At 42.7% G+C, this 72,089-nt stretch overlaps 2 protein-coding genes across 3 annotated transcripts in view; both read right to left on the minus strand.

Moving 5' to 3' along the window:
- Window positions 1–1,636: 1,636 nt before the first annotated feature.
- On the minus strand, window positions 1,637–41,161 carry LOC131226121 (protein PALE CRESS, chloroplastic-like). 2 transcript variants are annotated; one of them, XM_058221825.1, is made up of 8 exons: window positions 40,975–41,161; window positions 40,752–40,852; window positions 24,019–24,213; window positions 8,877–8,963; window positions 4,302–4,352; window positions 4,014–4,193; window positions 3,764–3,829; window positions 1,637–2,184 (listed from the first exon to the last, which is right to left on the minus strand). In XM_058221825.1, the coding sequence occupies exons 1-8, from the start codon at window positions 41,096–41,098 to the stop codon at window positions 1,951–1,953; spliced, it is 1,038 nt and encodes a 345-aa protein (XP_058077808.1). In that variant the 5' UTR covers window positions 41,099–41,161; the 3' UTR covers window positions 1,637–1,950. The 2 variants fall into 2 exon arrangements, with proteins under 2 accessions (XP_058077808.1, XP_058077809.1); XM_058221826.1 differs by lacking the exon at window positions 3,764–3,829 and having other exon boundaries at window positions 40,975–41,159.
- Window positions 41,162–47,792: 6,631 nt separating this feature from the next.
- Window positions 47,793–72,089, minus strand: part of LOC131226123 (mediator of RNA polymerase II transcription subunit 33A-like) — a 28,475-nt gene continuing 4,178 nt past the window's right edge. Inside the window, exons 2-12 of the mRNA XM_058221827.1 lie at window positions 62,460–62,570; window positions 61,184–61,531; window positions 58,533–58,852; window positions 57,956–58,047; window positions 56,834–57,194; window positions 54,961–55,162; window positions 53,823–53,937; window positions 52,720–52,881; window positions 51,619–52,282; window positions 50,603–50,809; window positions 47,793–49,041 (exon numbers count right to left, since the gene is read on the minus strand). Of these exons, the coding sequence (XP_058077810.1) occupies window positions 47,930–49,041; window positions 50,603–50,809; window positions 51,619–52,282; window positions 52,720–52,881; window positions 53,823–53,937; window positions 54,961–55,162; window positions 56,834–57,194; window positions 57,956–58,047; window positions 58,533–58,852; window positions 61,184–61,531; window positions 62,460–62,570 (3,694 nt within the window). The 3' untranslated portion in view covers window positions 47,793–47,929. The remainder of the gene's footprint in view (window positions 49,042–50,602; window positions 50,810–51,618; window positions 52,283–52,719; window positions 52,882–53,822; window positions 53,938–54,960; window positions 55,163–56,833; window positions 57,195–57,955; window positions 58,048–58,532; window positions 58,853–61,183; window positions 61,532–62,459; window positions 62,571–72,089) is intronic.

The raw sequence follows: 72,089 nt of genomic DNA on the forward strand, positions 1-72,089 counted from the left end.
CAGCCCGTGTGAGGTGGGTGGTTCATGTAAGGCGAGATCCATGTGAAGAGGGGCCCATGAAGGGGGGGTTCAGCCAAGGGCCTGACCTGGGCTATGAGATAAAGGGATTGATTCGCCAATGGGAGGTCCCGTGTTCGAAACTCCTCTCCGGGGTGATTAATGCAGGGTCATGCTCGAGTGGGGTGGCCTGCCCGAAGTAGGGGTGGGTGGCATGATTGATTGTTATCAGAATTATATTTAATCCTTGCCAAAAAGAAATATATCTCTGATACATAATTTCATTTAACTAAGATGAGACAAGATGAACTTTGTTTTAGGCTTCTATGCCAAACAGGCATTTAGGAGAGTTAACATGGTAAGCCATGAGTGACTTCCCTCTCCATGCATGATTATAAGGCTTTCCATCCTCACACGATCACATGTACCAATGTATCATACGGGTAAAGATATTCGAGCCATCGATTAGGGGGGCTCCCAACATGGAGATGTGCTCAGAAATGAGTCTGGTTCACTGATTGTGTAGGTGACAATCTAATGTGTGGTCAGCAAAATCTTGGCTGCCATCTTTAAAACCGTCCACATGATTAGTATAATCTACACGGGGAACCTTTGATGGGGCAACTTTAATCTCTCTCAGATGAGTCTGAACTTTGTGCTGGTGATTATAAACAATGGACCCATCTAATATATGGCTCAGATGTTCCATATGTACATCATGTTGGCACATGTAGGGATGTATCTGACCGTAGCTTATACAAGGAAGAGATTGGCAATCCCCTTAACAATGGTCATGCTAGCTCCCCTTCATGCTCACCCCTGAGGTTCCTGTTTCATTCCCAAATTTTGGATCAGGTCACATGGGCCCACATCAGCTTCAATCAGATATAAAATAAAAGAAAAAAGAAAAAAAGGATGGGCCTGACTCAATCAAGCTGCCCGGGGTCCACTAGAACAAGCAGGATTTGTACTGTCCACTTCCATTGGTAAAGCATTAGCAAGCAATTTCCAGTCAATAGGTTCTGAAACTCAACCGAGTCACCTCTAACTGGACTAGATTTCGTGCAGCCTTTTGGGAACTAGTTGATGACGTGACTGAGTCACTTACCTGGTGAACTACTTCGTTGGCAAAACATGGAAACGTTAATGCTAGGACACAACTTTAACTCACAATAGGCAAACTTGCACAAGCCAGCCAAGTAACCTTCATTATATATATATATAAAACTGATACCCAACAAGTTTAATATTAACTATCATGAAAATAATCTATATTAAGCTATTTAATATGTCGAGTCAAGTAATGTCTTCTAGTTGACTTGGCTGGAAATGTCATTTCATTTGAGAGATGTGCCATGAAGAACCCAAGAATACAAGTGTGCAAACTGCACACATGCAACTCATATGAGCTTGGGCCCATAGCTCATGGGCCATTCTAAAAAACCCATTTCATGGTTTAGTGGAACGTGTCAACATTTTCTACTCACTTAACCCACACATCAACATGATGTCATGGTCCAGAGTTGAGAGTTGAGTGACCTGAGTCCAGTTTTTGGGTTTTTGAACTATGGCCCAACCAAAAATGCTGTACCTACATTCAATTGACATACAACAAACAAGAGGAAGCAAGCAAGCAAGCAATATGAATGCACCAAATAACATTACCCAAAATACATAAAAGAGTTTAATTCGGATCCTGATACATCTTACAAAGACATCAACACCATAACAAACATATCAAGGTTGGATTTATCAAAACCCAATTTTGCACACAAGTCCATCCATGGCCCATTCTAATCCTTCCCGTCAGTACCTGAACCTTTTCTGGCCATGGGAAGAAAAACCCACATCATATTCTTCTCCGGACAAAAGATTTGACCAACACCAGCCTCTTCTTCTTCTCAAACCATCAGCCAAGACAGGAAGACGCAGCGAAGCATGACCAAGGTACTACTACCATTTCAGTGTTATTGCTAAGTCTAATAGAGCTTCTACCTGACGTACGGCTTGCTGCTTCTCCTGTTGCTTCAACCTAGTAGCAACAGATTCAGGATCAAAACCTTGCATGGTCTGTGATTGGTCTTGTTCTGACCGGACCTCTTGCAGCAATGCATCGACTTCCCGGATGAAATCGGCCCTCAGCAGCATCTCATCATCTTCTGGTGGCAGACCAATGCGACCTACATGCTGACCAAAACAAACAGAACAACACCAAATGTTGACTGCCTTTAGAAGTGTGACGCTTACAGAACATCAACCAAGTTGAGACCAAGATTTCCAGTTACCAACTAAGTGTCAGCAGAGAATCTGATATGAAAGGGGGAGGGTACATGGGTCTAGTGGTACCGGTACCACCATAAGCTATGGTAGTTCTGGGAACATGTGGGGACCACATGATGTGTGGGCTACATCTACTCCGTCCATCAGATGCGTCACCCTAAAGTACCCCCGGGGCCTAAAATTCAGGCCGATCCAAAACCCAGGTGAGCCACAGCATTGGGAATAAGCTGGGAGGAGATGTCCACCCTTGATTTGATGGGGGCCCACCATGTTATGCATATGGAATCCAGGCTGTAAAAACCTTTCATCTGGCCTGGCACCAAATATCAGATGGGCCCCACAGAAAATCAAGGGTGGGTGTCCCCACCCACCTTGTTCCCTGTTCTCTGATTTTCTGAACTTGGGGGTTTATTGAGGTGACACATCGGATTGATGTGTTGGATGAAATATATACATCTCATGGGCCCCACATCTGCCTGGTACCACTGATGCCAATGCCAAAGGAGCACCTGTTTATGGAGACAGTGAGACACCCTTTCTTTCTACTTATGCTAATAGAATAGTGCAACTTGCTTGAGGATAGTGCATACGCCCATGCACATATACAAGGCAGCTCATGTATAAGCTACCCTATGTGCCACTGTGGCAATTAACTATAAGATTCAATCCATCCATCAGGGTGGCCCCCCTGTATAGATGCCCTGGTCCAAGAAATCAGTAGGTTCACTAATCAGGTGTACCACAGTTTATGGAACAAATGTATGGCTGAATAAAACTTGGGTCAGGTTTTCAAATCCGTCCAACTATTTCTACCATCGTGGTGGTCCACCTGATGAACAGACCAGCCTGATTTTCGGGTTAGCAGATCGTCAAGGTTGGCGGCTGGCTTGGATGTTGTACTTGTTTGCTGTGCTGGCACATGTGGTGGCATGGAGATGACAGTCCTTGTACACATATGGGGTTAGCAAACCTCCTTCGTGATAATTGAGGGAATTTGTTATTGGGGTTAAACATCTGGGTTTCCCTTGCCCATCCCTTCGGCCATGTGGTTGTCTTAGCTGAAGGGGCGCCTTGCGCTTCTCGCATTATTTCAGGGACCATATCCCCTACAAGTTCATACCATTGCATCACCAAAAATGTGGGAGAATGCCAATTCAATATAATATTTTTTAAGATTAACTAAAGTAATCAAGCATCTAGAAGAATCAGATCACACTTTGTTACGGGTCACGCACTTATGACACTCACTCCCATCCCCTAATACGCAAAAGATGGAATAGCAGAATCATGGTAATAGGGCTGTGAAAGGTGGGGCTTGGGGTTGGCTTCAGCCTAGAAATTGAACTGGTCAGGCAGGCCTATTCAAAATTTTGATTTTTCATGGCCTGCGCCTGGCCCATTGACAGCCTACATAAGTGTAAATTTCGGTACAGGTAGGAATCGAAGGAATGCGAATGCTACTAGCACCAGCAGGATAAGAAACTACTTGTGTGCCAGCATTGCACCCACGCATAAGATCTAGGGCATTCATCACACAAACCCTCCACGTACCCTGGCTCAAATAATCAGGCAAGTCTGCTCACCAGGTTGGCCACACAAGTAAATCAAATGTGGACCATAGATTAGCTGTCCATTTTTCATAAAGAGGGTGCAAACTTCACAAAAAGAAAGAAGAAAGTAAAAAAGCAATACCAACTAAAAAAAATAGTTAAAAAGAAGCAGCACATGAGACGTACCTTATCAATGTCCAACCCAGCTGGAACAAGTATACTGAAAGGATCCTCTCTTGGAAAGGTATCAATCATGCGTTTTCTGCATTCCTTAAGCCACTCTTCATCATGAAATCCATCGTGCAAGTTCAAAAGATCGTTCAGCAACCTCATGGAAGGAGTAGCCTCCCTCTTCAGTATCTCCATCTAAAAATTGAAAAAGAGTAGAAACTTGTGTGGCATTCCAGCAATGAATGTAACTAGAGAAAAACAAAAAGGCAGTGCAAGGAGAACTTGGGTGTTTGATTATCATACCTCTACCCTCCTGTACAAGAGATCTAAACTTCTAATGGCATCCTTTTCATCCTGGCGAAATAAAGAATAGAAGATAAAAATCCATTATCAGCCTTGTGATGGGAGAAAAATCCAATGATAGACAATTCCACTGAATTTCTTGTCATAATAAAACCAGTATATACAGAAAGGCAAATTTCATTGTATAAAACCATTATGTTTAGCAGAAAAGCACATCAGTCAACAAAACAAAATACATCGACAGCATGAAGAAATAGACACATGACAATTGTTTCAATAGGCTCTATTTATACCAAGTTATAAGAAGAATGGGAAAGATGTAACACCAATGACTATTTTAAAGTAAAGCCTCCTAGTGGTGATGATCTCAAGCGTACAAAATTGAGGCAGGGTTTCAAAGTTCATGCTACCTCTCAAAGAGAGAGACAAACTCCAGCAACAAATCAAAAAGAGAAATGGTTAAGCGATTCATGCAAATGAATGAAGAGGCGATTCACAGCAGAAATGCAGACCACTCACCAGGTGGTCACATTGTGAGCATGACCTGGGACAAAAATCAGGCTGGTTCATTCAACAGATGGGCAACACAATCGTGAGAAAACATGGATCGTTAGTGAAAAGATTACCACGGGTCTATATTCCAATGCACAGAGTGGCCCACCTGCTTAGTGGACTTTTTGTGCCAAGGATATGTTCATGGCAGGACCTATCTGATTGAAGCATGCCACGTCTATCATGAGAGAACCAAGCACATTAAAGTAGATTGCCACTTCATCCTGGAGAAAGTGGCTAGCAAGGAAATTTGCATCAATGTTTTCAATATCGGTATCGACGAATGTAATGCACCCTTGAGATACAAAAATATATCGGGTTATCCATTGGACATATCGGATATATCGAATAATGTTTTGCTGTTTTTGGGAAACATTGGAAAAATTGTCCAATTTTTCAATGAAACTTCAAATGTTAAAAAGGACATCATCGTACACTTAGAAATCAAAATATCACAAAAAAACAAGTGCACATAAAAAATTTTCTTTGTATAATGTCCTAAACTATGCACGGTCTGACAAAAGTGATGCAACTATATATATATATATATATATATATTCACACATGCACTCACACCACAGTGGAATTTCACCACAATGGGTACTCGAACCCATGACCTCGTGTTGAAACTCTTGTGAGTCTACCACGGAGGCACGAGTAAGGACCCAAGTGATGCAACTATCTTAAAATCAATTCATATCATTTATAAATCTAAGAAATGGATTAGAAGATTTGACAGAAAAAAAGGGATTTGTAAGGTTTTTTTCATTTGCAAGTGAGGTTGTCACTATCGATGTACCGATAATACTATTGCCGATACATCATCGATACAATGCGATACATTGCAATAATATCGCCGATATCCAAAAGTCCCGCAACTCCCTATGGGTTTCGTATCGTTGAACTGCGATATTGATAATATCGAGCGATTCACAAACATTGATTTGCATGCTATTTGTCAAGTCCCAAGATCAATTGGCAAGTATATTCACTAAAGCTCTGGGCGGTACTCATTTACATCGTCTCTTTGTCAAGCCAGGCATTCACAATATATATGCTCCCAACTTGCAAGGGAGTGTAACGGGTGTGGGCCGTACCACTGTACGGCCGAGCCATCTCCATCTTCTAGCACTTATATGCCATTTAGAAGAGTTTAGGACATAATGGATATTATTGCTTTTGCTATTAAAGGACACAACTGGTATTTTTTGCTTTTGTTACGTGCGCACGCACGCACACACACGAACTGTACATGTAAACTCAAGCCATATAATTCGTGGGCTTCAATTCAGATGGATATTGAACATAATTAAATTGATTTGATGTCCTGCTTGGCTGATTGGTGGACATTTAATGGACAGCAGGACAAGAACATTCAATGGTCCAAATTCAACAAACAGATGCTAATTAATCAGAGATTAGGACCACCAAATCAGTATGAACTTTGGAAACTAAATTCTCTAATACTGCCCCACAACTTGGACAGTTTTGGTTAAGCTGATGTATGCCACATCTGCAATTTCAAAGTGCTCGAGTATCAACTATCACACTCTACTGAATTAAATCCCTTTGACAACCACTTCTCCACCCCTCTCCTGCATCTTGCAAACCACTTCTTCTCTCCCCACATGCACAGTATGTGTCATATCCACTAGTATTATTTAAGGTGAGTGCAAAACATATTCAAGAGTTTTGCTAAATATGTAACCTCTACATAAGGACAGCTTGTGCGAACATGGCATGTGAGTGGGAAATGAGACTTGTAGGTGGACCCCCATGATGAAGATACCTAACCCAAAACTAGATCAGTCAACTCAGCAGGTAGGCCACATCACCAAAAAAAAAAAAAAAGGACAGTTGCCAAATGCCAGAAAGTCCATATTCAACCTACGCTACAGCCTGCTTGACCTCTGGACCGGTTTGAGTTTTGACTTTGTACCAGACCAATTTCATATGGAGCCCACCTGATCCATAGCTTGGATGTCAACATTTTCAACAAGATTCTTGATCTTTGCCAGAGGTTGAGTGTTCCCTTGCATCATGCTCCCTGGGAGACAAATTAGTTGGAGAACTCAGGAAAAGATTGTGTTTCCTATCCCTGTAGTTTCAGGACTCTGATTTTCTTTAAGCAATTCTTTTGACTCCTTATTGCTCTTTACAATATATATACACATACAGAGAGAGATGCTCACATGCAACTAGTTGTATGTCCAACTAGTTGGTGTGTGGGACCCACCATGGTGTTTGTACATCACCTTGCCCACCCATTAAAATTATCCTATCATGAAAATGAGATGCCCCAAAAATTAGGTTGATCCAACTTTTAGGTGGGGTACACCACAACATTCACATGAAGCATCCCATTTTCCTGGTTGGATCGTCCTGATTTTTAGGGCATCCTATTTTTATGGTGGGACAATCTTGCCGGATGGACAAGATATCATACAAACACCATGGTGGGCCTCACACACCAACTAGTTGTGTGTGAGCATTACTCATGTGTGTGTGTATATATATATATATGGAAAAGGTTCTATGCGGTCGAGCTCATGGGAACTTCCCATGAGGTCGAGCTGTGTGGGCCACCATGATGCGTGTTGACCATCTACCCCATCAATAAGATGCACCATTCCATGGTGGGCCTGGGGCTTAAAAATCAAGTCAATCCTTGACTTTTGTGGGCCACACCACATACAAAAGTTGAGAGGGGATACCCACCATTAAAACATTCATAATCATTTGTTGGGCCCACCGAGATGTGGTTCACAAATCCAACCCATCCATTGTGTCTGTCGTACTTGGATGAGGGGTCAAACCAAGTTTCAGATGCATCCAAATTTTAGGTGGGCCCCACCAAGTGTTTTTATATGTTTTAGGCATGTCTTCACACGGTTTTAGATGGTATGGCCCACTTGAGTTCCGTATACAGCTGATTTTTGGGATATCCCATAACCTAAAGGGGACCCATCAAATGCACGATGTTGATGGTCTACACGCATCAAGGTGGGCCCCACACAACTCGACCTCATGGGAAGTTCCCATGAGGTCGGTTCTATGAGGTCGAGCTCATGGGAACTTCCCATGAAGTCAAGCTGTGTGGGCCCCACCATGATGCGTGTCGACCATCAACACCGTGCATTTGATGGGTCCCCTTTAGGTTATGGGATATCCCAAAAATCAGCCGTATACGGAACTCAGCTGGGCCATACCATCTAAAACCATGTGAAGACATGCCTAAAACATATAAAATCACTTGGTGGGGCCCACTTGAGTTTTGGATGTGGCTGAAACTTAGTCTGACCCCTCATCCAAGTGAAACACACAATGGATGGGCTGGATTTGTGAAACACATCTCAGTAGGCCCAATAAATGATTATGAATGTTTTAATGGGAGGGTAATCCCTATCAACTGTTGTATTTGGTGTGGCCCACCCAAGTCATGGATTGACTTGATTTTTAAGCCTGTGGCCTAACATGGAATGGTGCATCTGGCTGATGGGATAGATGTTCAACACACATCATGGTGAGGCCCACACAGCTCAACCTCATAGAACCATTTCCCATATATATATATATATATATATGGAGGGCGTAGCGATATATATACCTTTATCTTAGTTAGACCAAGCACCCACCACACTCTGTTGAGCGGGCCACACGGGGGTGTGCCCCAAGGCCATCGTTCACCAGTCAAGCCTTACGCAATGTGTGTGTGTATGTGTGTGTGCGTGTGCCCACCATGCTCTGCTGAGTGGGCTGTAAGCCATGGACCGCAAGGCCATCGGTCACCAGTCAGGCCTTACACAACGTGTGTGTGTGTGTGTGTAGGCATAGTTGAGAAATTCTGTATGCTCGGAAATGGAAACAAAAGTGATCAAGAAACATGAGACTAAGCATTGAAGTATACTTTAAAATACTAAAAGAAATTTCAATTGTACTTATGACACAACACAAGAATGAAAGATATTTTAACAATGTAGAAAAGAGAGAAAACTGTTAAGAAACTGAAATTAGAACGCATACATCACGTCGAGCAAGGTCAAGGCGATTCCAAATGACCATTAGAACCAGTTCGGTAAGTTCGCCTTTATCAGCAGCCTCCTCAATTTTCTGCATATTGAAAAACGGAAATGCAATTATGAACATCAGTTCCAAGAGAAGAGGTCGCTATTCAAGCAAAAGTAGGCAAAAAAGAGAGTATGAAACAACAAATATAGGGTCCGGATGCAAACACGATGTGTAGTGTGACTAGTGTCCTAATTAGTCTGTGTGACACTACAACTAGGGTCCATGATTCAGTGATCCAGACTGTTGGTCTGATGGAACCCCACTGGGGATAGGAGTTGCCCCAAAAAACCTTTCACACTGTAGCACTGTTGACATCCAACCTTTGACATTTTTCCCAGACCATTGCTGTCTTTTTCTTAATATTTTCTCTAGATACTGCTCAAAGTGTTTTGGGGCATTTCCCATCCACGTAGGCAGTAGGCCCATGAAATAAACGATCTGTATCAACCCCACTCATATGGACTAGGCCTCATTAGGGCACTCAAATTCAGATGTGTGTGAACACTTATGAGTATGTAAGTGTGCGCATGTGCATACAAGATGAGTTTGTGCATGCGTGTGTTCATGCCAATGTTTTCCGTATTGTTATCACGTAATGTATCACACCCTTGGGATACAGATACATATTAGTTGTCACATGGGAATGGGATATATTGGTTGTATCGCGTAATGTATTGTTGTTGTTGGGAAACAATGAGAAATTGGTCAAAATTTTCAATGAAACTTCAGGGATTATTAAAAAGGACATCAATACATACTTAGAAATCAAAATTTTTTTTTTTTTTTAAAGGCGCGATTATAGGTTTCCTTTGTATGGGGTCCTAATCTAGTGTTGCCTCCTGAACTGATGCAAGTATATTCAAAGTCTATACATATAATTTATAAATGTAAGAAGACATGTATGGAAACACAAGCAATACGTTCAAAAGCAAAAGAAGTAGAAAAATAGAAATATAACATGTGAATAATGTGTTTAGTTGTGGCTTAGACTCAAATAGAGTTGCACGGTGGCTCGAAATCATCATCTTCATCTCAAAGAAGCTGAGCGTAGTACTGCTAATCCACAAATCAACAATATTATGTCCAAGTCATAGTAGAATGATATCAGTGAAGATACAATCTAACATAACGTTGGTACTCATCCTCTCTAATTTGAAAATTTTTGGGGAAATTTTGAATTTTCCACAAATCGGCCCATCTTTCCCCAAATCCCAAAATTAAGTATATGTGATGACGATTTCATCAAACACTTCTAAATACTCTAAAATAGGGGGCCAATTGACCGTTGATCGAATTGGAATTTTGAAACAAATATAATTTTTTTTAACATTTTTAATTAATTTTCAATTAAAAATAATTTTTTTTGTCGAAAAATCTTTGAATTACCAAGAATCACTAGATTAGGTTACATATATGTTCAATTTTGTATTCGGATACAAAGATTACAATCGATTTGCGAGAAATTGAGAAATTTCGATTTTTCACAATTTTTTACAACTTAGCCCGTCTCCCCCAAATCTCAAAATTGAAGCTCCAAATCCATGATTTTTTATGCAAAACATGAAGAACCATGGATTTTTAACCATTTGACATTGATTTAACAAGATTTACAACAAAACCAAAAAAGAATCGAAAATTGAAAATGCTCACTGGATCAAACAAGTAGGATATATCATCACTACCTGTGCGTTTCGTATTGCACAAGTGGGATACAATATATATCGTGGGATGTATTGGCTGATATCGTTGATCCTGAAAACATTGGTTCATAATTGTGCTTGTGGGAATTGCTAATGTCTCCACCTTAATGACGATGAACACACATACAACATATGCACATGTCCAGACTAAAATTTTAAATTCATCAAGCTTACATACAACAATTGGAATGCATGCTCACATCCAAATCAAAATTTGAAATTCATAAGCCCTGTCTATAACAAAAAGGGAATGATGTAGAAATAACCATTTTTTTAACACACACACACACACCCCACATGGGCACTCAAATCCATGACCTTGGTGTTGAAATAGACTCTGTCTACCATTGAACCATGGGTTGGAACCCATGTAGAAATATCCACATGTATGAGTATACAAAGAAAAGGTAAGCAAATATACCTACTTCGTGGGGATGTTAGTAACATCCCTGAAGCTTTTAAATAACACATGGGACAACCAATCATCGATCTGGATTGTCCATTCATTCCATGCCACTAGGGGCATGCCGTTGTGCAAAATCCAAGCCAATAGAATGATCTGAATCCTTCAACATTTGGACATTTTCATACAACCATCCATTTTTTACGGGGTTGTATAGCTTGAGATTCTAAGCCAACTAAAAAAAGGGTTGTGTCGAGTTGGCAGCTGTTGTCAAACTTATGCCATAACTTTCATCATGAATCCGAACCAGAAGATGAATCAAATGGTTAGCATCATACAACCAAAGCGTGTCTATGACCTTCTTATACTGAATCTATTCCTTCTGGTATATCTCCTTTTATTGAAATATTTCATCATTTATAAGAGAAGATACTACTGGCACACTTCTCTCTAGTGGAAAAAAATGCCTAGTTCAAATGCCTCTTGATGAGGCGCATCCAAGCACCTACACGAGTTTATCGAAGGAAGAGAGCTGGGGCCCCAGCCCTAGCTTCATTATGGTTGGATGATCATTACATGGGGCCCCAATTCAAGTTCTTAGACACGTTAAAGACCCTAAATACATGATTGTGCATCTTTGAAGACCCCACATTAGGAAGATGCATGTATGTTGCTTATTTGGAACTGATTGATACATCTTTGGCCTGTTTGACGTCACCTAGCCTAACCTAGACCACATTTGGAAGTTACAAACGTTAGACCATGCCATTGGATATCTTGAACACATTGGTTTGGTGATTCAGACCGTTGGCTATGTTTGGAGACTTGGGTTTAGACGTACGGACACTCTAGTTTGCACATTCGAGTCATGAACATGTGGACCACATTCATTAAAGACGTTGATCACATGTGGACGTGTGGACGTACCTGTTGCACATTGGAGATCATCCTTGTGCTATGTGGCACATCTCTATTTCTACTTTATTTTTCAGTTTTATTTAAGATTATTAGAGATTTATGTTTTGATCATGACCGTTTATAGATTTGGACAGTCAAGAATCGTTCTAGACTTAGGGTTTGCTTAGGTTTTCTTACATATATTTGTTTGAAACTTGACACTTGAGATTATAGACATATTGAATGAAATTTCTCTACATTACTTCTTTGAGCAGGAAAACTTCTTGTGAATGGAATTTAGTGTGAAGCCATTGGAGTGATTCCAAGTTATCTTTCTTATTCCTATCTAGGTATTTCTTTCTTCTCTCTCTCAAACCCTCTTTTCCTATTGAATTTTTCTCTCTTCTTTCTCAAACCCTAGCTACACCATCATCAATCCAACCGATCACTGACCAAACCGACCCAGTCCCACCACGCCATCCGTACAACTGTATGGACGTTCCCGTACGCTGCACAGATCTATTTGTATAGCCGATCCTCCCTCCCATTGATCATTTTCTCTTCTTCTCTATTTTATAAAACCCTAACCCTAGTCCTAGCCTTTTATAAAACCCTAAATTCCCAATTTTTTATTTTCAAACCCAAACCCTAATCCATTCAAACCCTAACATACTGCAATTGAATCATCGAATCTAGAACAAATCCTATGCTAGATGGAAGTTCTACCTTCCATTGGGCCATTTTCAATCAATATCCTTAAGGATCTATTTTGCCGGATTGTGATGTGGTCTTGAACTTGAGTTTAATTGAATATTCGATTTCTTTATATTTGTGGTAGATTGGCTTTATTTGATGCTTTGATTTACTTTGTTAATCCATTAATTAATTTATTTGCATCATCATAATTTACGCCACCCATCCTACATCAAATTTTGGTATCAGAGCTATGGTTAGCATAGAGTTTAGTGAGCCCATTACATTTAGAGTCTAGGGGTTTCATATTGTCGTGTCTAGAGTTAGCAATTTTTTCCATCTTCATTACATTACGTTTAGGGAATTTAGTTGTCAGCTCTTCCCAGTTAGCATTCCTAGTTTATGCCCACCCGTAGTGGGCGTGGTTTTGGTCTACATTCTATCATGAATTTGGAACAGCTTACCAATACTATCAATGCCATCGATAACTGTCTCACGACCGTCGAGGCCCAAAGTAGAACCACCAACAACCAACTGGCAGCCCTCCAGAATGAGACCAATACTCACATGACCAAGTTGGGAACTTCCCTCCATGTAGACCATAAAAATTTGGAAGATGACCAATCCTAAGCGGGAGGTCAAGGTGGAGGACGCGAGAGAGGATGTGGCTGAGGAGTTGGCCGTGGTGGGGGGCGTACCCAACTGCCCCTTGGAGAATACTAAACCCACCCTGATCCCGATGAGCAAGTGATGAAGAACATAAAGATTGAAGTGTCGAGTTAAGACAGTCGCTTAGACCCAAAGACATTCCTCGACTAGCTAGCAAATATGGATCATTATTTTGAGTAGTACGATATGTTTGATAGCTGTTAGGTGAGGCTCACCAAGATGAAGTTGGTGGGCCAAGCCAAATTGTTTTGGACAAATATTGAGTGGAAGATTGAGAGGTCTAGTGAAGATCCAATCTCACAGTGGATTGAGATGAAAGAGATCTTAAAGGAAAAGTATCTTCCCCTCTCTTACCGCCAGAGGCTCATGGATTAGTGGCAATCCCCCGTTAGGGATCTATGCCCATGGTTGATTACATCACAAAATTTGATGAATATATGATGCAGTGTAACATTAGAAAGGACCCGTTGGTGACCCTTTCTCGCTTCAGAATGGGCCTCCAACCCGAGCTTCAACGTGAGCTCATTCCTCACGACATCAACACCTTAGAGTATGCATATCAAGTGGTAGAGGTGGGCATCGAGTCAAGTCGGACCAAGTTAGGTCTAACTCGACTCGATCTGGTTTTGAACAAGGCTTGACCCGAACTCGATCCCACTTTGTACCGAGTCCAGCATGCCTGACTCGATCCGAGTCCCGGTCTAGGCTGGGCTTCTCCAAACTGAGTCCGACCCGATAAAAAATACTGAGTCGGATCAAGTTCGCACCAATTCGGATCGAGTACGGCCCCTGTGCTTCTCTTTTCTGACCCAGAAAGGATGCTGCCCACTCTTTTGTACGACCATATCTCCTCATACAATCGCATGGTGTCCCCCACCCCTACCGTGCCATCCTACACGCTCGTAGCCCTTCGACCCTATTCCGCGCCTATTACTGTATCGCCTCGCCTCTCTCTCTCTCTCTCACGTGAGTGCAGTTGTTGAAATTGGATTGCGTACTGAGTAAACTCAGTTGGGCCCACCTTGAATGTATGTGGTCTATACACGCCGTCCATCTGTTTTTCCATTTAATTTAAGGGGTTGAGCCCAAAATTGAAGCACATCCAAAGATCAAGTGGATCATACCACTGGAAATAGTGGGGATAATGATTTCCACCGTTGAAACCTTTCTAGCCCCACAGTGATGTTTATTTGTCATCCAACCTCTTCATACGATCATAAAGACATGGATGAAGGTAAAAAACAAATATAAGCTTGATCCAAAACTTCTGTGGCCCCCAAGATTTTTTCAACGGTAGAAACTCAATTAAACTATTTCCTGTGGTGTGGTCCATTTGAACATGGGATATGCCTCATTTTTGAGCTCAAGAAATGGATGGACGGAGAGGATAAAATACATAAATCATGGTAGACCTCACAGAGTTTACTCGATATGCTAAGCGTAGCACTATGCAATCCGCTTCCGCAGTTGCTGACTGTTTTGGATCTCTTTGAAATCGGATTGCATACTGAGTTACTTAGTACACTATTATCATATCGAGTAAAATGATTTGGGCCCACCTTGAATGTATGTGGTATAACCACGTCGTCCATCCCTTTTTCCGTCTAATTTAAGCGGTTGAGCCTAAAAATAAATATATCCAAAGATTGGGAGGATCATACCACAGAAAACAATAGGGATAATGATTTCCACCGTTGACAGCTTGCTAGGCCCTACAGCGATGTTTATTTGTCATCCAACCTGTTCATAAGATCATACAGATATGGATGAACAGAAAACACAAATATAACCTTAATCCAAAACTTTTGCAGCCCCCTAAAAGATTTTCAATGGTAGAAGTTCAATTCAACTGTTTCCTGTGGTGTGGTCCATTTGAACATTGAATATGCTTCATTTTTAGGCTTAAGCCCTAAAATTATCTGGGAAAATGGATGGATAGAGCGGATAAAATACATAAATCATGGTGGACCTCACAGAGTTTACTCAATACGCGAATCGTAGTGAGTTACTCACTACGCAATCCGCTTTCGATTTCTCTCTCCGGGATTTGACATGTACACCCCCACATTTCTCCCTAGGATTTGACATGTACAGCCACTCGGATTTGACATGTACACCCATTCTATATACTCTACCTGACTATCCGAGTCAAGTTGGGTTTCGGATCAGGTCAAGTCTGACGGATCGAGTTTCGGGTCGAGTTACGGGTAACTAGAACTTGACTCGATTTGAGTTCAGATTGGGCGAAGCCTACTTGGTTCGGACTGACTCACCCACTCGGTTCGGGTCGAGTCGGGTCTGAACGAGTCAGACGAGTCGAGTCGGTTCGTGCCCAGCTCTATCAAGTGGTGCAAGAACTCGAGCAGTATCTGAAACAACAATTCATGAGGCGATTCGACTCATGCGATTCTAATGTCAAGGCCAATCCCCATGTAGTTAAGCCTAATTTTGGGACTCATTTTAAAGCCCCTACTGGCACTTCGTCCAACAACCGGGATGTGAAGGGTAAAAGTTTAGTTGGTACTAGCTCGAGGGGAAGTTAGCAAGCGTGGTGTTACGAGTGCCAAGGATACAACCATTTCGCATACCATTGCCCTACGAAAGAGCGAAATAAGGCCATCGTGATTGCCAAGTTGGATAGGGATGATCAGTGTGATTATGAAGAAGTCCATGAGCTCGAAGTTGGTACTAGTGATGAAGAAGCTGAAAAAGTTGAGGCCGCGGCACTTACAATTGTTAGATGCGCCTTGGCTCAGGCTAAAGAAAGTGATAATTAGTGCAGGAATTCAATTTTCCATACTTCCACTACGTGTGGTGACAAAAACTATAAAGTAATAATTGAAAGTGGCAGTTGCACTAATGTGGTCTCCATTAGCATTGTCTTTCGTTTGGGTTTGAATACCATCCCTCGCCCAGTGTTCACAATATTGATACTATCGGCCGATATTATCAGTATCCCAACCCAGCAATACGAAACCCGTCGGAAGATACCAAGAATTTTTTTTTGAAATTGTATGTAAATATCCAAAAAAATTGGAAAAAAAAAAGAGGAAAACTTTCAACATGTGGATTTCCGTACCTGTAGAAGAGTTTGCGCTGATCGGAAGCTGCATTTAATGGGCCATTCGAATCGAAGTGCATTGTTCGAAGGGAATTAATTTCAGAAGTTTGTAGGGAATTGATTTCGAAAGATAATGCGAAAAAAATCCAGAGATTTGGGAGAGAAATTAGGGTTTTAGGGGCCGAAACCCTCTCTGCTTTGAAATAGGACTTCCGAGCCTTTTTTTTATCGCGCGGTCAAAAGTCGATTTCATGCGAAAGATATTCGTGCATGAAGTACACGCACTGGGATGATAGGTGGGGCCCATTGTGATGTTTGTGAGCAATCTGCCACGTCCATTTGTTTTGCAAGCTCATTTTAGGACATGCGACCAAAAATGAGGTGGATCCAAAACTCAAGTGGGCCGCACGAGAGGAAATAGTAGGGATTCAGTGACCATCGTTGAAACCTTTTTTTGGCCACATAAGTTTAGAATTAGGATAAGTTTTTATGTTTTCACTTCATCCCAATGGGAATGACCTCATAAACGGTTTGGATGACACATAAACATCAAGGTGGATCCCAGGAAAGTTTCAACGGTAGGAAACTCTTTCCCCAGTTTTCCCTCTCGTATGGCCCACTTGAGTTTTGGATCCACCTCATTTTCGGTCGCATCTCCTAAAATGAGCTCGTTAAATGGATGGACGGGGTGGATTTCTCACAAACATCACAGTGGGCCCCACCTAGCATCCAAGCGCAAGAACTTCCTGTGAAAGCCTTTTGCAGGAAATCTACGTCAGGCGCGGATTGAACGGATGGTCCTGTCAAAGGCTCTGTACGGCGCACCGTGATGTATGTGTTTTATCCACACCGTCCATCCATTTTGATAGGTCATTTTAGGGTATAAGGCTAAAATGTAGTTAAATATAAGGCTCAAGTGGACCACATGACAAGAAGTCGTGGTGGCAATGATATCCACCGTTGAAGCTTTTGTAGGGCACATTGTGATGTTTATTTGTCATCTAGTCTGTTCATAAGGTCTGACGGACCTAGATGAAGGGAAAACATAAATATTAGCTTGATCCAAAACTTTTGTAGCCCCTAATTTTATTTTTTTTAACGGTGGCCATTCAATGACCACTTTTTCGTGTGGTGTGGTCCACCTCATTTTTGGATTTGCCTCATTTTTTGACTCATTCCCTAAAAAAATATGCCAACATGAATTGACGGTGTATATACACCATATTACGTCGAGGTGGCCCGATAGTCAGGGTACCACCATATTAAGTACATCCTCTGATGTGGTCCACTTGATCTCTAGATCTGCTTCGTTTTTTTCTCAGGCGTTAAAATGATCCAAAAAAATGAATGGACGGCATGGATACAGTGCATAGGGCCCACACAATCTGCCTCATTTTTTGAGCCAATACCTATCGAAAAGTATAAATATCAAAGTCAGGAACAGGAGAGCGGATAAGGTGAGACCCAATACTCACCCAAGATGGTGCGGCTACAGGGCCCACCTTAATGTATGTATTATGCATCCATGTCGTTCATCCGTTTTTCCAAATCATTTTAGTGTAATATCCAAAAAACGAAGCACATCTAATTATCACGTGGACCATCCCAAAGGAAAAAAGTTGTGATTGACTATTAAAGGGATACAAAAGTTCTGGATCAATCTGATATTTGTTTTTTCCTTTCATCCAAGATTATGTGAACTTATAACAGATTGGATGGTAAATAAACACTATGAAAACACTGAGGTGAGCCCTAAGAAGGTTTTAATGGTAGGGCCTTCAATCAATATTGTTTCCCATGGCATGGTCCGCTTGATAATTGGATATGTTTTTTTTTTTTTTTTTTTTGGGTATGGTGCCGTAAATTAAGGTGTCAAAACAGATGGATGGTGTGGATATACATGTCTTGATGCATTTATAAATGTTATGCAACATATTTAAATATAGTTGTTTTAGTTCAATCAGACAGCGCATAACTTAGGACCCTATACAAAAGAAACCTATTATGTGCACTTTTTTTTTGAGATTTTATGATTTAAAAGTGTGTATTAAGGTCATTTTTAATAATCCCTGAAGTTTCATTGAAAAATTCAAACATTTTCCCAATGTTTCCCAAAAGGTGCGATAAATTACGTGATACAAACGATATATCCCATGCGATAACCGATACGTATCTGTATCCCAAGGGTGCGATATATTGTGCGATACCGATATTTCGAACATTGCCCTCACCCTTAGTCCTATCGAGTTTCATAGGTTGATGCATCGCCAATGTCAGTTTCTCAGTGGTCTCTTTTTCCCATTCAGTTTCCTCCTACAAATACATGTTGTGGTGGGATGTTTTGCCCATGGATGTAGGCCACATCATTTTGGACTGACCTTGGCTGTATGATCGTGATGTGACACAATTCGGTTGTTCGAATACGTGTTCTTTTATTTGTGAAGGTAAGAGGATCAGGTTAAATCTTCTCCACGCCAAAAGTGCCCTAGAAAAGGAGGGCGTAAAGAATGGTGATTCGAATTATGTGAAGAAGCCTCAACCTATGTCTCTCCACATAATAAACGTAAAATATTTTGAAAGAGAGGCTAGAGTTTATTTGACGATTTACGCCCTCAGGGCAAGAGAGGTTAGTGTAGAGTCATCGCTTGAGGTGATTTTGGCATTGGAGGAGTTCCATGATGTTTTCCCAAAGGATCTACTGAATGAGCTTCCACCCATGCAAGACATTCAACATGCTATCGATTTAGTCCCCGGGTTGACTCTACCAAACCTCCCCCACTACCGAATGAACCTCGCAGAGCATGAAGAATTGGAGAAGCAAGTTGATGAGCTTCTTAGGAAATGGTTCATTTAGGAAAGTTTGAGTCTGCGTGCTGTGCCAGCCTGCCAGCCCTCCCCACGCCTAAGAAGGATGGCGCGTGGAACATGTGCGTGGACAGTCGAGCCATCGACAAGATCACTGTCAAGTATCAGTTTCCAATACTGCGTCTTGACGACATGTTGGATATGATGACCAATACCACGATCTTCTCTAAAATTGACCTCAAAAGTTGGTATCATTAAATACGTATTCGCCCATGAGATGAATGAAAGACAACCTTCAAGATGAAGGATGGGCTATATGAGTGGTTGGTCATGTCTTTGGCTTGATTAATGCTCCAAGTATGTTCATGAGAGTGATAACCTAGGTGTTGGGGGACTTTATGGGTAAGTTTCTAGTGTTATATTTCGATGACATCCTCATTTATAGTACTTCCAATGAACAACACTTCCACCATTTGAGGTAAGTTTGTGAGGTCCTTGGAAATGAGAAGCTATATGCCAATGTTCTTTCATGTTTGATAAAGTTTTCTTTGGGTTCATTATTTCATTTGAAGGCATGTCTGTTGATCACGAGAAAGTCAAGTCTATAGTAAGTTGGCCCGAACCACAAAACATTCATGAGGTGTGTATCTTCCGCGACTTGGCTACTTTTTATAGGCGATTCATTCAAGGCTTTAGTTCCATTATGACTCCTATCACAAATTGCCTTAAAAATGGAGAGTTCAAATGGACTAATGCTGCCTCCAAAGCATTTAAGGAGATTAAGGTTAAAATGATTGAGACTCCTGTCATGTGCCTTCCCGACTTTTCTAAAGTCTTCAAGGTTGCGTGTGATGCATCTAGTATAAGTATAGATGGAATGCTTAGCCAGGAAGGGCACCTTGTTGCCTATTTTAGTGAGAAGTTGAATGAGGCGAAGCAACATTACTCTACCTATGCCAAGGAATTCTATACAGTAGTCCAATCCTTACGACATTGACGACATTACCAACTACCACAAGAGTTAGTCCTATTTTCTTACCATAATGCCTTATGATACATCTACTCCTAAAAGAAATTAAACCCAAGGCATGCTAAGTGGATTGAGTTTCTTTGAGAGTACACTTTTGTTTTGAAACACAAAGCCGGGGTCGAGAGCAAACCTACCGATGCCCTTAGCTATAGAGTGGCGTTAATTTAATCCATGAGCGTGCAAGTCATTGGGTTCGATCAATTGAAAGGAGAATATTTTGTGTGCCCAAATTTTGGGAAGGTGTACACGTCACTTTTGGGTGACCAGTCAAGGAGTGACAGTAGGTTTGTCCTGAATCCTGATTGATAAGTTTTTATTTAAATGTGCCAGACTCTGCATTTGTCGTACCTCCCTACGGGATTTTCTAGCTTGGGAACTTCGTGCCGTAGTAGCCGGTCATTTTGGTAGAAACAAGGCTATTGCCCTTGTTGATGATAGATTTTATTGGTCCAGTTTCAAGCAAGTCGTTGCCAAAATTATTGGGCAATGTAGGACTTGTCAGCTGGTAAAGTAGAAAAGGCAAAATACTGAGTTAAATACGCCTTAGTCAGCACCATACGCTCCTTGGCAAGATATCAATATGGATTTTGTGCTTGGGCTCCAAGATGAGCAGAAAACACGATTCCATTTTTGTGGTAGTGGACCGTTTTTCGAAGATGGGCCATTTTCTTCCATGTTCCAAAACATATGATGCCTCCAAAATTGTCAAGCTTTTCTTTGGAAAGGTGATTTGCTTGCATGGTTTGCCCAAGACCATTGTGTCCGATAAAGATGTGAGGTTCATGAGCTATTTTTGGAAGATGCTTTGGCATATGATGGGTATGGGACTCTAGTTCTCAACGACATACCGCCCTTAAACTGACCGTCAAACGGAAGTGGTTAATCAAAGCTTAGGTAACCTATTGCGGTATCTCGTGGGTGACCATATTAGGACTTGTGATTCGGTTTTACCAGTTACAAAGTTTACTTATAACAATTTAGTCGATAGGCATGAGTCCTTTTGAAGTAGTTCATGGTTACAAGCCTAGGAAGTCTATAGGTCTCATTCCCATGTCAGTCTCCCATAGGCCGTTAGAGTCTACAAATACATTTGCACAGCATATTCATGATTTGCATAATGAAATTAAGAAACGGATTAGCATGAGCAATTAAAAGTATAAATTCTAATTCTCATCGCAAGTTTAAGGAATTCAAGGTAGTAGATTATGTGATAGTTCAAATAAGGCCAGAACGGTTTCCGCAAGGGGCCGTGAAGAAATTACATGCCTGTAGTGCCAGTCCTTATAAGATATTGAAAAGATTAAGTTCCAATGCATATGTTGTAGATCTTTCACCTAATATGAGCATTAGTTTTACATTCAATGTGGAATATGTTGTCCTTTAAGGTTCCAACACTTTCACCCGCTAGACCTTCTCCCGACCCTCACATTGATCCCAAATGGTGGTGCTCCCGATCTGTTTCATGACCTGTAGCTCTTGCCAGACCAGCTTTCTCATTCTTTGCCTCATTTATACTTACCAAAAGAGAAAAGTTAGAAGGTATCTTGGATGAATAGGTGGTTTCCACCAAGCATGGAGGTTTTCAAAAGTATCTTGTCAAGTGGAAAAACAAGCCAAATTCAGATAGCACTTGGATCACCGAGAACGAGCTTCAGAGACTAGACTCGGATCTTCTAAAGCGTTATCACAGTTTTATTTTGCCAGAGGCGAACTCTTCTTAGCCGAGGAGAGTTGATAAGGGCATCCAAGCACCTACACAAGTTTACTGGAGGGGGAGAGTTGAGGCCGAGGCCCTAACCCCGGCTTCATTATGGTTAAATGATCATTACATTGGGCCTAATGGACCCAATTTGAGTTCTTGGCCATGTTAAAGACCCCGCATGCATGGTTGTGCATCTTTGAAGACCCCACACTAAGAAGATGCATGTGGGCTTCTTATTTGAAACTGATTGATACATCTTTGGATTGTTTGAACGTCACTCAGCCTAACCTGGACCACATCTAGACATTACAAACATTAAACCATGCCGTTGGATATCTTGGACACATCAGTTTGGTGATCTAGACCATTGGATATGTTTGGAGAGTCTGGTTTAAGTGTAGAGACACTCTAGTTTGCACATCCAAGCCATAAACACGTTAGACCACATTTATCCAGGCTGTTGATCGCGTGTGGACATGTGGATGTACCTGTTGCGCATTGGAGATTATCCTTGTGTTGTGTGGCACATCTTTATTTCTAATTTTTCAGTTTTATTTTAGGTTATTAGATATTTATGTTTTGATCTTGATGGTTAATAGATTCAAACGGGCAAGAATAGATCTAGAACTTGACATTTTTTTAGGTTTTCTTCTATATATATATATATATATATATATATATATATATATATATTTGAGACTTGGGATGATGGACATATCGAATGAAATTTCTCTACATTGCTTCTTTGAGCAAGAAAGCTTCCTATGAATGGAATTTGGTGTAAAGCCATTGGAGTGATTTCAAGTTATCTTTTTTATTCCTATCCAAATATTTCTTTCTTCTCTCGCTCAAACCCTCTTTTCCCAATTAATTTTTCTCTCTTCTTTCTTAAACCCTAACTCCATCAATCCAACCCATCACTGATCAAACCAACTTGGTCCCACCACATTATTCGTATGACTGCACGGACGTTCTTGTACACTACATGGATTTGTCCGTACAGCGTACGTACAGTCGATCATCCTCCCCCTTATTGATCATTTTCTCTTCTTTTCTATTTTATAAAACCCTAACCTAGCCCCTCCCCCTCATTGATCATTTTCTCTTCTTCTATATTTTATAAAACCCTAACCCCCCCCCCCATTGATCATATTCTCTTCTTCTCTATTTTATAAAACCCTAACCCTGGCCCTACCCCTTTATAAAAACCTTAAATTCCCAATTTTTTTATTTCCAAACCAAAACCCTAATACGCTAGCAAAGCACAATTGAATCCTCAAATCTAGAATGAAACCTATACTAGATGAAAGTTCTACCTTCCATTAGGCCATTTTTGATCAATAGCCTTAAGGATCTATTTTGCGGGATTGTGACGTGGTCTTGAACTTGAGTTTAATTGAATATTCGTTTCTCTAGATTTGTGGTAGATTGGCTTTATTTTATGCTTTCTGGTAATCCGTTAATTTATTTATTTGCATCATCTTAGTTTAGGCCATCCGTCCTGCATCACCTCTGGGGTCCAGACTAGATCTTATTAAGTACAATCAAGCTAAACCAATACTTAAAGTGGAAGGGTAGGGCAAAAATGGAAATGTGCGTTTTTTGTATCTAATTAAGGATTTGGTGCTATAATCGGCTGCTGTTGTCGTTGTTTTCCTTTTCTTTCCTTGTTTGTTTTTTCTTTTCGCCTTCTTAGCTTACATATTATCATTATCTTTCCAAAAAAAAAAAAGAAGAGGAAATCTGTCTTTTTTGTTTTTGTTAAATTGGCACATCTTTTAATTAATAGATCATACGTTTACAGCAGTTCTAAATTAGGAAAGACGAGAAAAGAAAAAAGAGAAACTAAAAAACATGTGAATATTGGCTCTAGATGACAAGATGTGTTTTCTAGGTCCATGGTGTTTAAGGTGTTTTTGGGGTGAGAGGCCCCTCAATTCCTGTTTCTTGTCATTCTGGAAGCAACTGGCCAGCCCCACAAATAACAACTCAGGATTCAGCTATTGCTTATCGGCAGCGCCCCTCACATTTCCAGAATGCAGCATATCTAAGAGAAACATGGAACATCATATCAAGATAGTATATGCCTGAATTACTAGAATGTGATTTGCGACAAATTCTAACACTCAAAAGGTACCTCTTCAACTTCTTCAGCAGATGTGATAAAGCTCGAAACCAATCTCCTTGCTTTCCGAACTTCTTCCTCGGGGTATGCCTTTAACCGTGTGCCAACTTCACGATACTCAGCCACCTTTCTATTCTCCTCCTCATCCTCCTCTTGACGTCTGCGATGCAGCTCCGTTGTTTTTTCCCGTTGGCGTGCTTGCCATTCCTAACATAGAGAAGACTATCGTCAACTTCCAAACAGGAACTGTGGCAAAACCAAGGAATTAAATAGAACAAAAGCTTCTCGCTAGTTCTTGCAAAGACAATACATTTTAACAAATACTAGCCATTAATTAAAAAGAAGAAGAGGGCAATCAGAATGTCTTCTACTAAGAACCAAAAAAAAAAAAAAACAAGTGTATAAATCTACACAGAGGAAGAGCATGCATTGACCCATTAACATCAGCGAGAACGAAAAAGGCCCACTCCTCTAATTCATTCATTAAAAACTCAATAGAACAAGAGAACAAAGATTTGTTACTGTTTGAGAAAATGGGAAAAAAAAAGAAGAACGGGTGCATTTCTCCATCTCCTTGATTGTATCAAACCTTTAAAAGACTTTTTTGGTTTCTTTCACTCCATTGACTCCTTTTTGTTTACACTTGAGGTTCTAGGTTTTTTATTTGATTAAATGCAGTCCTTGGGCTCGTAGCTTGGAATAGGGAACCAAATTTCAATTTCTCTACATTAATTACATCAGTTGGAAAAAAAAAAAAAAAAACCCTCATTTCTCCAAATCATACAAACAAAGACAACACAAAGGGAAATACACGGAGAAAAGATGCAAATAACTTCTAAAACTGAAAAATATGTTAGCCTAATTATATCAATAAGAAAATGAAGACCAATTGTGATGCGGACATCAGTGGTGTGCCCTTTAGAGTGTACCAGATGAGGAGGCGTCGCCGACAGAGTACCAGAGTCAAGGAGTTGATGTGGATGGACGACGGGTCCATCGGACCCACTTTCTGACGCGCTACGAGTGCAGGAGCAGCATGATCACACCCCGACCATAAATCCATGGGTCAGATTTCACACCCTACCACACGAGTAGAGGTGGGCAACTTGGGCTTGATCCGGTGGATCCAACCCGACCAGACCCGACTTGGTACCATTCCGAACAGAACCGACGGTCTGATCGGGCCTGATCGGTTCTGATTGTCCAAATCCGATGGTATTTCAAGTCGGGTTCGGATAGCACTGAATCCGAACAGATCCGGTCCGAATACCCGGACCGAATGGATCCGAACAGACCCGACCCGGAACGACGTCGGGTATACTATAAATACCCTTTTTTTCACCCAAACATTTTACCCTAACTCGTTTTTTCCCCCAAACCTCTCCCTCTTTTTACCCTAGCTCGATTTTTTCCCCAAAACTCTCCCGCCCGAACGAGAACGTGCGAGCTTCCTCTCCTCTTCTTCTTCCTCTCCTCTCGTCGCTCGATCGGAACCACTCCGGGCCACCACTCCAGCATTTATCATGTAAATTTGTGAATCTGGTTGTCATTTCTTCTACTAAAGGTGAGTAGAAGTCTCGAAGCAGCTGTTCTGGCTCCAAATTGAGTTTTGCTAATTTAAATGGCGCAAACTGCTTTCATGATGTGTGGATGGGTTTTGAAACATGAGCTGCGTACTGAAATGATAGATTTGTAAATGTTGGATATAGTCTTTCTTCAAGCTTGTTGGAAAATGCAGAAAATTGGTTTGGGCATGTGGCTTTGACTTGAGAAATTTTTAGTGAGTTGAAAAGAACTTGGGAATGGATGGGTGGATATTTCTTGTTTCCTTCCGATAGAGGATCTACCATCTTTTTATTTCCTTTTCATGCTTTCAGGTTGTCTGTCATAAATGATTGACAACTATAATTTGCAGGTCCGGGATGAGCTTGAGCACCTTCTAGATGATGATGATGATATGGCTAAGATGTATTTAATAGAGAAGCTGTTGCAGCAACGCCTCGATGGGTCATCATCTCTTTCTTCTCTAAATGACAGAGATGGCATGGATGATGGCATTCTTCGCTCTGATATGGACGATGACAGGTACTCTTTTCTTTTTCTTTTTTCTTTTTCTTTCTTTCTTTCTTCTTCTTCTTCCTTTTTTTTTTTTTTTTTGAATGATGATAGCTGTTCTGGCTCCAAATTGAAACAAAATTCAAATACCAGGAAGACTATTCCACTAAAAACAGTGATGAATGACCATTAAAAACTATTTGTAGGCTGCAGGAAAATAACCTATCCGAACCTGGCCCAATCCGATCTGACTCGGTTTTCCTGACCGAGTCGGACTCGGATCGGTCCAGGGCAGCATGTGTTAGGATCGGATCGAGTCATATGACCCAGACTCAGTCCAGGATCGGTCTGCGTTCGGGTCAGGCCATGCAGAACTCGGACAGGGTCGAGTTGGACCCAATCCGATTCGACTCGGTCCGATGGCTAGCTCTACACACGGGTGTTCGCCCCGACCATAGATCCATGGGTCGGATTTTACACCCTACTACATGGGATATTTTAGTTTTACACTTTTTGGTTATTTTCTTGTTTCAAGGGCTTTATTGTAACTTTCTTTACTTTTTGTCTTTTTGTTATTTTTCTTGTTTCCATGGACTTTAGCGCACTTTTACTTTTTTCATAGCTTATATATACGTTGTGAGGAACCCTATTTTTGTTATTATTGAATGAATAAGAATTCGTCTATTTTCTTCCTCTTTATTCAAGAGATTAGGGTTTTAGGATTAGCCCTTGGTGTTGAAGATTCCACCCCGATTTCGAGTTTCCCTCTTTCTAAGATCTTCGAGGTGCAGGAAAAGGTAAGAATCATCCTCATTTTCTTTTGATGACAAAGGACCTATACCTTCTTCATCTCAAACCCTTCATCCTTCACCCCTTTCGTTTCTCTCTAGATACCCCTTTCTACTTCGAACGGAAAAGAGGGATGGTTAGTCAGTAGAATCTGATCCAAGCTTACTCATGGACTGACTTATGCTAGATCTGGGATATCCTCAAATCCCGAGGTACTCCCTTTTTACTGTTTACGTGATCTTATGCTAAGGGGCATGATCCTGACGGAATAACCTCATCTTTGTGTTGAGATTCACCTAATCCCTTTGATTGGAAAGGGCTAGTTGATTGGTGTATTTATTTGAATATTCTTTAACTTGATTATACATACATCTAGGGTTAGGTTATCACATATCATTGCATCAAATTGGGGGTATTGTAGAATGCTCAGGAAAAAGTTTGTACAATACGCTCAAATTTCCAGTTTGGCAAGTGAGGCCACATGGTTCAATGATCCAAACAATCAATATGGTGGGACCCACCTTGGATGGCCCATGCTCAAATCCGACAAATTGGAAGAACCCAGCCATCAAATCTTTGGCCCTTTTACAACCGAATGATGATCATTGCTGTATTTTCTTTCTTAACCATTTACTTGCCAGACACATGTAGAAGGATAAATATGGCCCAAAGTTGGGGGGGAAGTGGGTCAAATAAGGATCAGCCTGAACCTGAGCAATTTACTAAACAGACCTAGAATCGGGGCTGAACTGAAATGAGATTACCAGGTCCAGTCCTTGAGCTGATTCTTCAGCACAAGCCCAGCCGGACCCGATAAGAGAGAAAATTGAGAAGGCTTGAACTGAAGGCCTTCCACACCACAATCTAAAGCCCAGCCACAAAGCTGAAAGCTGCTGGTTTAAGGAATAGCCCTTTCGGGGGTAGAACACTCAAAAATGTTGAACCCTAATGTGGTTTGGACAATGGCACTTGCCAGTGAAGGTCCTAAGAACATAGATAGAACAGCCATCATCAGTGTTAAGGGCCACCTATCAGTTGCATTCTTCAGATTGTAGCTGTAGACATCCTTTAAACCTTTCAAGTGGACTAATGGTCCTTGATTAAAGGTCCCATCATTAGGAACCCGATGGAGAACCACCATCAACCAATCATGGCAAGGATGCAACAACTGATGTAAAACATAGTTCCCAATGGCAGAGTCTCCTTTTCCCACCACCTTCTTCCACCATGCCTATCTGTCGAAAGTGGACTGGGAATGGAAAGTCATGTTGGTTTCAACAATAGCGGCCCGCTGAGGGGTCATTTGGATGCCTATGTAAGTTTTTAAGTTGGAAGTGACTTTCAGCTATACGTCACTTACAGGGAAATGACTTCTCACCCCAATCTCATGGAGTTTCCTGGCAGTTTTGCCTATAAGTAACTTACAGGTGAATTTCATCCCCCGAACACTACATGCAAGTGACTTACCTGCAAGTCACTTCCTACTTACAGAACTTACACACCCATCCAGAGTGGGTCCAATCACGCCAACGGTTTGGATCACAAAACATAGCCCTATCCAAAGTGAGTCTAATCACACCAACAGTTTTGATCACTAAACCAAGGGGCTCCCGCTTGTACAAACTAAAAGTATTGTACACCAGCTACTAAAATGAATGATCAGAATGGTTAAAGAGGCAGGTTCCACCATGAAAAGTCCAGGGGCAAAGCATGAGTCACCAAAATCGTTCCTAGCCATTTGATCCATCGACATATAAAATCTAAGAATCGTTGATGGATCGCACAAGTGTGCGTTCAGATGGCAAACATTACATTCACTATCAATAGTTGGGCTTAGCGGGTCATATACTGTTCCACACGGCCCAGATGGCGGACTACAATTTCACTTCAGTAATCCACAGACTATTAGGATATCACAACTAATTGATTGATTCTTACAGCTATTTGATTGATTCCCAGAATCATGTGATCTTATTTTCTTTGTCTACATACAATGCATCTTTCCTCTATAAACACCCCATTGTATAGAAACTTATACACAGAAAAATACAGAGAATTATTTCAATTTTCCATTAATTTGTCTTGGTATCAGAGTGATTTTCGACCTGCGCCACTGATCTGATTTTCGATGGTCAGATCTAGCTTCATAAGCCCAGAGCATACATTGACTTCCAGTGTATCAGCAATCATCATCCCCCTACTTGGAACATCTCAGATCTGACGATCTAGATCCATTCATCGCCGGAAAGCACCATCCAATCTGAAGATTCAGATCTGTGCCCACCCTTTTCAGCACCGCCAAAACCGCCTGCAGCCTCATCTCACAGCTAGCTTCTATCACCACTATAGAAACCATCTTCATCCCGTTCTTCTTCTACAAATACAGCAGGGTCAACCGCATCAACATCTCAATCCAGAACACACCCATCTCAGAAACCCATTTCTAGGTACTCCAACAAAATCCATCAGCCACACGTTCATTACCGAAACAGAGCATACTGCCATATTTCCAGCAGACCTTGTGATGTTGGGACCCCGCATTACCAGCAGTTGTAAAGAAAAATTCTTCGTTTTTTGGGGCGTGGCTTGGTCATTTATTCCAGTTCTTAGCCATCCTATCTACTGCAGTAATCCTCCGACTTCCCAATGGATTCCGGAGGTGATAATATTTCTTCCAGTAAGGTTGAAGATTCATCCAGACCATATTTTTTACATCATTCTGACAATCCAAGGACAATGCTAGTCTCACAACCCTTAGCAAGTGAAAATTATTCCACTTGGAGTCGAGCCATGAGCATGGCACTTAGTGTCAAGAACAAAACCGGATTTATTGATGGATCCACAGTCACCGATCCATTTTACTCTCAATGGACAAGATGCAATTACATGGTTTTATCATGGATATTACATTCATTATCCAAAGACCTTGCTGCTAGCTTCATTTATGCAGAAAGTGCTCATGCGGTTGGGCGCAACGTCAAAGAGCGTTTTTCTCAAAGCAATGGACCTAGGATTTTTCAAATCCACAAACCAATATCCTATCTTAACCACGAACAAACTTTTGTGACCTCTTACCTCACAAAACTGAAAGGGTATTGGGATGAGCTTGCGGCTTATCAACCAATACCATCATGTTCTTGTGGTGCAATGAAAATATTTCTTGAATATCAACAGCAGGAAAGAACCATGCAATTCTTAATGGGATTAAATGAATCTTATGTTGCCATTCGGGGACAAATTCTTCTCATGGATCCTCTCCCACCAATTAATAGATATTTTCTTTGGTGATCCAATAAAAAATGACAACGTAAAATTGTTGTCCTAACGCAGCCTGCTGAAGCTGCAGCCCTCCTTTAACAAATCTGGATCTCACAGGAATGCAATTGCACGAGACAACTAAGCCCCACAAAGAAGGAACCCACCCCAAAATTCACGACATGTACGACTTATTTGTAATCATCGTGGTTGGGTAGGACACATTATCAATAAATGTTATATTCTTCATGGATATTTGTCGGAGCATCGTCTTCACAAGGATAGCACACACGCTTCTACCAAGTACCAACTGCAAATCCCGCTGAAGCCCCATTTGCTGAGAAACCACGGACTATCCTGATTTCGACGAATTTGCCACTTACATCAGAACAATGTTGCCAACTTCTCGCTCTCCTTAAGATGGTAACTCCTCACCCATGGCTCACCAACCGAGTACTTCACAACCTACAACTAATCTTTCACGTATTTCTCTTTGTTTTGCCTCTTCATAATTTTGCCCCATGGATCATTGATATTAGCACAACCAATGTTCGAGTTGTCAGTATCGCTACAAGTTTCGCTGGCTGGAGATAAAGATATAATATCGTTATCACCGATAAAATCGCTGATAACCGAAAATGCAGAGAAAAAGGGGGAAATATGGAGCAAATGGTGGAATTTTTCAATAAAACTTCAGGACATGCCTAAATACACATATTTACATATTCAGGAATGAAAAAATTGCAAAAAGAATGCATTAAATAATAAGTTTCCATTTAATGGGGGCCAAAAGGCATGTGTTGTTGTAAGAAATCTCTCAAATAATAACCAAAATGAGTTTGTATAATACAAATGCAAGCTTATAATAATTAAGACGTGCAAAAGTAAATGAATTCAAAAAAATACACATTTCTGGCCATATTTCATCCCCACATAGAGTGAGGAGGTGGCAAAAGTAAAAAAAAAAAAAATACACATTTCTGGCCATATTTATTACATCCACACTGTTCATCCATTTTGGGAGATCATTTTAGAGCATAATCCCAAAAATAAATCATATCCAAAGTATAAGTGAACCACACCACAAATAGCAATGGGACAATGATTGGTATCATTAAAACATTCGTAGGGCCCACCATAATGTTTATTTTCCATCCAATTTGTCCATTAGATCACACGGACCTGAATGAAGAGGAAAAACAAATATCATGTTGATCCAAAACTTCGATGACCCCAAAAAAGGTTTCAATGGTAGATGTTCAATCCCCAACTGCTTTCTATAGTGTGGTCCACTTGATATTTGGATCTGTCTTATTTTTCGGTTCAAGCCTTAGGACGGGCTCGCCAAATAGAAGGACGGTTGGGATATTACACATACCTCATGAAGGGATCCACAAAACTTGGTGATGTAAACACGTCAGCCAGGTGTGTGGTATACTAGCTAATCTGTTTCCGGAAATGGATTTCATGTGCCAAAGGAAGCAGATTGTGTACTGAGTAGTAAACTCTATGGGGCCCACCGTCATTCATGCGTTGTATCAACTCCATCCATCCATTTTATCATATAATTTTAGGGCTTTAAACCAAAAATTAATCATATCCAAAGCTCAAGTGGACTACACCACTTGAAACAGCGTGAATTGAAGTCTACCATTGAAAAGTTATTGGGGGCCCACTAAAGTTTTAGATTAAGATGATATTTGTGGTTTCCCTTCATCCATATCTGTGTGATCTTATGAAAAGTTTGGATGACAAATAAATATCACTGGGGGTGTTAGAAAGGTTTCGACGGTGGAAATCAATACTTCCACTGCTTCCTTTAGTATGGTCTACTTGAGATTTTGATATACTTCAATTTTGGGCTCAACCCCTAAAATGATCTGAAAAAACGGGTGGACGGCGTGTATAAACCACATGAATTCATAGTGGGCCCAACAGAGTTTACTCAGTACGATAAGAGGTAACTTAGTGCGCAATCCGATTTCTGTGCCAAAGGCTTTGGCAAGAATTTCCTGCGCTAGGATGCTAGGTGGGGCCCACCATGATATTTTCGAAAAATCCACCCCGTCCATCCGTTTTTCCAGATCATTTTAGGACTTGAGACTTGAGACCAAGCATTAGATGAATCTAAAACTCAAGTGGGCCATACAAGAAGGAAAACTGGAGAAAGAGTTTGCTACCCTTCAAACCTTTACGGGCTCCACCTTGATGTTTGTATGCCATCCAAACCGTTTATAAGTTCATTCCCATTGAGATGAAGTGGAAACACAAAAAGTTTAGCCCGATACGAAACTTCTATGGTTACATTAATGTTTAAACGATGGTCACTGAATCTTCACTATTTCCTCTCCCGTGGCCCACTTGAGTTTTGGATCCACTTGGTTTTTGGGCTTATGTCCTAAAATGATCTGGAAAAATGGATGGATAGGGTGAATTTTTCAAAAAACATCATGGTGGACCCCACCTAAGCATCCCAGTACGCTAAGGGTGTGCATATGCAACCCACTTCCTTAAAATGGATGCAGATTAGCTACTGACAAGTTGAGTAGCGAGTAAGTTATGTCACCAAGTTATGTGGGTCCCACCATGATGTATGTTTTGTATCCACACCGTCCGATGTATGTTTTGTATCCACACCGTCCATCCATATGGAGAGACCATTTCAGGGCATTAGCCAAAGAATGAGTCAGATCCAAATCTCGAGTGGACCCCACCACAGAAAATAGTGGAAAGAGTGATGCCTACCATAAAAAACTTATAAAGTTTTCGACCAAGCTAATATTTGTGATTACCCTTCTTTAATGTCAGTGTTAACTTATGAACAAGTTGGATCTCAAATAAACATCACAGTGGACCTTAGGAAGGTTTCAACGGTGGGGTCACTCTCTTCACTGTTTTCTATGGTGGGGTCCACTAAAGCTTTGGATCTACCTCATTCCTTGGATCACATCCTAAAATTCTCTCTCCAAATGGATGGACCGTGTGGATACAACACATATATTATCGTGGGACCCACAGAACATGGTAATGTCACAACGGTATTAGTCGCGGTATGAACCCATGAGTAGCTAATCCGCGTCCCCTTAAAATAGGGTTTAAAAAAAACAGGTTTCGAGGCTGGCAAGCCGGAGAAGTCGTTATCGGAGGATCGTTTGACGGAAAATGCAATCTTTTGGGGGATTTTGTTCTTACCTCTTGAAGAATGGTTACCGCCGCTGCTAAGCTTTGAAATGTCCCTCTTCAAATCGATCCGAACGAAAAAAAAAAAAAAACAGGTATTTTCTTCTTCTTCTTTTTCTTGGATTTCAACGATATTATCATCGAAAACATGGCCCCTTTATCGATAAAATGTAAGTAGTTGGATACAATTCTAACCCGTGGTTGGTGGGAACAGTAAATTATCGACGATATTTAGAAAATATCAAAAAACCAATATTATCAGCGATATTTCGGTAATATTCAGCAGAGAAACGAAAAAATTGGTTTTCGGTTTCGATGACCCAGTGATACCGATATTATCAGCGACAATTCGATATTGTCATCGATAATTTAAACACTGAGCACAAGCAACAACATTGTTAGCTCCGTCACCCAACTCTCTTCTATTTCTTCTCTTGGTTTCCACATCTGTGACACTTCCAAATGGTAGTCTTGTATGTATCTCCCATATTGGTACAATTTCTTTACTACCATCTCTTGTTTTACAGGATGTGTTATGTGTCCATTCTTTCAACTTCAATCTTATTTCTACTAGCAAACTCACTCGTAGGTCAAATTGTTCCATAACCTTTTCCATCTACTTCTTGCATAATACATGACCTATCTTCAAGGACAATGATTGGAGTGGGTGAAGAGAAAATTAGCCTTTACTACCTCTCCCATCAACCAAGCTCTAACTGTTACTTCATCCTTTGACCTTTGGCATCAAAGACTACGACATCCTTCTCGAGACCGGTTGGAATTTTTAGCTAAAACTATTCATGATATTTCTTTTTCCAAAAGAGAACATTGCAATGTATGCCCCATTGCTAAATAGATTCGCCTTTCTTTCTCTTCGTCAAATTTCTACTATTGAACCATTTCAATTGATACATTGTGATATTTGGGGGAGTTATTCCACCCCATCATTCAGTGGTGCACTTTATTTTTTTACCATTGTTGATGACTTTGCACGTTGCACTTGGGTTAATCTCATGCATCGTAAGTTATAAAAAAGTCACCTTCTCAAATCCTTTTTTGCTTTGATTAAAACTCAATTTGGTCGTATTATAAAACAAAGACAAAGTGATAATGCCATAAAGGGATTGACTTTGATATGCAAAACTTCTTCCAAGAAAACAGTGTCATTCGTCAACACAGTTGTATTGCTACCCCACAACAAAATGGTGTTGTTGTATGCAAACATCGCCATCTCATGTTGCTTGAGCTTTTCAAGCTCACTTGCCCATTTCCTTCTGGGGAGAATGTATACTCACAACCACTTACCTCATCAATTGAACACCAACCCTGCTTCTTTCTAGTCCCACTCCTTATGAAGTACTCTTCAACTCTAAACCCTCTTACTCACACTCAAGGGTCTCTGTGTGTCTTTGTTATGCTTTAACCTTAACTGCAAATCGATCAAAGTTTGATCCACGGGCAAGAAAATGTGTGTTCATTGGCTATTCTCATGGTGAAAAATGCTATAAAGTATTTGATATTAAAACACAAGAATCTTCACTTCCAGAGATTCATTTTTTCATGAAACTGTCCTCCCCTTTCAAACTCAAAATCCGAATACCTCTCCATTGGTTATACCATGTCCCATTCCAAATCAGGATAACTCAATTGATATCTCGATGTCCCAAGAGTCTTCGTACACTATTCCTTCTCAGGTTTTCGATGACCATTCAGCTCTGTGACGTTCCACTCGCACTCGCCGACAGCCAAGCTATCTCCATGACTTCCATTGCCAATTGGCCACGCAATCTTTGCCCACCCTAATGACATCTTCTTCGACAGACTATTCAGTAAGTAGTCCTCATTAGTCATTCCTTGTCCAATTTCTTATGTTATGAAAAACTATCTCCCTCTCACTATGCCTTCTCTGTAGCCATTTCTTCTAACACCAAGCCTAGTAACCTTCATTTAGGTTGTCAAGGATCCAAAATGGTGTGAGGCCATAGTTGTCGAAAATCACGCATTGAAGGAGAACGACACTTAGACCCTCACTCCATTACCAAGCCATAAGAGAGCCATTGGATGAAAATGGATTTACAAAATCAAGCACAAATCCGACGACTCCATTGAATGTTATAAGGCTCGTCTTGTAGCAAAAGAATATAGATGGCAAGAAGGGTTGGATTACCATGAGACATTTGTTCCTGTCGCAAAATTGGTTAGTGCGCGGTGTCTATTGGCCATCGTTTCCATATAAAAAAATGGCATCTTTACCGACTTGATGTTCATAATGTGTTTCTATATAAGGATCTCCATGAGGAAGTCTGCATGACCATTCCACTTGATTTTGCTCAAAAGGGGGAGACAAGGGTGTGTCATCTCAACAAATCGTTGTATGGACTCGAGTAAGCATCACGACAATGGTTTGCCAAATTTTCTATGGCCCTACTTGATACTGGTTACACCCGGTGTTTAAATTATCGGCGACAATATCGAATTGTCGCCGATAATATCAATATCGCTAAGTCATCGAAACCGAAAACCCATTTTTTCGTTTCTCTGCCGGATATCGCCGATAATATCGGTTTTTCGATATTTTTCTAAATATTGCCGATAATACTATTCCCACCAACCACGGGTGGGAACTATAGCCAACTACTTACATTTTATCAATAAAAGGGTCACGTTTTTCGCGATAAAATTGTCGAAATCCAAGGGAAAAAAAAAAGAGAAGAAGAAGAAAATACCTTTTTTTTTTTTGCTTGGATCGATTTGAAGAGAGACATTTCAAAGCTTGGCAACAGCGGCAACCATTATTCAAGAGGTAAGAACGAAATCCCCCAAAAAATTGCATTTTCCATCAAACGATCCTCCGATGGCAACTTCTCCAGCTTGCCAGCCTCGAAACTCGTTGGCAGGGCTACGAAAATCAGAGATTCGTAGGAATTTTTTAAAATTTGGTATCGAGGGGGAGGGATTTTCGGTTTCGGAGGAATTTGGGGAAGGGTTTTTGATTTTTAACCATATTTTAAGGGGACGCGCATTAGCTAATCGCAGGTTCATACCACAACTAATACCATTATGACATTACCAAGTTCTGTAGGTCCCACCATGATATGTGTTGTATCCACACAGTCCATCCATTTGGAGAGATCGTTTTAGGGCATGATCTAAGGAATGAGGTAGATCCAAAGCTTTAGTGGACCCCACCATAGAAAACAATGGAGAGGGTAACCCCACCGTTGAAACCTTCCTAAGGTCCACCGTGATGTTTATTTGAGATCCAACCTGTTCATAAGTTAACACTAACATTAAAGAAGGGTAATTACAAATATCAGCTTGATCGAAAACTTCTGTAGCCCTTATAAGTTTTTTATGGTAGGCATCACTCTTTCCACTATTTTCTGTGGTGGGGTCCACTCGAGATTTGGATCTGACTCATTCTTTGGCTAATGCCCTAAAATGGTCTCTCCATATGGATGGATGGCGTGGATGCAAAACATACATCATGGTGGGACCCACATAACTTGGTGACGTAACTTGCTACTCAACTTGTCGGTAGCTAATCCACATCCATTTTAAGGAAATGGGTTGCGTACGCACACCCTTAGTGTACTGGAATGCTTAGGTGGGGGTCCACCATGATGTTTTTTGAAAAAACCACCCTGTCCATCCGTTTTTCTAGATCATTTTAGGACATGAGCCTAAAAACCAAGTGGATCCAAAACTCAAGTGGGCCACAGGAGAGGAAACAGTGAAGATTCAGTGACCATCGTTTAAACATTCATGTAGCCTTAAAAGTTTCGTATCAGGCTAAACTTTTTGTGTTTTCACTTCATCTCAATGGGAATGAACTTATAAGCGGTTTGGATGGCATATAAAAATCAAGGTGGAGCCCGAAAAGGTTTGAAGGGTAGCAAACTCTTTCTCTAGTTTTCCTTCTTTTATGGCCCACTTGAGTTTTGGATTCATCCGATGCTTAGCCTCAAGTCCTAAAATGATCTGGAAAAACGGATGGACGGGGTGGATTTTTCGAAAATATCATGGTGGGCCCCACCTAGCATCCCAGTGCAGGAAATTCCTGCCAAAGCCTTTGGCACAGAAATCGGATTGTGTACTGAGTTACCTCTTATCGCACTGAGTAAACTTTGTTGGGCCAATTGTAAATTCATGTGGTTTATCCACGCTGTCCATCCGTTTTTTCAGATCATTTTAAGGGTTGAGCCCAAAACTGAAGTATATCAAAATCTCAAGTAGACCATACCAAAGGAAACAGTGGAAGTATTGATTTCCACCATCGAAACCTTTCTACGGCCCCCAGTGATATTTATTTGTCATCCAAACTTTTCATAAGATCACACAGACATGGAAGAAGGGAAAACACAGATACCATCTTAATCTAAAACTTTTGTGGGGCCCCAATAACTTTTCAATGGTGGACTTCAATTCACGATGTTTCAAGTGGTGTAGTCCACTTGAGCTTTGGATATGATTAATTTTTTATTTAAAGCCCTAAAATTATATGATAAAATGGATGGATGGAGTTGATACAACGCATGAATGACGGTGGGCCCCACAGAGTTTACTACTCAGTATGCAATCTGCTTCCTTTAGCACAGGAAATCCTTTTCCGGAAACAGATTAGCTGGTGTACCACACACCTGGCTGACGTGTTTACATCACCAAATTTTGTGGGTCCCTTCATGAGGTATGTGTAATATCCCAACCGTCCTTCTATTTGGCGAGCCCGTTCTAAGGTTTGAACCAAAAAATAAGGCAACTCCAAATATCAAGTGGACCACACTGCATAAAGCAGTAGGGGATTGAACATCTACCATTGAAACCTTTTTTGGGGTCACAGAAGTTTTGGATCAACATGATATTTGTTTTTCCTCTTAATCCAGGTCCGTGTGATCTAATGAACAGATTGGATGGAAAATAAACATTACGGTAGGCCCTACGAATGTTTTAATGATACCAATCATTGTCCCACTGCTATTTGTGGTGTGGTTCACTTATACTTTGGATGTGATTTATTTTTGGGATTATGCTCTAAAATGATATCCCAAAATGGATGAACGGTGTGGATGTAATAAATATGGCCAGAAATGTGTATTTTTTTACTTTTGCCACCTCCTCACTCTGTGGGGATGAAATATGGCCAGAAATGTATATTTTTTTGAATTCATTTACTTTTGCATGTCTTAATTATTGTAAGCTTGCATTTGTATTATACAAACTCATTTTGGTTACTATTTGAGTGATTTCTTACGACAATACATGCCTTTTGGCCCCCATTAAATGGAAACTTATTATTTAATGCATTCTTTTTGCAATTTTTTCATTTCTTAATATGTAAATATATGTATTTAGGCATGTCCTGAAGTTTCACTGAAAAATTCCACCATTTTCTCGATGTTTCCCCCTTTTTCCCTGCATTTCCGGCTATCGACGATATTATCAGTGATAACGATATTATATCTTTATCTCCGGCCAACGAAACTTGTAGCGATACCGACAACTCGAAGACTGGTTATACCCAATCTAAGGCTGATTATTCTTTATACACCCGGGCGACTAGTTCCTCTTTCACTGTGGTCCCTGTTTACATTGACGACATCATGGTTGCTGAAAATGATTACAGTTCCATCGTAGACCTCAAAGCATTCCTTCGTGACAAGTTTGAAATTAAAGACCTCGGACTTCTCAAATTCTTTCTAGGCATTGAAGTCGCACGCTCTATTAATGGCATATTTATTTCTCAAAGAAAATATGCTTTAGAAAATCTTGAAGATACTGATTTTCTTGGAGCTCGTCCTACTACCTTTCCCATAGAACAAATTTTGAAGCTCACTAACAGCAGCGGCAGTTTACGTCCTGATCCAACCAGCTACCATTGTCTCATTGGCTGCCTCATCTATCTTATGATCACATGGCCAGATATTATTTATTCCGTACATATCCTGGGCCAGTTTAGGGATAATCCTCATCAGCCGCACCTTGCAACTCATAGGATTCTGAGTTCCCTCAAACAGACGGCTGGACAGGGCATCTTACTCTCTTCTTCCAGCAATCAACAACTGAATGCCTTCTGTGACTCCAATTGGGCCAGTTGTCTAGAGACTCGTCATTCAATTATGGGCCACTGCATCATGCTAGGCGATTCTCCCATTTCATGATAGTCCAAGAAACAATCCACGGTCTCTCAATCTTCTACTGAAACTGAACATCGTGCCATGGCTACCGCATGTTGTGAGCTCACTTGGCTTTCATATCTCTTCCGCGATCTTTGATTTCCACATCCCCAACCTGCATTTCTCTTCTATGACAACAAAGCTGCTCTTCGCATCACTACTAACCCCATCTTCCATGATCGTACTAAACATATTGAGATTGATTGCCACGTTATTCGAGAAAAAATTCAATCGGATCTCATTCATACTGCCCACATTCGCACAGATCATCAGCCTACACGTCTCTTCACCATACCCATTGGTGCTTCTCAATTTCATCTTCTTCTTCAGAAGTTGGGTGTTCTTAATATTCACGCTCCAGCTTGGGGGGTGAGTATTAGGACAACTAATTGATTTATTCTTATAGCTATTTGATTGATTCCCAAAATCATGGGATTTTATTTTCTCTGTCTAAATACAACGTTTCTTTCCTCAATAAATACCCCATTGTACAAAAAATTGTATACAGAGAAAATACAGAGAATTATTTCAATTTTGCATTAATTTGTCACAGACTACCTAACCTTTTTACCCAACAGAAAAACACTGGAGCGGATTGCCTGTGACCTGACCACAAGAAATTCCAGCAGTCAGAAGCTAGGTGGGGCCCACTGTGATGTTTGTGAGAAATCCCCCCCAACCATCCATTTTGCCAGCTTATGTCATGAGGCAGTTTCAAATGTCAAGTGGGGCACACAAGGGTCCTTATTCTTGCTCGGGTGGTAGACTCTCAGGAGTTTCAACTCCCGGTCAAGGGTTCGAGTACCCATAGGTGGTGAAATTCCACTAACGTGAGTGTGTGGGGGTGTGAGTGCGTGTGTATTACAATTAAAAAAAAAAAAAAAGTGGGGCACACAAAAGAAAACAGTGGGGATTGAACACCAGCCGTTGAAGTGGCCATAAAATTTTTGGATCAGGCTAATATTTTTGTGTTTTCCGTTCGTCCCAGTGGGAATGACCTTATGAACGGTTTGGATGGCATATATACATCACACTGGACCCCAGGAAGGTTTCAACAGTAGGCATTTCCTCCCCACTTTTTTATGTCGTGTGGCCCACTTGAGTTTTGGATCTGCCTCATTTTTGCACTCATGTCCTAACATGAGCTAGAAAAACGGATGGGCGGGGTGGATTTCACACAACCATCACAGTGGGTCCCACCTAGCTTCCCACCGGGGTCTCCGGCAATCCGCATCCGAAAAAAACATGGAAAAAAGTCAAGAAGAGAGAAATACACAGAGGAATGGTGTATACGTCGTCCCAAATCTCTTTCGGGAGTCCGAAATTGGGGTCGTACTCCTTCGGTACCCCGTACTCGTCCAATTCGACTTCCTTTTTCGCCTTCCTCACAACAACTGCATCGAGTTTTACAGTGAGATGAAAGAAGAAGAAGAAGAAGAAGAAGAATCAACGGTCGATATCAAACGGTAGAAGCGCGAGTGTTGGAAAGGAGATGGGGGAAATGGTGGATGCTAACCTGCGCCGGGTGATGGCGATTTCAGCTTGAAAGGGTTTTGTGGAGAAATTAGGGTTTTTCTGGCGTGGATTGAGTTGGAGAGTAAGGGCGGGGTTAGTTGCGTCGGAAATGCGTTTGCCGCCATCGCAGCGCTAGCAGCAGCCGTTTAGAGGGATGAAGTGAGCTCTTGAAGATGAGATGGTTTGAAAAGATTACTGAAATGGCCCTAGCTTTGAAGTGATCTTCTGACGTTACAAGGGTAGTTTGGTCATTGGAAGTGGTCGAGGATGGAAGGGAATTACTTACTGAGTAATCTCTGTGGGGCCACCATGGACTGTATGTTCCTTATCCACGCCGTCCAACCGTTTTTCAATATTATTTTAGGTTATGAGCCTAAAATCCAAGAATATCTAGAGGCTAAGTGGACCACATCACAGGAAACAGTGGGGATACCGTTGAAACCTATTTAGGGCCCACAGTGATGTTTATTTGTCGGACGCAGATTAGCGACTGAACTTTACAGTAGTCAGTCTGGCTACTGAAGTGACGTCACCACATTCCGTGGACTCTACTACCATGGAGTATGTGTTGTATCCACTCTCTACATACATTTGCAGAGATCATTTTAGGGCATGACCCAAAGAATGAGGCAGATCCAAAGTTCAAGTAGACCACACCACAGAAAAAGTGGAGATTGAACGCCTACCATTAAAAACTTCCTTGGGCCACAGAAGTTTTCGATCAAGCTGATATTTGTGGTTTCACTTATTCCATGTCTATGTTAACTTATAAACAGGTTGGATCTCAAAAAAACATAATGGTGGGCCATAGGAAGGTTTCAATGGTAGGCCTTACTATCCCCGCTGTTTTCTGTGGTTGAGGTACACTTGAACTTTGGATGACCCTAATTCACTGTATAATCCCCTAAAATGATTTCTCCAAATGGGTGGATGGTGTGAATACAACACATAAATCATGGTGGGGCTTTAAAAATATGATTACGTCACTCAAGTAGCCACTCGATATTGTCAGGTTCAATGACTAATTCGTGAAAGTAGGGAAAACACAAATATCATATTAAAATGTTTTTGAAGGAGAGTTTTCAATGGTAGGCATGTAATTCAAATTGTTTCCCGCAATGTAATCTACTTGAGCACTAGATATGCCTCTTGTATGTATTCAAACGGATAGAGAGCTTAGATATGATACATAAATACTGTTAGGGCACAGAGTTTTTCAGCACGCAATCCGTGAAAGGAAGCGGATTCAGTCAGGTCGGGGTACCACTTCGGACACAGCCTGATATCATCGCCCCACCTTGTTGTATGTGTTAAATGTCAATGCCGTTCATATATTTTTCCAGATCTTTTGAGGACATGGGCCAAAAAAATGAAGTAGATTCAAATCTCAAGTGGAGTATAACACAGAAAACAGTGGTGATTAATCCTTAAGAACTTTGTGGGGGGCGAAATTTTTGGATAAAGCTGATATTTGCAATTTCTCTTGAATGGTAAATAATTATTAAGCTCGAGCCAAGAATTTTTTAATGGTGGGTTTTCAATCAATACAGTTTCCTTGGTGTGATCCGCCTGAGATTTTGATCTGCTTCAATTTTCAATCCAGACCGTCCAAATCCTTGAGAAATCCTTGACTCTGAAAAGAATATTGTAATGGTCTGATTTTACCCTTGGAATTTGGGCCACTCACTATTGTACTTTTAATCATCCATTTGATAGCTATCGACTGAACGGTTAGAATTTGGTGTTGTTTTAAAGGCATGCTCCATCTACAATATTCCCAAAACTGGATGACCTCACACGCATGCCACGTGGGAGTAGATGAGCCTGCTCTTTTTTTTTCTCTCTCTCTCTTTCGTTAAAATAAGAATAAGGAAATATAGAACAAAAATTATTTAAAATAGAAATTTTGGAGCCATATTATATAAAACAACATGGAAATGCTCACGTGCGATTTTCAAGGGAACTCATTAGTATTTTTGACCTGTGATACGATTAAAGGTGTACACAAGTTGAACCAAGTCAAGCTTGAAACTGCTCGACTCTGCTCAAACTCGGCTCAACTCGGTCCTCGAGCCTGACTAGCCAGCTCAGCTCAGTTTGGTCAGTAGCTTGGGCCAGTTCGAGCCAAGATCGAGTCGAGTTCGCTTGTGTAACTTTTTGACAAACACATGAACTGCACCTTCATATGCTCACTGTATATAAAACAGCAGCATCAATTTTATAGATATTTCTTCAAACATCTTGTGGGCAACATCAAAATAAAAAAAAAAGGTATTTGTTTCATATACTAACCTTCCTTGCCACCAGTCGACACTTGGTTGAGTCATTTCATCGAACACTTGGTGAGCAACATCAATATCATAGTAACTAAGTCACTGAACTAGTTCAATTCAAGTTCGATTCGAGCCAAGGTTCGATTCGAGTTGAGTTGAGCTTGGGCGAGCTTGAACTTGGTTCGAAATTTTTTCAAGCTAAAAAAATCAACTCGACCCGGCTTTAACTCAATTTCAAATTGAATCGAATCGAGCTTTTTCGAGTCAAGTAGAGCAAGCTAACTGAGCTAACTCGGTTCGTGCACGGCCCTAGACACAAGTATAAAATTAGAATGGTCTATTAGGAGTCACCTCATGACATCATAGGGCTCAAAAGTTAGCACGATTTAGTGGGCCATAGCAAAGTGAGAGGCAAATCCAATGGTCCACCAGATTTTTGGATTAACCTAACTTTTCAACTCGAAGAGTTTAATAAGATCATTTATCTGGTGGATTGTTCGGATTTTGTACTCGTATCACTTGCCAAAAAGTACTCATAAGTTCCTACGAGAATTGATTCCCATACACCAACTAGTTGAACACACAATTATAACTATAGTAGCATCTCTTTTTAAAATATAGCTTGAATTATATTTAGCGAAATAGCATATGGCCAAAAAAGGTATTAGAAAAGTTTATGTTTAATTCATTTTGGACCGTTAAGAAAAGGGGGTTTAAATTATATTAAAGAAATGGAGATGCCAAGAACTTGGAAAATAAAAAGGGGGTCAAAGTTCTATTACATAAATTGAAGACCTTGAAAACTTTAAAAATAAAAATTGTGGATTTAACACGACCTTGACTTTAAAAATATAGTGAAAAAATGAATATATGTTATATAAAGCTAAATTAAAAACTTTAGTTAAAATAATTAACATCTCTATACATATGGATAATCAAATGGTGTTTTTTTTTAAAAAAAAATCTCTCATACCTTTTTTCAAGTAATTCTCATATGAATCAATCTGTCATCTCATCCTCATTCTATCAATGTCGCAACCAATATCTATTTTCTAAATTCTTCCTATATATTTAAGGGTAAGCTGTAAATGCATGCAAACGATGATAAATAAATAAAAATAAGTAATGGCAACTTTGTTTCATTCAGGGCGTGTTTGGATTCACGTTTTGGTTGTATTGTATTGTATCTGGTACTGTTCACGTATACTTTGGGCGATATTCATAATACATCCAGCGGAGACGTGCCACTAACTAATGTTTGGATAGGACGTATTACTCTAGCATGTATATAATTTCATGTCAGATCAATGTTCGGAAACGATCGGATAAGGGCCACACAATGTATATACGTGCGTATAGTAGGGCCCACTCATTGTTCCATTGAATGATCTGAGCCGTTCATTCACTTCAGAGGGTGGGCATTACCCTTATCTAGGTGTCATTTTGTTTCTATGCAAACTATTACAGAATCTCAACCGTTAAACATGAAATGGATGGCGGAGTAAACACCCTCATTGGGCACGCTGATTTCACTCCAAAAGCACTCCCTTCCGGATAGTTTTTCATCATAAATCCAATGGACAGAGTGGATTTTCCAAGAAGCTTCAATAAGTAGGCCACCAAACTTCACAGAGTCGACGTACGTCGACTCTATTGCGAAACAGAGGTTCCATCTTTTCGTTGTGGGCCACCATCATACAGTGAAAGGTGGATCTGAACCGTTCATCAGGTAGAGGGAGAAAAACTCATCAAAAATATGTTGACCTTTCATGGCCATGTACTTCATCATGATCGCTACAATGATCAAAAGAAGATCGTTCAGCTATTGTTTCAGCTTGATTGTCTCAGTGGGCCACATCATCGGATGATCAAAGCTCACCATTCATGGTTTAAATCTAAAGAGGAAGATGATGGACAGTGTAGATTTGTCAAAAGACGGTCATACTGGGCATTACCAGCAACACGGTGAAAGAAGAAAATACTTTTTTTCTGTTTACGTCTGACTGAACGTCCGGCTGGTTGCGCAGTACAATCTCATCGATGATGCAAAGTGGATTTGACTCATCTTTGGGCTCAAACCTTAAAATGATCTTTTAAAAAAATAAAAAATGAAGGGGCGACATGAATATAAACATACATCATGTTGGGGCCCACCTGATACAAAGACAAGTTGCCTGATGTTAAAGGTGAATTCCAACTTTCTTGCAAACAGCCAACACTTTTTATAATTATCATTTTACATGCATTTACACCAAACTAAATAAGTCCTGAAATTATTTTTTTAAAAAAAGTATCATATTTTCCAATTATCAACTATATGCATTTTATTTTCTTATTTTTATTTATTTATTGTAGTTTGGTTTGAGTTTAACATAAGAAGTCTGAAACAGAGTTTTGCTGACTCTGGATTAGACGGTTGGTAATCAGTAGATGCTGACTTGGAAGGTCGGAAACACTGTTCCTCATTTTGATAATGGTGGGCAAGTATCATACAAGTCTAGCCCAAAAAAAGGTTGTACCATACGACCCATTGCAGGTTGGTATGCTTGCCTTTCTTACCGTGTTTTACATGTGGTATCGGAAATAGGCAAGGTTTTAAGACTTGGACGAGTCACACGTGACTCGTCCGAGTTGACTGAGACTTGTTTGGAGCTGATGCTTTTCAACACTGCAAGTGAGTAGAGCTGTACATGAGTCTAACCAAGTCGAGCTTGGCACTGGCCGGATCTGCTCGGCCAGTAGCTAACCCCAGCTCGAACTCAGCTCGGCTCAGTCCTTGAGCCTATCTCGCCAGCTCGGCTCAGTTCGATCAGCAGCTCATCAAAATCAAACACCCGACGAGCAGCATCAAAATCAAATACCCGGCGTATCCATTCCTTCCTCGCCAACATTTCGTTGAGTCATTTCATCAAACACTCGGCAAGCGGAATCCATATCAAAATAACTAAGCCACCGAACTGATTCAATCCGAGTCAGTTCGAGTTGAGGTTCGATCTGAGTCGAGTCAAGCTCGAACTCGGCTCAAAATTTTTTTGAGCTCCAAAAACCAGCTCGACTCAGTTCAAATTCAATTTCAAGCCAAGGCAAGTTGAGCTTTTTCGAGTCAAGACCCAGCTAACTCGGCTAGTGTACAGCTCTACAAGTGAGAATTGGAAACAGGGGATGACTGAGTCCTGACTCGTCCATGTCATGACTCGCCTCAGGACTTTACAAGTGGGACTGAGTTACTGAGTCTGATTCAAATTGATACTCATCTCAACATCAGTGGGCCACCAACCTAATGATGATTTGTTGATGGCCACGATTTTTACTGCCAGGCATCATCAGAGCATCAGATGATTTGAATCAATGCCCCACGCATATGCAAGGTTGGACACTGTACCTGTGCTTGGAGGTGTGTAGTCTGAAGAGATGAGTGGCCTAAATTTCGGGTCACCCCATCTATAGGGTGGGACCCATCGAATGGATGGCTAGGATGTCCCCACCATCCTAAATCATCATTAGGTTCACGTAGCTTTGGGCTTTAGTGAAAACCATCATTCTAGTTGATATTTTGACCAGAATATCCTGGATCCAACACCCACATCTCCAAACATGCCCCTAAAAGAGAGCCCACATGCAATGGTGGATACAGCCTTCCATCATGCAGGCCCCACAGTTTCAATGTCCTTGGCCAAAGATCAACCGAGTCCAAACATGCATGTTGAATGGCTTGGATTACTCAAAGGTAAATCCCACATGTACTGATGTTAGGTGGGCCGTCTGCTTCTGGACTGCAAAACCATAAGCCACCCACTATGGAAAGCCAGCCAAAGAAGAAAATTACATATTCCACTAAAACTGTAGGACTATTGGAGGATATCAGGTGGACCCCACATTCTGGCCCGCTACAGCCAGCCCCAGCAGAGCCAGATTATTTTTCAGGCCGAAATCTTGCCGACGGGCCTGATGGTTAGACCCAGATCCATCCCATGGTTAGCCATAAACAGGCCTAGGCAGCCTACAATCAGGCTCCAGCTAGGCCTCCTAAGGAAAACGTTGTTAGATCTAGGCCTCACCCAGGCAATTTATTTCACAATCAGGCATCCCAATTAAATCGAAGCCGATAGGGCCCACCCAGTGGGCCACCGTGCCTGAGATACATGGCTCCTATTTACACACCGATGAATCGCCTGATCGAGTGCTATGGCGATCATCGGCAAACATGTTGAAATGGCACACGTATGACAGATACAGGCCATTCATTGAGCAAACGTGGCCACAAGCAGGCCCCGGCGCAAAACTCATTGGGGCCCACTCATCAGGAGAACCCCAACTTGTACCAGAAAACCTGGAAAGAATAAACACAAACCAATGGCCTACTTAGCATTTAACCTGCTGATTTTCGGGTCGGCGAATGTCGGCGACTGTGTGATGAGTGGCCTGGATCTAAAACACGCAGCCTGAACCGTTCAGGATTCTCCAATGATCAAATACAGTTCCGCCTCTACCACGGCCCACCGGATTCACTTCCATACTACATGAATGCATCCCAAAAGTCCTCAAATGGCCAAAATGAACCCATGGGCAGATTGACTGAACAGGTATTATACATTGGTTGTATAGAAACTGATGGAGAGAAACATAAACAATGCAAGAAGAAAAGGGTTAGCTAATCACCTTTCCTAATTAGTAATTAACTCGCTAATTACCTGTAATTATCAGCTCGGCAGCTGCACCCAATGCACCAATGCCGCCGCCAACCAACAGAGCCAATGCAAGCTCCTCCTCATTCCATTGCCTCAGCCCCTTGCTCAGCCTCCTTAGCACATCCACCTCCACGTCCGCCACCCATGTCGGCATGCACCCCACCATCAGCCCCACAAACCCTGACACGTACGCCCGCCATGTGGCCCACTCACACCCGAGCGTGATCTTCCCATCAATCGCCCCCGCCAGGAACTCCGTGTGGGCCCTGATGATCCGCGGCCGCCGCTTGGTGGCCGACACCGAGTCCATGCTCCAAGCAAACGCCCCACAGAGCACCGCAAAGTAGGCGAGCGCATACCCACCCAGCGTGGCGGCCATCCCACCCCCAACTTCCTGGTCCGATCTGTGCACAGACAGGAACCAAGACGGGATAGTCTCTTGGAAAAGTGTCTGGACCAGGCCGGAACCGCCCGACAGCCACAGCAACGAGGCCGCAACCATGGCCACCAGCTTCACCCGCGTCATCGCTGCAGCAAGAGAAACCTGCCCGTATTTTGTCCCGAACTTGGACTTCTTCAGCTTATCCACTTGCTCTCCCTGCGGCCCGCTGCCTGCAGCTATTACTTTCACCGAATGCATCAAAAGGTCAAGAATCTTTTCCGTTACAAACATAATGTCTCTGACCGACCGGTAGATCCGTAGGTAGAGAATCCCAGGTTCGACAGGCGAGAACCCGCCGGTGAAGTGGGACCCAAATCCAGGACCGAGAAGGCCGCCGACGCCGCCGTTACTCGAGATGTGGGCAGGGGAAAGATCAAGGGTGGCAGAGAAGCAGCTCTTGAGGAGCTGAAGGACGGCATCAATATTCTGCTGAAATACAGTGCGGGATGCCGAGAAGGTAAGAAAGTCGTTCCAGCGCTTCACCTTCTGGGCCCACAGGGAGGCAACGATCGGCATACTGGGCCAGGGGCAACCTGCTGCGAGGCTCTCCAAGGCTGGACCCGCCAGGTTTAAGAAGCGTTCAGAGCCTTTGTCGAGCTTGTATGTTATTGTGAGGCTCACAAAGGCCGCCAGCGGCAATGGGAGCGTGGCCGGGGAGCTTGCTCCTGCCATCAAAAGCAATCACAGCAAGTCATGTGGCTGATCTGGGCACTAGTTAACCACGACTTACCACGCCGATGCCGATGCTGATGATTGATAATAAAACGAGTAGAATGGTCAACCCCAGGAGTAAGGTTCAAGGCTCAGTGATTAGAGCTGGGCACGAGACGACTCGACTCGACTCGGCAAACTGGACTTGTCTGACTCGTTTAGATCCAACTCGATCCGAACCGAGTGGGTGAATCCATACGAATTGAGTTGACTTCGTCCAATCTGAACTCGAACTGAGTGGAGTTCGAGTCACCTAGTAACTCGACTTGATTCGATCCGAAATCCAACTCGATACTGACTTGACTCAATCCAAAACTCAACTCGTACATATATATTTAAAATAATAATAATAATAACTACGTTTTGAGTTGATGGAGAGGTTGCAATTCCATCAAGTCAATCTAGCTTTTGAGTTGTGATTTTAGCCCGTGGATACCCGTTGCACCCTACCCGACTCGGTACTTGTGACCGGGTCAGACTTGGTCTGGATTACTCCAGGCCAGACCCGGACTCAAATCGGGTCAGGCATGCTAGACTCAGTACCAAGTCGGGTCAAGTTCGAGTCAGGTCTATTTCAAAATCGGATCAAGTCAGGTCAGCCCTAACTTGGTCCCACTCGACTCGATGCCCAGCTCTATCAGTGATCCTAACAGTTGGCATATTATGATTGGGCCCACTTTAGATGGCCCATGCACCAAAAATTTTCTAGGTGGAGACTGGAGAAATTCTCCTTGGAACTGGTGCGCAAATAGAACCATCCCATCGCAATTGGCTCACCGCGATGTTTACGTAACACCCACTTCGACCATCAGTTGTCACCTCATGTTAGGCATAAGGCACAAAAATCAGGCCCAACCCTGATTCAGGTGGGCCGCGCCAAAGGAAACAGTTGGGAGGGGGATGTCCACCCTTGATTTTTGTTTGGGGGGCTGACCATCATGTTGAGCAAGGCAATCCAGGCCACATAGACCCTTCGTATATTTTGAATGGAGAGTCAGGAAAAAAATCAGGCCGTTTTTCGACTCAAGTAGGCCTTGGCGAAAATCAAAGGTGGGCATCCCCTCCCAACTTGTTATCTTTGCTATGGCGCACCCAAGTTTTGGATCAGGCTGATTCTTGGACCCAAGGGTTTCGTGAGGTGCTGCATTTGATGGACACGTTGAATGCCATGCACACATCAGGCGGGAAAAAGTTCTCAGAAGCTATTTGTGCAAAGGTTCCCAAGGGAAATTTCTCCCTAACATGTGACCAGCCAATATAGATGGACAATGAGAAAGAAACCAAACCAAGTCTCGATGGATGGGATCTGGCCGCATGGGCGTCCACGGCCAGTACCATTATATCTATGGCCCAGATCACTGAACCCCAGGGCCCCACCTGTACAAACTTTCTAACCCGGGCGTATTGGACAAACTCGGGGCCTAGATATTGTATAATACCCTCTTTTTTTTTAATTTCTTTTTTGTTAGCCATTTCCATTATTTCACACAGTGGCTCAAGGTAATAAGAAAGTACCAGCGGAAAGGCTTGGAACAATGACACCAGTGGCAGCCAAGATCTTCTTGATATGTTCTTCGACTGTGGACAGATTTGCGGCAGGGCTCGGCCAATCAGTCCCGTTCATAAAAGCAGGCTTCCAAACACCACGTGTTACTTCAGCTGAGAAATAACTCACGATAGTTGCTAAAGATGCAGGCAGGAAGTCAGCGAGATCTTTAAGGCCTGAAATAATACAAAGATCAAAAGAGTTGAAGCAATGTCAGCCATTGATGTACAAATACTTGCAAGTCTTGCTCGATCTTTTATAGGAAGCTCACTTGACTTTCGATCTTTTTAATAGAAAATACAGACCATTCATTAGGTGTGAAAATAAACTAGCCAGGCAAAAAAAACATGGGAATCATTCATTAGGTGGGTTATAAAGACATGTTAGATATAGTCTGCTGGCATTTTTCTTTCTTCCTGACGAGTGTACTTGTCTGAAATTTGGGCCACGGCAACTTCATGGAGGGCTTGACCTGATAAACAGTCTGGATCTTGCAGAAGTATGTCATGTTGGAACATGTTTATGATGAATATCCTCAAGAGTAGTCACTCATCAGGCAAGCCATATGGATAAATTTGAATGTAGTCTCCCTATCCTCAGAGAGGGGTCACTCATCAGGCAAGCAATATGGATATATTTGAATATAGTCTCCCTCACTCCCTCCTAATGACCACCTGACAGGTGTACTCTGACATTTTGGCAAAGGCAGGTTATGACAGGGCCCCACCTGATGAATGGCCTGGATCTTGTACATGCATGTCATGTTGGAGTGTTTTCCATGAATACCCTTTCACCTTCTTAAATTTGTATATTTTTTTTCTTTTATCAGGAAAACATTGTGCACCAAGGGTTGGTGCATGATTCTCACCCACTGTCTAAATAACATTGGCGGGAATCCAAAATCCACTCTAAAATGAGATTTTTAAAAGTTGCAGATGAGATCAAAGCACTACATGCAGGTCCGACCATGCTATTCGTAACCAACCTGTAGCCAGTTCACGAGGTGACAGTCTTCCATGAGAACAGGCTGTAAGAGCAGCATCAACTACAAAGGGAACGGCTTCCAGAATGTCCCATGCAGGCAACTTGGGTCGAAGCGATGCGTCATCGCTTGTGGGGCCCGAAGAACTACTCACGCTGCTTCCCGAAGTAACAGACTGGCTTCCTTTATTCATCTTCCGGAATATCATATTTAGAAGCCCATCTACAATTTGATGAACAGGTGTGCCGGGAACAAGGCCGGTGAGAGGCGACGCTATACAAGCTTGATGCTGTCGGTACCAAACTTTCAACCTGGGAAACGAGTCAACAAAGATGGGATTCATAGATGCTGAGGTCGCTATCTTCGGCGGCCGCCTGCTGCTGTTTCGGTCCTTGGGTGTGTTGTTGGAGGACGCGACTTGAGAGTTACGTAGAAGTAGAAGGTATTCAGGTGTTAGCTGAGAACCAACGGGAGCACCATTTCCCATTACGTGATGCTCCAGTGGTGGATGATTGAACTTCCACAGCCTCAACAGAAGAATGAATGCATTCGAGAACACAGAATGGGCGGTGATCTCCTCTCCTGTTGGGAGGGTCCAAGAGACATTGGGCACAGAGGACCCGAAAACCTCACAGATGGCCATCAATGCACCTGCAAGTTCTGGAACCTGGAGATCAATGCACATAGATACCACTTAGGATGGAATATCTCAGGAAGGAATTATTGGGACCTGATGGATCTGGACATTGATCTGATGGGCCATAATGTGGATAGAGAATGCCCCCAAAATCTCCCAGATTGGAAGATCCTAACCCTTCAATCAGTAGCCTACCAATGAAAGGTTAAGAGAAAATACAGCAATGCTCCGGAGAAAGCCAAAAGATTGGATTCCTACGATAGATTTTTTGGGCCCCCAATGCACTGTAGGATCATCAGATTAACAGTTTGGATCAAAGAACAATGGGTCCGTCCGTATGGATCGGGCGCATCAGGACACTTTTCACACCCTGATGCATCAGAACCCACTAATTCGTTGCACCTCAAAAGAAATATATGAAGGGAAAAAAAATGTTTCAGGATTATGGTTGCGGAAATTGAACCAACCAGGCCTTGCAGTGAAAAGATTTGAACAGAATCAACAGATGAAATTCCTACAAGAAGACTGTTCAGCAAAGGAGCATTGCTTATCATATGGCTGTCAGTCCCAGAATAATCGGCAGGAACAGGCAGTGAGAGCAGTTTCATGACAAAACGGACTGTATGTTCCTGCAATTGATGGATCAAGAGTTACTATTGACAGGATAACCACAGATAACACGGAAGTACACTCCGGAGACTAAAGAGATGTAAAGATGGTTCTAAGTTTTCTTCAGGGCACATACGCCAAGTGCCAAAATGGCACACGTGATGTCGCGGCCATTCATCTCTTGCGCCCCCATAATGGACATGCATGGCCCAAAAATCAGGCTGGTCCACCCATCACATAGGTCAAACATGTACGAAAAGAATGCACAGTTATAAAGAAAAGGACAAATGGTCCATGTTCTATATATGGACTAGCCTAAATCAGGCCAGAGCATTTCATGGTTGGCCCACTGGATGAATGCCCAGATCTGACACCTGTTCTGCATTGGCATGTGCGCTACAAGCCACAAGGAAAACCCTTCAAGGAAATACCCTTAGCATTCCCTGGGGACTCCTGAGGATATCACAGATGCATTAAAAATATATGGGAACTGTTCAAGCAGTCATTTTGTGCATATGCCCTCTTTGATCCAGACATTCATAGGCTGTTTGCACGACGATAGATTGAACCTGACAAGGTAATTTGCACAAGATGTGCCAATCTGGAACACATGGACACATCTGGGACTTGTCATCTTGGACATGCCATGGCCAAAAAAAAAACATGCTGGCCAACTCATTAGGTGAGCCACACATGGACATTGAATATCACATTGTCAGGCATATTCTTTCTAACTGTTCGTTTTTCTCAAATATGCATGGCCCGCTTGATAAGTGGACCAGCCTTCTTTGGCAACAGGGCATGTTGACACTAGGCCCCACCCAATGAATGACCATGATGTACCACAAATGTAAGCTACTTTCAAATTCCTCTCATAATTTTAAGCTTAGCATTTCTTGAAGACATTTCTTGAAGAGAAATTGGGATGAACCGCAGAATGGCATTTCACAGCAATACCAACCTGAATATTCCAACCTCGAAGCAGAGAGGCACCGCAAAGAATGGTAGCTGCAGATGCCTTCTCATCATCCGACCCGTTGACTGCAATGTCAAATACTTTCTCGAGCTCTGTTAAGCTTTCATCAAATCCATGAGCTTAATTCAGTGGCTTTACCGATGGTAAATTTACAAAAAGAGCATCTGATATACCTGGCTTCAGGAAAGAAATATCATATAGCTGAAGACCAGGCGATCTAATTTCACAACCAATGTATTAAAGAAAAACATCAAGAAGTTAAAAGCGCAAAATCAACACCCTTAACTTTTGTATGTTGCATCATTGGAAAGAAACAACCTGGTCATAATCATATGGGCTAGACTTAATATGAGCAGTTCCAACCACTTCTTAAATGGCAGTGATTCATCATGTGTACCATACATGTGACATATACATGTATATCAGTTCAGACTGTGCAAATCATCAGCCCTGCTGTAGGAGCAGAGCCTAAAACTACATAGAACAAACAAAATTAAACAGCTGATAGTGGCCAATGAATTTAGACCATTGCACCTATTTTATCAACTGTTCACATGATGGCCACCAATAGATGGTTAAGACCACTGTAAAAAATATCACTAATAGTTTGATATTATCACGAGAGTTAAAAATATCGGCAGCTTCTAATTTTCATGATTTTATTGTGAAATTACCCCAATATTAACTCAAAAATTATTAAAATCTGAACTAATTGTTATATAATTATATATTTAAATTTTAAGATTGTTTGTTAATTTACAATCACATTTTTTAGCGAGATTTTCCCACTAATATCCCAAGAAAAACGTCAGAAAAAACTCCCGAGAACAACATTTGTCACTATGGTTTGGACCATCAAATCAGTGTGATTATTGGGACATGCTCCATCCAAAGTGGACCCATGATTCGGATGGTCTGGATTGGCTTATGTTTATCTCGCATGAACGATGAATGAACCATTGCCGTTGAAAATATGGTGGAAGATGCACATATAGTTTAGCCAACCAGCTAATATATGGAAACCATAATATTTATTTCACAAGCTGGAATATCTGAAGATTCTCAAAAAGCATTAACTTACACAATTTAAGCATACTCATGGACCGTAGGCTAACCCGCATACCTGGAAGCAGGAGTTGTCACCAAGGCGTTAATCATTGATGGGGTTAACGGCTTCTTCAACGTAGACCAAACAGGCACTTGGCCAGGCATGCCGTGGGGTATCTGGTTGCGTCTATTGACATAGCCTGGCCAAAAATAAGCTGATGTGTCCAATAGGTTTCGTGCAATACAAGCCTCAACAATCAGATGCCGCATATTTCCAGCTGCGAGGAGATGTCGATGATTAAGAATGTTTGCAAATATGCAACAGATGAAAAGGATATAGAGTTTCTCCTAGGAACTAGTTATCATGAGAAGCCTTTGAGAACTCATCCCATGTGATGTGTGCACGACATCCAATTCAGTCACAAGACGCATCACCTCGTGAAACCCCAAGGGCCCACAAATCAGCGTGATCCAAAAATCAGTTGGCCCACAGCAAAGTGGGAGGGGACACTCACTCCGACTTTCACTAGGGCCCCCATAAGTTGCAAAAACAACATGGTTTTTTGCCACCTCATCCAAGTCAAATGAAGGGTTTGTATGGCCTAGTGATGCAGGACAATTAACCATTGCTCTAAAAGCTCGAACTGTTAGAGCATGGCGAATTAATCCATTTATCTCATAGCCCAAGCTCCACATCTCATGGGTTAGGACCTGGGCCAAACCCCCCTCGTAGGCCCCAAATCACATGGGTACTGCCTCACACGGGCCGCCTACCCCAAGTGTGTCCCCGCATCCCACAGGCTACCTCACTCGAGCCCGGTGTGAAACGCACATTAATCACCTCCGGTGAAGAGTCTCGAACACGAGACCTCCCCCGTGGGCCCTGCCCACCCCAAGTGTGCCCCTGCATTAATCACCCTCGGTGAGGAGTCTCGAAAACGAGACCTCCCTCTCTGATACCAATTTGATGCAGGACAATTAACTACTTGCTCTAAAAGCTCGAACTGTTAGAGCATGGCGAATTAATCATTTTATCTCATAGCCCAAGCCCCACATCGCATGGGTTAGGACCTCGGCCGACCCCCTTCGTAGGCTCCAAATCACATGGGCTGCCCACCCCGAGTGTGTCCTCGCATCCCACGGGCTACCCCACTCGAGCCCAATGTGAAATGCGCATTAAGCCCACGGGGGAGATCTCGTGTTCGAGACTCCTCACTGGGGGTGATTAATGCGCATTTCACACCTGGCTTGAGTGGGGTAGCCCATGGGATGCGGGGACACACTCAGGGTGGGCAGCCCATGTGATTTGGGGCCCACGAAGGGGTCGGCCGAGGTCCTAACCCATGTGATGTGGGACCTGGGCTATGAGATAAAAGGATTAATTCGTCATACTCTAACAGTTCGAGCTTTTAGAGCAAGTGGTTAATTGTCCTGCATCACCTAGATTGCATATACACCACATGGGATAGAGTTCTCAAAGGGTTCTCATGAGTACTGGTTCCTAGGAGAATATGGGGTATACATCACACCGGATGGACATTCATTAAATAGCAGAGACTTCCACTACCACATGGTATACATGTACATAGATCTAGCTTGCCCAAATCATTCGCCCCATGGTGGATGGGATCAAACCCAAAGATCTCACTTATTGAATGATCCCATCCATGCACACTCATAGGATGATCTTAACCACTTGATATCAGCAGTTGAATTTTTATCAATTGAAAAAGAAGCTAGGCATTTGGAGAGTTACCATTTCATTTCTAAATGTCCAATTCATGGCCACCAACAAATGTACAGAAATTTCGATATAGTGGAGTCCCATCATTTTAAGAGATGGAGGAAAACAGATGAGGCTTAAGATTATAACAGAAAAAGAAAAAAGACAGAAATGCTGGAAACTCCCAAAGAATCAGTCATTGCAAAAAACGAAGAATGTAGCTTACAACAGTTCATTGGCATGTCATTCATACTAATACACTCATAGTATCCGCTCCCAACTGAAACGCCCGGAACAAACGACATCGCTTTAGCAGCCGCCTGATTGGCTACAGAAATAACAGATTGTGGAGGAGTTAACAAGCTCCCGTAATCACCCAGAGCTTGTAAGCTGGAGACCAAATCCTTACGGCGCTTCCCCACCACCTGTTTCTCTTTCCATTGGTTGGTGGCACCACGCTCCATTTCCTCAATGAGTTCAGCTTCCTCTTCCTCGATAATATTAGCAATTGAAAGTGTTGTGATAGATAGTAAAAGGCATAAGCGAGTGTCAAGGCGAGGTACAGGACCCTCAATTGGATCCCTTTCCTACACATGATGGAAAAAAAAAAAGGAAATCAGCAAATGTTTCTTGAAGATCAAGCTAGGGGTAGCATAGGATTGTGGAAAGTGTTGCAATTGATAGTAAGAGGCATGAGTTTCTGTCGAGGCAAGCTACATGGATCCCTTGCCTACACACGATGGGCAATGAACAGAAATTAGAGTATGTTTCTTGAAAACCAAACTAGAGGTATTGTAGGGCCGTGATGCACAATGATGCGTTCATGTCCTGACGAAGTAGTCTGTACAAAGAGGACATGTCTTGGTGATCTAGACTATTAATCTGATGGGTCCTACAGTAGATGAGGAAAGTCCCATGTTAGATATGTATGTGTTGATTTCAGTGTCGAAGGGAGAAGACATTTGGGGGGGGAGGGAAATGTTTTATTGGGGAGTAAATGACTCGGGAACCAATTTTATTAAAAAGTACGTTCAAAAGGGTATGGTGTCCATGCTCCAAAATCCTCCCGATTGGTAAATCGTAACTGTCTGATAATTATTTAGCAGTCAATTTGCAGGCCACCAACTAAAGGGTTATCATCTTCTCATCCAGGAGATTTCTAGGCACCCACAAAGTATGGCGTGGCCCATCAGGTCAATGATTTGGATCTTAGTTGTACTAAATCCTAACTGTATGACAGTTGATCTCAGGAATCCCTATAATCCCTCATCAAAGTAATTCAAGTCTTGGTTCTCACACACACACACACACACACACACAAGCATATCCACTTGCAACAGTTCCCTACCCTCTGAACAAGCCGGAGAGCTGCCATCCAAGTACCTAAGAAAGAATCGTGCCAGTTGGTCCCATTAATCGTGTGAAGAGCCTTTATCAAACCTGTAAAACCGATTAATCCAACAACATGAGACGGAGGAACAGAACTATACTCATATCCTGATCAGGGACTATTAAAGGCCACGTGCACCTCAACATGTGGCCGTGTGTGGTAAACATCTGAGCTATGTATCAGGCAGGCCCCACCATTTAAATGTCCTGGCCCCAAAATCAGGGTGGTCAGCTTATCAGGCAACCCATATTTGTACATTGAACGTGGCCCACTGGCACTTATTTCATAAACTATTCGTACTTTTGCAGCCATCACCTGATGAAAGAACCAGCCTGACATTTTAATCAGATCATCTGCACAGTGGGACCAGCATGATGCATTTCTTGGGTGTCCCAAGCACATCCAGGTTTGGCATGTCCGCCCGCCCACGTGTAGAGATATGTGCGTGCTTGCAAAACTCACACTACAACATGGACAAGTTGAGGAAATGAGATAATGTTATGTTGGTGCCTCTAGGGATGTTATCATTCATTACCAGTGAGAATCTCAATGGCACCCAATGCTGCCACTTGTGTGTAATCCATACAATCTTCAAGAAACATATCTAAAGGAATCCAAAGCGCAGAACGATTAACTCCATAATAGTGACCGGCAAAATATGCCAAAGAACCGGAAGCAATAACTGAACGGTGTTCTTTGTACTGACTCAACCTGCATTCTGGTCCGAAGTGTTTAGGCACATATGATGATGACAGCTGCAGCAGGTTCTCTGGAGATATAGTCGAATTCCTCAATGCTGATGAGTTTGAGGCAAGCAATCGTAAGCGCTGCATGAAGGCTCCCCAATGCGATGGCCTGAAATGCAGCCAGGATAAGTTCAAATACTCTAAATTCTAAAGGTTCTAATGAGGTTCGCTAAGCACATTCTCTCAAGAGGAACCATATGATGCTCAAGCCAAGGATAAGCGGTGTCCTTGACCTAGAATTTATACAACTGTGGCCTATTGATTGGTGAAGGAAACCGTGGATATTATGGGAGATCCCCCAAATCTCCCCGATTGGAAGATCATGACCAATGTTTTGAATAGTGTCTATAGTGTAGCGTAGCATAGCTACGATGCTGCATAGCGTTAGCAAATAGCATAAATCCCCCATAGTGTATGCAACAGGGGTCGTAGAGTATGTGTAGCGTATGTAGCATCATAGCGCATGCTACGTTTTGTTTATAAATAATAATTGTATTTTGTATTTTGTACTCAATACTCTCAACCTATGGGATTTTAATTTCTTTTCATTCTTGTGACTTGTGGTTTCAATTAGACATTATTAATTAAAGTGATTTGCTTAGAAAGTTGTTGATGTGATAATGATTTGATTTGGTTTATATATATGGATTGGCTTTTGACAAATGATAATTAATAACTTATTTAAACATGTTTATACTTGGTAAAAATGAATCATCTTTTAGGCATTTTATTTTCATTTTTTCTTACTATTTATCATAATTTTCCTATTTTTAAAAACATGCCATACACTACAAAGGGTTGAACGCTACACAACACGCTACTACTATTTAAAACACTAATCATGACCATATAATTCTTGGTCTTTTATCTATTGAACGTAGACGCTTTATGTAATCCCATTCTAATTGCCTTGGAGGCTTCCAGTTGAAGGGTTAGGATAGTTCCGTGAGGGTATTTTCGGGGAGTCCTTCCACTTTGAGGACCATCATATCAAAGGTCTTGATCACTGGTCCCTGATCCCCACTTGTACATGGTACAAACTCAAGGATCATAGACTGCCACTTCTCTCAATATGGGAAGATCATTCGGGCTAGCTATTAATGCATGCTACATAAGTGCAATAAAGATGCATGATAATCAGCTAAATTGATGCCTACTCAGAGACAAGATTTTGAACAACGAGAAGGCTTGATTTCTCCTAGAAAGGAAGATCCTAGCTTTGATTAGTAACCTACAAATAGACAGCAGAAAATAAAATTAAAAAAAGCAGCAGCCTGAAGAACAAAAAAAAGGCCAAAAGATTGGCTGTCTAGGATCTTGCAATGTGGAAGACTGTTGAGGCTTTCCACTGTGAACCACGATAAATCAACCATCTAGATTACTAAACCTCAGGACCCACCTCTACAAAGTAGGGTAGGAGTGGCGACTGGCTGGGCTAGGGCCCAATAAGAGTTGGCACTAACCCAGACCTAGCTTCAATTGGTCTACAAGGGCCCTGGCTCTGGCCCTATCGGGCCGGGCTAGGCCAGGGTCAGCCCTTTAAGGGAAAAAAAAATGAAATGATTAAGGGTTTTAAATGAATCCAATTTAAGAATTTTTAGTGGTATCTCATCTTTTTTCTTCTTTTTTTTTACACACCCCCACACACTCACGCCATAGTGGAATTTCACCACCTATGGATACTCGAACCCTTGACCGGGTGTTGAAACTCCTAAGAATTTTTAGTGGTATCTCATCTATCCATTTAGCGGTATCTCATCCATCCATGATGAGCCTCATCGGTATAATTGACTTTGATCATTGAAATATAACTACTTATTGAAGAGTGCCTTTAAACTACACATGTACATCAAATCAGAACCGCTGAAGAGTATTCTTAAACCGTCCATTCCTTTTGTATAATGGTTGCCTAATTGATGATTGGACCAGGCTTATGGGCCAGACTGGGCCATTCATCATTAGCCCAAACAATGGGTCTAGATTTGAAGCTCGGGCGAAGTCCTCAGACCAAATTTAGGGGCCCAAGCCCTAGCCTACAGCACTGCTTTTCCTGGGCCTTGCCATCCCTAACTAGGGGTATCAGGACATCATACCCAACTGATGATCAGCTGCCTATAATTCATCCTTGTAGAATAATGACATTTCAATAAAGATACTTTTGGGTTCCAACTCTTAAGAAACTGAACAAGTGAATCACTATCATCATAATCTTGGCCTTTATCCCAGCAATTTGGGGTTGGCTTTTAAATGGTAGATCGGATTGAGTTTTACGACTGGTTGGGGCATCCCAAGGTCCAACTATGAGCTTTCACGACTCATATTCATACTGGAAATTAGATTCAAACAAGCTTCTATCCAAGTAAATATGGAAAGTTAAATAACTTCCAAAGAGTATAAAACATATGCACAGTGAACTCATTAACAGAGGATGAGCTCTTACATGTTTTGGCGTGCCAAGTAAAGAAGTCTTGAAATTATTTTATGTTGCAGAAATTGCCCAATAAGTTCAATGGCCATCACCATATTCACTTTTTGTAGTTTATCATGATTTTCACTTCTTTTCTCATCAAAATTATTTTCGCCGTCTATTTCCATATCTTGGGGCCTAGTGGGCCATCTGGACTTCTTTTCAGGGATCAATTCCAGCAGCCCTTCATCATCTAATGTTGCATCGAGCAACTGCCATATAATGGAAAAAACAAATTCAACTACTAGCACCCCTGGCTCACATGCTTGAACGCCGAATATCTGGGAAAGATTGAGAACATCACCCACAGATGTGATTATCCTGCATAGCACAAACAGTCAGAAAATGGTACAGTTCTTTCCAGAGAAATAGCCATAAGTAACAGCTTTCATTTAAAATGCCAGAGACAAGACCTGTGGATAAAAGAACCACTACAATGCAAACACAATAATCAACCAGTACAGAAAAGCCACAATGAAATGAAACTTTGACAATATTTAAAGGATATCTTTATTGAAATGGGCACTTTGTTGTGTGCATGCATGCATATATCTGCACGTACGTATGCCATCATGATCTCCATTGGGTTCCCCTACTTGCGTTGCTAGAAACTCCATCCGGTAGCAACTAGCTGGTCCCATGCTTGGTAAGGAGGAAGGAGAATTGAAATCAGGTGAGCAGCCAACCTTTTGCCAATCATTCATGAAAATTCCCATTTTGAGTCTTGCAATGGGTGAAACATGATTCTTAAAGCCAATCACAAATAGTTGAGACAAGAACATCATCCCAGCCTTGTCCGAGCTATTTGGAGCCAGCTCCAAGAATCCTGTTTTACGAATCACTCCCATCCAGAGATCTCATCATCATCATGTAAGCCTCATCCCAAACTAACTGGAGTCAGCTAAGGCTCTATCAATCAGTAGTGAATGGTCCAAATTCCTTCTCACCACCCCAACCCAAGTTCTTTGAGGTTTTTCTCTTGCCCTACTTTCAGGCTTTTGAACCCCGTCACTAACTAAATTTGCTTCCTTAATAATGGGCTGTTTCCGGCTTTCTGACCCACCCCCCCCCCGTGTGTGTGTGATCATGTTAGAATACACTGCACCATAAATAACTAAACGGCAAACATATTAACTGCAACATGTGACATATTGTGGAATACAAAAGGCAAAGCCAAATTATATAATATGGTGACAGTGGACCACAGATTATTCGTTTCTTCTCACAGGCGAATAAAAAAATATCTTACTTTTGATTGTTTGGTCCAGTAATTTGATACGCAAATGAAAAGGCGTGCCTCTTAAGAAGCTCCATATAAAGCCTATAAGCAGCAGGCCGGGAACGTCGACAAGGAATCACCCTGTAGAGAAGTAGAATTCAGGCGGCACACATGTCAATAAAAGAAAGTGTTTTTAATAAGGGAAGAGCGATGGTCATAAGGAAGATTGATTGATTTTTGGGTAGATGAAATTAACGGCTAAAAAAAATTTAAGAAACCAAACAAAAATGCTGGTTGGGAATTTATTCTGCAAAATGAAACACCTCTCTCGAAGGAAAACTCCCCAAATATGTACAGTTCAATATGTATTTTGATAAAACTCCCAAGTTAGACTGCCTTTGAATGCAACACACAACAATATGAGAGATCCATTGCTATATTGAAGTGACTGTTGAGGATTTGAGATAAACATCAAGAATCAGACACTTAGATTCATTCTAGCATATGAAAACCCTCCCACCATTGATATTGCGGCAATACCATGGTTTTAAGACTTGGACGAGTCAATACAACTCGTCCGAGTCGACTTGGAGTCAGTACTTACCCGATCTGGTTCGATACCACGAGTTCCCTCCCACCCCGAGTTGGGCCAATACCCGCCGCCCACACCCCCCACCCCCAGACTGAATGAGTCAATCCAAGTTGCCAAGTCTAAAAACCATGAGTAACAAAAGACTCAAAGGAGAATACAAATCCAAGAATCAGTCTCATCACCTCAGCAATGTATTCACTAAGACTAGGGTTTTTTTTTTTTTTTTTTAATGAAAAGTAGACTAGAACAATTCAATGGTTAATAGTGCCATCAGAGTTGTCTATCCTACTAAGGGACATGGATATTTCATAAGAAAAACAACCCGCTATATCCTCCTAGACTATAATAACCATAAAATCTAGCTTTTGTTATTAATAAAATGCATGGAAGGCCCAAAGAATATGGAACTATATCTAACAACTCAAAAACCAGGTCAACGAAAATTGAATGCAACCAGAATGGAAAAAGAAAAAAAAAAAGTAAAGAAAAAGTAAAGATCATTCGATGATCATAAATAACATCCATTGCAAAATAATAAACAAACATCCACTTGGATTCAGCCTCAACATAAATCAAAACCCAGATGTAATCATGTAAAAGAACCTAAGTTACACCAAATCAAAATTCACCCCACTTAGCATTCCAAAAGAACACCTTCCCATCATGAATCAAAATTATCAGAAAACTAACATCACAACTGTTATAGGGAAATCCGACTCAACGAATCAAGTCCGCTACCTACCTCAAAGTCTGGAGAAGAGACCTCGGAGGTGTATGATTGATGAAAAAGGGGGCCGGGTCCACCCTCAGTCCAAGCCGAAGCCTACCTCGGCCTCTAGCCGTCTCCTTTGGTAACTCGACAAAGGGGTCATATCTATTCACTAGTCAAGGTCAGAGGCTTGGGGTCGGGAGTACCTTGGGTCCTAACTTAGATCCGAGGTCGAGGCTGTACGTTCCGGGCGCCTAACTAAGAAACTGCCTTACGCGGACATGACCGGATATCCCGCCCGCAGATACACTCCTCTAAGACACGATACGCTACATAATCTCTGGATTACAGTCGAAATCTCCACGATCGCAATATCCCACTGATTGAGCGAATCTTGCCGAGATTAACGGACACAGATCATCCAACCCACAGGTATAAATACCAGGGGACCCCATTGATATAGGTACACAATGTCTCAAACCCTCTCTCTACTATCAACTTAGACCCAAATTCCCGTGACCTGATTTAGGCATTGGAGGGTCCCCCGGCTTAGCCAGGGTCTCCTTTGCTCACTCTCTGTGCAGGACTAGGGTTCACTAGAGGTTCGCCATACCGAGTGGAGGGAGGTCCAGATTTTGATCTCAACATTTTTTGGCGCCATTTGTGGGAACCTGATATGAAAGGTCAGGTTCCTATTCTTAAGCATAATGGCAAGAGGAAAGAAGAAAGTAGCAGCTGCGGAACCGGAGCAAAATGATCAGACATGTTCCTCTTCGCTACTTCACGCCAAATCAGCCCCAGGGCCTTCCCAGCGTTCTCGCAATCGGAGAAGCAAGTATCATGCTATGCAAAACGAGTTACAAGCCTTACGTGACGAAATCAACTAGATGAAGTAGCGACAGAAGCCGCAACCGCATCCTGCTCAGGAAAACCCTGTTCCTGAGCCGATTAGTCCGGTTGTGGAAGCACACTCCGCGCCGAGGAGTATGAGACCTGAGGGGCCTCAACGCCAACCCGCTCGGGCGCCAGTTTCCATTCAGAACCCTCCCCCGACTCAAATCCGAGTTCAGGCTCGGAACACGGCAACTCGAGTTCCGACGAATGCCTCGGTCACCTCGGCCCTGTCACCAACGGATCTCCGACATGAGTTAGAAAGAAGAAGGGGGAGGAGAACTCCCGAAGTAGAAAACATACAAGAGATGGTGGCGGAAAACAAAGATCCGTGGGAGACCCGGTTTGCAGAACTCAACAATAAGATTCTGACACTAGAAAAGAAGCAGTAGCCGTCGTCAGTTCCCGCCGCCGTTTAGGCAATGATGGAAGAGACCAAGCCTTCCTTCACCTCGGCAATCATGAGCGAGGTGATGCCACGAAGGTTCCGGATACCTCCCGTTATCCAATACTCTGAATCTGGTGACCCGTCCGAGCATGTGGAGGCTTATCGTTCATGGATGCAAATCTAAACAGCATCGGACGCTATGATGTGCAGGGGGGTTTCAATCACACTCACAGGGTCCGCTAAGAGTTGGTACCGTCAGCTCAAACTCAATTCCATTGGTTCCTTCGCAGAACTTAGCCGATTATTCCTTACCCAGTTCATAAGTGGAAAGAAGAGTCGGAAGCTGAATACTCATCTGTTCACCATCAAGCAAGAGCCTAAGGAGTCATTGAAGGACTACATCGCTCGCTTCAATGAGGAAGTATTACAAGTGGAGGACTACGACGACAAGATGGCACTCTCTGTCATGCTCCTCCACGACAAGATGGCACTCTGCCGTGTTCGGTGGTCTGAAAGAGGGAAGGTTCACCTTCTCTATTGGGAAGAATCCGCCAAAGACGTTAACTGACCTCATCGCCAGAGCTCAGAAGTATACTAATGCCGAGGAATTGTCCAACGCCCACAAGAATGTTCAAGTGACAGAGCCGACTGGCAAGGGAAAGAGGCCAAGGAACGAAGAATCTCAGCCATCCAGCAAAGGACTAGATGACCGCGCTCCTCGCGATTGTTGTCCAAGCAGAAAACCAGAGGGAAAATTCCGTTCCTACACCCCCCCCTCAATACATCTACCGAGCAAATTCTATTAGACATCAGAGGGCACAAACTTTTGAATTGGCCTGTCTGTATGAAGGCTAACCCCGATCATCGAGACAAGCGCAAGTACTGCCGCTTCCATCGGGATCACGGCCACAACACAGCTGATTGCGTGGATCTCAAGGATGAGATCAAGACCCTTATTCGTAGGGGACTGCGCCGATATGCCAAGGAAGAAAGAACCGCTCGGAAAGAAGAGCGAGAGCGAGAGCAGCCGAATAACACCACGGAAGAGCCAGCCGAAATTCGCACCATCTTTAGGGGCTCATCCGGTGGATGAGATTCGAACAGGGCTCGAAAAGCCCATTCTCGGAAGTCTGATCCTAAACACTAAATCCACATAACTGAGCGGGCGAGCAAAGAACTCCGGGTCAGCCCGTGCAATATGACCTTCTCAGATGACGAGACGCGAGGAATCCAGCATCCGCACGATGACGCCCTAGTAGTCACTATGACCATAGCCAACCACAAGGTGTACCGCATCCTGATCGACACCGGAAGCTCAGCAGATGTAATCTACTCCGAGGCTTTCGAAAGAATGGGGATTCCAAGATCACGCCTCATACTTGTGAAGACCCCCCTGCACAGCTTTGCTGGAGAAAGGGTGATCTCCGAGGGAGCCATCTCTCTCCCTATGACTGCGGGAGAAGGACAACATCAAGTCACCCTCATGATGGACTTCCTAGTTGTCAATGTGTCATCCGTACACAACGTCATTCTGGGCAGACATTCTCTCAATGCAATGAGGGCAGTCGTCTCCACCTATCACCTAATGATGAAATTCCCTGCCAAGGGCGTAGGCTACCTCTGAGGCGACCGGCACAAAGCTCGGAGATGTTACACGATAGCAATAAAGAAAGGGTCTGTAAAGCAAGCACTCATCGTCAACGTTCTAGATCCTAGAGGACCTGCGGGAGACCCATCCGTGGAAGACCTGGAGAAAATACTGCTCGACGAGGCAGACCCGAGCAGAACTGTTCAGCTCGAAACATCGTTGAATCCTGAGTAGTGGTCCGAAATACTAGCCTTCCTACGACAGTACAGAAATGTCTTCGCATGGTCGCATGAAGATATGCCCGGAATCTCTCCGGATATCATGGTCCACAAGCTAAATGTGGATCCGGATCACAAACCCGCGAAACAAAAGAGGAGATCGTTCGATGCCGAGCGGTACGAAGCAATAGCCGACGAAGTCTCCATTCTGCTCGACGTCAGCTTCATAGAGGAGGTGCAATATCCCGATTGAATCGCAAATGTGGTCCTCGTCAAGATAGCCAACGGGAAATGGCGGACCTACGTACATTACTCGGATCTGAATAAGGCGTGTCCGAAGAATAGCTTCACGTTGCCTCGGATTAATCAGCTGGTGGACAGCACAGCAGGGCACGAACTACTCTTCTTCCTGGACGCTTACTCCAGGTATAACCAGATCGCGATGCATCCCCCAGACAGGCAGAAGACTACCTTTGTCACTGACAAGGGACTTTACTATTACCGGGTCATGCCATTTGGCCTGAAAAACGCTGGGGCCACATATCAAAGGCTGGTGAATCAGATGTTCGCCAAACAGATCGGGCATATTATGGAAGTGTACGTCGATGACATGCTTGTGAAGAGCATCAAGGCGTCCGATCACTTGACAGATCTCAGAGAAACTTTCACCATCCTCCGAGAATACCAGATGAAGCTGAATCCCGCGAAGTGCGCCTTCGAAGTTGGCTCTGATAAATTCCTCGAGTTTCAAGTCAGCCAGAGGGGCATTGAAGCAAACCCCGACAAAATCAAAGCACTCCTCGATATGAGTTCACCTCAGACTGTCAAGGAGATACAATGCCTCATTGAACGAGTAGTCGCGCTCGGACGATTCATATCCAGAGCCACAGATAAATGTCTTCCCTTCTGTCAACAGTTGAAGGGTCATAAGAAGGCAGAATGGACGTTGGAATGTGAACAGGCCTTTCAGCAACTAAAGCAATATTTAGGTTCGCCACCCCTGCTGTCTAAGCTTGAAGAAGGCGAGCCCGTTCTTATATCTCGCGGTCTCAGCCTCAGTTGTCACCTCGATATTGATTAGACAGGTAGGAGGCAAGCAGGATCCTGTTTATTATGTGAGTAAAGCCATGGTGCCCACCGAGACGAGATATCCAGCTCTGGAAAAGTCAGCACTGTCTCGTCATCTCTGCTCGGAGGTTGCGTCCGTACTTCCAGGCCCATTCCGTCGTCGTGTTGACCGATTCTCCCCTTAAATAAGTCCTCCAAAGGCCCGAAGTGTCGGGTCGATTAACCAAGTGGGCCATCGAACTCGGGGAGTTCGACATCCAGTTCCGACTGAGGACAGCAATTAACGGCCAAGCCGTGGCCAAATTCATTGCGGAATTCACCACCCCGAACGAAGGAGGAATCAATGCTGAAGTAGAGATGACTCTTTCGCCTGTTCCTCCAAGTGATCAAAAGGCGGTATCAGAATCAGGGTGGGTTCTCTATGTAGACAGGTCATCCAATGCCAAGCGTGCCGAGGCAGGAATTGTCCTGGTCGCACCTGATTCCACATCCATCCAGTATGCGATCAGACTCGGTTTCAAGGCCTCTAACAATGAGGCGGAGTACAGGGCTCTGCTAGCAGGACTCATGCTAGCAACTAGTTTGGGAGTCCAGATTCTCCAGGTGTGGAGTGATTCCCAATTAGCAGTGAACCATATCTCCATCGAGTACAAGGCCAAGGAGACTAGGATGGTTGCCTATCTAGCAGAAGCAAGAAAACTGATAGAAAGATTTTAGAGTTGCACTATCCACTAGATTCCTAGAGCAGAAAATTCTTAGGTCGACGCCTGGCGAAATTAGCCTCGGCCACAGAAGGGAAGATCCCGCAGGTCATCCCCGTGGAATTCATAGAGCATCCGTGTATCGACCAAACAGAGAAGAAAACAGTCAATCCAGTAGATGAGACTCCGAGCTGGATGGACCCGATTTATAGCTACCTCACATCTGGTGATGTTCCCTTGGATAGATTGGAAGCTACGCGCCTGAGAGTCAGAGCAGCACGGTACATAGTCCTGGATAGGATATTGTACAAAAAAGAATATTCACAGCCCTATCTCAGGTGTCTCCGACCCGATGAAGCAGATTACGTGGTTCGGGAGATTCACGAAGGCATGTGCGGGAACCATTCAGGGGGTCGGGCCTTGGCCTTGAAAATACTCCGCCAGGGATATTTCTGGCTGACCATCAGGGAAGACTCGAAAAATTACGTTCAAAGATGTGACAAATGTCAATGGTACGCGAATATACTGAGACAACCTGCAGAAGAAATGACTCCCATGAGCGGTCCGTGGCCGTTCGCTCAGTAGGGGATCGACATCATCGGACCTCTACCCAAAGGGAAAGGCCAAGTTAAGTTTGTCATTGTCGCAGTCGACTACTTCACCAAGTGGGCCGAGGCTAAGCCAGTTACAAAGATCATAGAACAGAAGGCGATCGATTTTGTCTTGAAAAACATCATCTGTCGATTCGGGATTCCACACACCATCGTGTCTGATAATGGCAGACACTTTGATAATGACAAGTTCCGAGGAATGTGTCAAAGGCTCGACATCACAAATGCATATTCTTCGCCTCGGCATTCGCAATCCAATGGACAGGTAGAAGCAGTTAACAAGGTCATCAAGCACCATCTCCAAACAAAATTAGAGAAAGCAAAGGGTAACTGGGTCAAGGAGCTTCCATTCGTCTTCTGGGCTTACAGGACTACAGCTCAGTCATCCACTGGAGAGACCCCCTTTTCGCTTTCCTACGGCTCGAAGGCAATAGTGTCAGTCGAAATTGGCCTCCCTACAACTCGGGTCAGAAACTATCAAGAAAACCAAAATGCTGAGTAGATAGCAGCCAACCTGGATCAACTTGAAGAAGCCAGAGAAATCTCTAGACCCCGGGTCGCTGCTCGACATCAACAGGTGGCGCGATTCTACAATTCTAAAGTCAAGACCAGGCGGTTCTGTCCAGGGGACCTAGTCCTTCGCCGAGTCTTCTAGAACACTACAGAAGCAGGGGCTAAGACACTCAGATCTAATTGGGAAGGGTCTACCTCTTACCACTTAGAAGATTTCGAGGGCCGTTAGCTCCCCCACCCCTGGAACACCAAGCACCTGAAAGTCTACTACCCTTGATGTAATAGCCGCTGTGGGCCCCCAATAAATGTACGCCTCCGAGCGACTAGCCTTTAAGGCTCTCAATAAAATTCACATCTCTTCCTATCTATACGAACGGATTACCTACTAAGAGAGTTGCCTCTCATAAGCAGGGCTGGACTGAACAAATTGATCCCTTAAAGAAAGGGTTAGAACGTTATCCCACGAAAATTCTACAAGGCATCCCCTCATAATCAAGGGAAAAGCCAATAGACGACTCGACTCTCCGATAGAAGGGTTGGTTCGTCGCCCGACTGATAGATACATTAAAGGTTGCTCGCCAATTGTGGGAGAAGCCGATCCCTTAGGGGACCGAACTTAACAATTGTAATACCACAAAGTTCAGAATCTATGAAACGACATTGAAACGAGCTGACTCGTCAAGGAGTCGGCTCGGCAATGCCCCAAAATGAACCGACCTTTCAATGAATCAGTTCGGCAGTCAACAATTAACAATCACCATCCAAAAATCAACTACGATTGAGCATATAAAAAAATTATCATCCACATGCCCTCTCCAGAGGGTCAAAAAATATCATCCATAAAAAGGGGGGGAAGAGAGAACATAAAATTGCTAGTCCCTCCGAGCAGATGGACCAGCTACAAAGCTGGGGAGTTGAGTGTCGACAATGGCCTCAGTGGCAGGAGCATCCTGGGCAAACTCCACGAGAGAGGTGCCAGCAGTAGGCTCGGCATGACCAGCGGAGTCTGTCAGAAAGACGTCGAAGCTTAAAGCTAGATAAAGCTTTTTAACCTCAGCCAGGCAAAGCATCAAAACCCGTGTCATAACCAAAATAATATAATTTGTCCAGCTCCTGAGCCCTTTCAGCAGAATCCTTATACTCCGCCACTACCGCAGCCGCCTGTAAGACTGCTTGAGCCTCCAGCTCGGCCCGTAAGGAAGCCTTCTCCGTAGATGCAGCAAACTCGAGGACCTTCCATTGCTGGATGAGACGGTTTGCCACCATCTGTCGCTCCAAATCAAGGTCTTCCTTCGCTGCCTCAATCCCCGACTCGGCTTCCAAGGCCCTAAACTCCAGGTCCTTGTTTGCTTAGCGCAAACTCTTGAGTTCAGGCTCCGCCACGTCCAAGCGGGCCTAAAGTTGGTTAACTTCGCCTTGGAGGCGAAGTTCTCTCGCTCGGCCTTCCGCAGCGGCCCTCCTCAGTTCCTCCTGCTCCGCGCCTAAAGCCTCGAGCTTCTTCTCGAGCTCGACCCATTGTGAGTTTTGCTCTGCTCTCTCCTTCTCGAATTTGGTCAACTCTACTTCTTGTTCCGCCTTCTCGGCCGCAAATTCGGCTCATTCCGCTTCGAGCCACTCCATCTCTTTCAGCCTCTCCTTCACTTCTATCATCATCGGCAATGACTGGTACATTACAGCCGCATAGTCGTTCACGAAGCTGATGTGACGGCGGGAGAGGGTGTCAGCAATCAGCGCCTCGGGTGCATGCTTAGCTGCCCAAGGAATCAGCTGAACCATGTGAAAACCAGGAGGCGGGACCCTGAAAGAGGGTGCGAAAGCTCCCCCTATTGGAGAGGGTGCGGAAGTTCCTCTGACCTCGCTTGCTGCAGAAGCCTGAGCAACCTCCTTAGGCGCGTTCGCACGTCCGATCAGAACCTCGGTGCCACCCAGCATGATTTCGGCTTCAGCAAGGGGGACCGTAGGTCGCGAAAAGGCTACTTCGCCGAGGGTCTCCCCTACTACCTCCCTCCTGGGCCCAGAAGGACCCACCTTGGGGGCTCGCTCCTCAGCAGAAGGCGATGAAATGGTGATGGCCCCGGCTCGAGCAGGAGCCCCAACCTCCGAGGCCCCGGCTCGGGCAGGAGCTCCAACCTCCAAAGCCCCGGCTCGGGCAGGAACCCCAACCTCCAAGACCTCGACTCGGGCAGGAGCTCCAACCTCCGAGGCCCCAGAAACAGGGGTTGGAGCAATGGCAGGAGCAGTCTCTGGGAGAACTATAACATGCGCGATCCCAATCGGGCCTACAACTGGAGCTGCCTCGGCTTCGACCTCGGGAGCCTTCCTCTTCTTCGACGCCGCCTGTGCCCTCTGTTCGGAGGAGAGGACGACATCCATCGGATGAT

This window comes from Magnolia sinica, chromosome 14 (genome assembly GCF_029962835.1).
Source record: "Magnolia sinica isolate HGM2019 chromosome 14, MsV1, whole genome shotgun sequence".
In the NCBI taxonomy this organism is placed as follows: Eukaryota; Viridiplantae; Streptophyta; class Magnoliopsida; order Magnoliales; family Magnoliaceae; genus Magnolia; species Magnolia sinica.

Bases quoted from the DNA above. Each gene is read 5' to 3' on its own strand.
- LOC131226121 (XM_058221825.1), bottom strand. From the start codon at position 41,098: ATGGCGGCAAACGCATTTCCGACGCAACTAACCCCGCCCTTACTCTCC. The intron at 24,214-40,751 runs GTATACACCATT...TCTCTATGTTAG, and splicing joins CGAAAGAGATTTGGGACGAC to GAATGGCAAGCACGCCAACG. The intron at 8,964-24,018 runs GTACCTTTTGAG...TTCAATATGCAG, and splicing joins CTGCTGAAGAAGTTGAAGAG to AAAATTGAGGAGGCTGCTGA.